The sequence below is a fragment of the Eptatretus burgeri genome, chromosome 9, assembly GCF_056783735.1.
Source record: "Eptatretus burgeri isolate ZD-2024b chromosome 9, Ebu_testis_v1, whole genome shotgun sequence".
Lineage (NCBI taxonomy): Eukaryota > Metazoa > Chordata > Myxini > Myxiniformes > Myxinidae > Eptatretus > Eptatretus burgeri.
This window is the reverse complement of record NC_140969.1, coordinates 34,942,692-35,014,780: the sequence shown is the minus strand read 5'-3', so window position 1 is coordinate 35,014,780 and position 72,089 is coordinate 34,942,692. Positions and strand designations below refer to the sequence as shown.

The window sequence follows — 72,089 nt, the reverse complement described above, 5'->3', positions numbered from 1 at the left end:
GTCCATGCTCCTTTTTAAAGAGAATGCTCCTTTCTTTGGTGAGCGTGTTGCTCCATGCTCCTTTTGAAGGAGAATACTCCTTTTTTGGTGAGCGTGTTGGTCCGTGCTCCTTTTTAAGGAGAATACTCCTTTTTTGGTGAGCGTGTTGGTCCGTGTTGCTTTTTAAGGAGAATACTCCTTTTTTGTTGAGCGTGTTGGTCCGTGCTGCTTTTTGTTTTTTAAGGAGTTGGTCCTTTTCTAAATGCTGAGCGTCAAGTAAGGAAGCAGCATGTATCATTTTTAAAGTCCGGTATGACCCAGCCGGGGTTTGAACCACTGACCTCCTTGACTCCAAGCAGACACTCCAAACCCATTATGCCACAAACTCTGGTTAATCGTTCAATTTTGATTTCAAACAAAAGCGAATCGAACGACAAATTGTCGGCTCCGTGCTTCGGTGGGTTAAAGCTTAAGAGAGACAAAACGTAATGGAAATGCAGTGAAGCAATCCGTTTACCTAGTTGTTTAATATCATACCCTCTTTGGGTGGGTCATTGAAACAAAGGAGACATTCAGCAGGATTTCATGCTTGTGAACGTCGACGATCACGCAGTGCCTTGCTTGCAAAAAAGGAGGTCATTGTGCATATTTTGTCTCAATGTTTTTATTTTCTCGAAATTCCTGTTCGGACTACACCTGCTGGGTGGCAGTGACCACCAAAACATCCTGATGTCTAAATGCCAATAAGTTAAATGTCTCAAGGTAGCAATAGATCAAGGGACAAAGACAAGGCACCATTATTACACAGTCGGGTTTGGCCTCAACGGGCCAGCTCTCCATGGTCTTCACAACTCAACGACGATAACCACCTCAATAGCAACACACCAGGGCAGTGTCTTTGAACATCTCTCTTCAATCTGGAAATACAACCCCACTTTTTGTTAACGGCATCAATGGTTCCCTTATATAATGGTCACCAAGCTATATTCATGCTAAAAGGTCGTCAACATTGATATTGCAATTTATTTAATGAGAATGACATGGAAGCATATGAAGGAACAAGCCGTTTGCACCATCATGATTGTGTCTTCTGAACAAATTGTTGTCTACACATCATCGTTAGTGCCATATGCAGGTACTTTCATCTATTCACTTGCCTTCCTTTAATTACGTGCATGTGCAAACACGATGGAATTTCTGTCACCCACCTCACTCCCCTCCCTTTCATCTCTCCCTGAATGAAACACAAATAGCAACGTTGGCTCCACAATTTAATCCCACACTGCCAGAGCATCATGCAACCCACACACACACACACACACACACCTATGTTGATTGGAAATCTGCTTTTGACCATGACCCCAATCCTTCGGTTCTCTGATTTATAAGGAGTAAGCGAGCCAACAACAGAACACCCCTCCTCTATCATATGGTCCTTCTAGACGAACATCTGAACATATTGATATAAGGATACCATGGTTCAAGGACAAACTACCGATGGACCTGATCCTTTCCCTCACTGCAGTGGTACCAACACGGTGGACATCAACAATAGTGTTGCAAACCCACGATTAACCCTTTAACCACTGGCCTACTAAACTCGGCTGTTGTTAGTTACCACTGCAGTGGACACCTTGAATGTCTGCACTGTGACAACATCCCGACTATTTGGCCCAGCCGTCTGTACAGATATCTACACTCAGCACGTGCCTGAATCCACCAAGAGAGACATATTATTCACGTTGAAAGATGAATATGGACAGCCAAGAGAGGTCATTCCAAAGCGAGATATACACCGTGCTGAGTGCACCACCAATAAAGTTGGGGATGTCGAAACTTCTTATGACTTTGCCTGATCTGTCCACTCCCTCTAGTTGGCATGCTGCAATCACTCAAACGAGAGAACAGTTATGACTAAAGTTCTTCTCGCACGCCGATCTGCTCATGAGTAAGCTACCTGTGCGTTTCCACGAGCTGTGGAGTATTGCATTGACCATGAGATCCAGAAAGCTGATGCTGACCAAACAAATACCTTGCATGATCTGTCCACTTGGCTTCAAACAAAGTCGCACACCAAGCGTATGTCCAACTCTGTTGCAGTCCTCCACAAGGAAGAGACCCTGAAGCTCAAAAAGAAAGAGCAATGCTCGACACTCAAGGATGAGCAACCAATATCGGTAGACCACACCAATGAGTCTACACTGACCAATTTAGGTTCATGCCCCCCTCAACCTGTCCATTACCTTCAAAGGTGAAGTCCAAGCCAAAACCATATTTCCCTTCCTGCAATTTTACTGAACATGATCTTGATGCACGTGCTGAGTTCTGTAAGCCCTCATCGGAATTGATCATCACATGGTGATCGGATGAAAAAAAAAGAACATTTTTTGAATGTAAATTTGTGAAAATACAATGTTTATACTACAAGGATTTAAATTTATACAAATTACATCCCATTCCACCCTCTTCATCCACATCCAAATCACAACTCCCTTCTCCCTTCTCCCTTCTCCCTTCTCCCTTCTCCCTTCTCCCTTCTCCCTTCTCCCTTCTCCCTTCTCCCTTCTCCCTTCTCCCTTCTCCCTTCTCCCTTCTCCCTTCTCCCTTCTCCCTTCTCCCTTCTCCCTTCTCCCTTCTCCCTTCTCCCTTCTCCCTTCTCCCTTCTCCCTTCTCCCTTCTCCCTTCTCCCTTCTCCCTTCATCCCAACCCGTTCAAACTGGCTACAATGATCCTGTTCTCATCTTCGAGTCCTTCGATTTTGCAAGTAATAAAAGTCGACCAACCAATATACTTGCAAATCTTTGATTTTGCAAGAAACAAACACACAAACAGACACACAAATAGCCACACAAACAAACACACAAGCAAACACACAAATAGCCACACAAGCAAACACACAAATAGCCACACAAACAAACACAAGCAAACACACAAACAGCCACACAAGCAAACACACAAATAGCCACACAAACAGCCACACAAACAAACACAGAAACAAACACAAACAGCCACACAAGCAAACACACAAACAATCACAAACAAACACACAAGCAAACACACAAACAAACACAAGCAAACACACAAATAGCCACACAAACAGCCACACAAACAAACACAGAAACAAACACACAAACAAACACACAAGCAAACACACAAACAAACACACAAACAAACACACAAACAAACACACAAGCAAACACACAAACAAACACACAAGCAAACACAAACAAACACACAAACAGCCACACAAACAAACACACAAACAAACACACAAACAGCCACACAAACAAACACACAAACAATCACAAACAAACACACAAACAATCACAAACAAACACACAAACAGCCACACAAACAAACACACAAACAGCCACACAAACAAACACAGAAACAAACACAAACAGCCACACAAGCAAACACACAAACAAACACACAAACAGCCACACAAACAAACACACAAGCAAACACACAAATAGCCACACAAACAAACACACAAACAGCCACACAAACAAACACACAAACAATCACAAACAAACACACAAACAATCACAAACAAACACACAAACACACACACAAACAAACACACAAACAGCCACACAAACAAACACACAAACAGCCACACAAACAAACACACAAACAAACACACAAACAAACACACAAACAGCCACACAAACAAACACACAAACAGCCACACAAACAAACACACAAACAGCCACACAAACAAACACACAAACAAACACACAAACAATCACAAACAAACACACAAACAAACACAGGTCCTGAATTGCAATGAGGATATACTTAAATTATCATTATTATTATTATTATTATTATTATTATTATTATTATTATTAATTATATTAATACGTTTCATGTATTTTATGATCAACTTTTAATCGAAGTTGCAAGTTCCGGTTCAGATTCCCTCGAAGGAAGTGTTGATGTTTTTGTTGATAGATATGTTGTGTTGTTTAATGTTTTAATCGTTGTGTTTGGAAGTGTTTGTGATTTACAGTTAAAATGCCATTTTGTATTCACCATCTCCATCATTGCTTTTGTTAACCATCAAATGCAAACCGAATCCCCCTTTTTCTCCCCCACATTCTGCACCCTATCGATCCTCACATGCTCACTTTCTCTTGCTCGTTTTTCTTTTCTATTTGTTTGAAGACCGCTTGGATTGTGAGGTGGTTCATTTGTCATGGGTGACTGGACGAGTCCACGAGGTCGCCTTGCATTTCTTGCCATTGCCATCGTGTTTTCCGCTCACCTCCGCTGCCTGGCGCAGGATTTGGAACACAGCACGACATCTCTCCGTGGCTGGTGGTGGGGACCCAGAGACTCGATGTCCAACTGGGCGAGGCATCAACCTGTCCCTGATGTATACGAGGCTGTGGAAGTACCCAGAGTCAGGACGGGAACAATGGAAACGTCGGATGAAGGCTGGGTCTCATGGCCAGTCACACCACCCCCTCAAAGTAACTCTGATATCCAACAAACTAATCGGGCCTATTCGACATCTGCAGAGCTTCAAACTCCAACAACACATGATCTCGAGAGCATCGACGAGCTTGCAGAAGAAGTGATTGCTATGTGGCCAACATTATCGTTTGTGACCACGACTACAGAACGTGAAGTTGATGAAAACTATGCCTCAGCTGAATTACAAGGAAAGACAACAAACATCATACAGCTTTCAACATTGCAAGATGAAACGAGCGTGAAACCCACAACAAAGAATGCTGATTTATCAACCTCGAATGACCAATCAGACATGGAAGGAAATTCACTCGGTTGGACTCTTCATAATACTTCCAGGTTTTTACTCACGAGTAGCACGGATACTCCATTCGCGAAGGACCTCAGGACGAATACTCCACAGCCAATGATGTCAACACAAGACTCGGAGGACCGAGACCATTTTTGGACCAGTGGAGACTTGTGGGCCGGTCAAACAACTTCGTTCAGAGAGAGAGGCCATGACCTGTCCAAAGATTTAGCACATGATGTATACCAGAGTGAGGGTTCAAGAAGTACCACAGTCGATCTGTCTTTTCCAAGTGTGCCTCCAATATTTACCACCCAAAGAAACATTGAACAAATGAGCGGAGCAACGGTGCCGCAGCTCGCTGAAAATGCAGAGCAAGAGCTATTCGCCGCAACAAATAGTCCAAACATTGATCTTTCACTCCTCACACCAACCACATTTGATACCACAGAGACTGAGGTAGCTCATGTGAAAAACATAGAAGAATCTTCCATCACCTCCGTGACATTGTCGGAACCCCGTAGTGTGTCAGTTGCAACATCACAGCCACCATGGTGGTGGTGGTGGTGGCAAAAAGAAGAGGCTCGAAGGCTAGAACAATCGTCTTCAGCTACCCCCTCAGAGACCTCATCATTTGGGGAGGGTGTGGAGCAGCTGCCAAGTCCTGATGAGGCCAAATTCTCCCATAACACACACGCAGCTGCGAGCACAATGATCCTGGCCCTTGCATCAGAAATCCCAGCTGAGGTTGATTTGAAGACCAACCATATGCTTCCCTCGACGCCTCCATTACAAGGGGCGCATGGGCAAGAAGAGGCATCGGGAGATGCTTTCGAAGCTCAAATCGTTGCATTTGACCCCAATCATGATCCCACCTTTGAAAACATAGAAACCGTCACTGCTTCTCCTTCAAACATCATGTATGACTGGAGGCAGACCTCAAAGGTGCCTGACGGATCGAGTGGTGGCAAAGTGGACTCGGACACCTCAACTGCTGCATCTGACCTGACGTCGACCACGGGAAGTCCTCCAACTCGGTCAATATCGGCTCAACCACAAACCTCCCAGACAGAGCTGCCAGCCTTTTTGGGATCCAGTGTCACTTCTACAAGGCCCACCGGTAAGCAACTTGGCTAACTTGAGTACTTGTGACATTCCATGTGTGATCAAAATGAACCTTGTCTTATTGAATCGTCGTCTTTGATTGTCAACTTGAAAAGGTCTGTTGAATGTCAAGTTTTAAAGCCCAGGCAACTTAACGAGTCACCAAATTAACTTGGAAAGTCACCAAGTTAAAACTCAGGATCGGAATACAATCGGATCATTCACACTTGTTATGAGAATACAGTTGTCGATCAATATGGACAACTATGAAAATAAACTAGTGGTAACTTTCCGAGTCACCTCTCCTCAAATTCTTCTGAAATATGTGAACAAAACTCAGTAAAACTGAGTTGCTCCTCACTTATCACAACCATCCAAGCTAAAGGTCCAGGTTATCAAGACCACCTCCCACCCGCTCTCCTCCAATTGCCCCTCGCAACCCATCCCAGCTGTTCTCAACTGCAAATCTGTTTCCCAACCAGGCGGTAATCATTGAAAGTCACGGATCGTGTTATATTGTGTCGCCATAAATTACCTGCGGCCGCAATTATGTGCCAGAGGCAAATGGGAGTTCACTGTGGCCTTTTCAAAGGCTAATGAGCTCGACTTTTGGAGTTCCTGCTGCGACCATCACTCTATTCTTCAGGGCAATGACTTGGTGGACCATTTTAGTGTAGCTTGGAGCCAGTAAGTGGCATCACTCATCAAGGCCATCTGCATTCTCGAGTGGAATATACGTACTTGGTGATAATGGAGATGAAACAAATGGTGAGCACTCGAGATCAATAAAGGACGACAACCGAACCAGGTATATATATATATATATATATATATATATATATATATATATATATATATATATATATATATATATATATATATATATATGTGTATATATATATGTCAACCTTGACCCACGCAGGCAGGTGTGCTGGTACATATTGAGTATGGCTGTGGGTATAGCTCAGAGACCAGACATAAAGTCAAGGGAAACTCCAGGAAAATGGAAGGAAAACATACGCCATTCAGCCAAGTCCCCGATCCTAGAGAAGGAGGTTCCTTGGAGGGGTTTGATGTCCTGTCCATTCAGTGTGACCGCATGGCAGGTCCATTTTAGGATGGGTGGGACGGAATTGAGGGCTCGGCGCCTAAAGCCACACGGCACTGAACGCTCTCTGTTTGAGACACAGTGACCTTGAGAAGGACATGGCACAGCTAAGCAACAGCCCTTTGAGGCTACATAAACGGGCCGGTCTCTCAGAGCTGCCACGTCCGAGGTGTTGCAAGAATATATACATATTTTGCTCCGCTCGGCTGTCAAAGTGGGCGGTTCGTCATTTCCCCTCCGAAATCAAACGAACAAGCTGTTATGAATCGCTGGAACAAGGACAGCCTTTCACATCAGGGATAGTTTGTGGGCACAACCAGGCAAGGTCTTCTGAGGCAAACACAGTTGGCTGACAGAAGAAGGGGAGGTTTCTAAACAAACCCGTTCACAGAGCATCCAAAGGAGGACGTGGTGGGGGAAGCGAGTGCCGTGCGGCCTTGGCATGGATTGGCGGGGTCCCAGGTGGTGTGCCACATGGCACTGCGTCCCAAACCCACCCACTTGCGATGCCCGATGAATGATGGCGACTGCTTGTACCTGGTCCTTTTGAACAAATTTGGGAGGACACAGGTGTGATTCATGTGTACCAGCTTTCTACAACACGTACAGTGAATATTTCCAGAGTACACAATTTTAAATTATTCTGGATTTATTTCGCCGAAAAATTAATCCAGGGATACACACAAGCGCGTGCAGTCAGGGAATTGGAAACCGATGATGTTTGGTGGAAGATTCTCACGTGAGGAAGGGAAAAGGGGATGGGATGTGAGGGGGAAAAGATTCCTAGTAAATCGAGGTTCCAAGTTCGAATCCCAATCCCTGTTCGGCCTCAATTCCACCTCCCTCCGCGGCTTCATTATTTCATCAAAATTGTTTGGACAGTCAGTCAATATGCAGGGTTATGAATTCACAGATGTTGATACAATTTCTAATCGGGTGTCACGAACACGGCACCAAATGTTGGTGGACATGATATGAGGGTAAATATTGCATCATTATGCCTGATGTTGGTTTAATGGTTGGGTTGGTGGGTTTTTGGGATCCTAGGATCCTGAGTTCAAATCCCACTCAGCTGTTGAATAAATACCAGGTGGGGTTGACTCTGCCTGTCATCCTTCTGAGGTTGACAAAATGAGTGCCAGCTTGCTGGTATCCTGTGTCGGAGTGGTGACCCGTCCAGGATTGTGTCCAATTGCCAAGGAGACTGCTGAGGCAGCACCAACGCTCTGCACAGAGTATGGTCCCAGTGGATGGATGGATGGATTGCACCATTCCTCATTCAGGATCTCATGTACATCTCTTGGAATACCCCAATTAAGCACATATTTAGAGACTGGCCCTCGTGCGGTGTTTTTCAACGAGTCCCAGAGTGGTTTGGTTTAATTCGGTGTTCTTGGCTGAACCACTGCAGGTTTCACTTTTGCTGTCCTCCAACCAATTTCGAACAGACACAGCCATGCACTTGTCAAGCTGATAGACATATGGGCCCTTACTGTAGTACTTCATATCAACGCCGGTATACCGTATTGCATCGTTGTTCGTCATGTCTCAGGGAGAGGTTATTATCTACTACTGGCAAAGGTACCCGGTGTTGCCAGGCAACACCGGGTCCCTCCTCACACACCTGCCTCCTTGCACCCCACCTCTTCCCTCCAGACTCCCACCCCTTCCATCCTCCACCCTTTCCATCCCTCTTACCACCCCACTCCATCCCTTGTCCTTGTTCCTCCCACCCCACTCCCTCCCTTCCACAAAGGTACCCGGCGATGCCCGGGATCTAACATACATCTATTGAACTACCACAATTAAGCACATATTTAGAGACAAACATTATATTTATCAAGCTGCAAAACATTGAACAAAATATCAACAAAACCGAACATATTATTGAAATGCTTTTGGGAAGACAATATTGAATGTTTTTCCATTAAGGGCCAGAACATGAACAATGGTTGGTGTTCCAACTCTGGAGCAGTCCATATACATATAGTGGACCATGTGAAAAAGATATTCAAAATCTGATTTGTTGTCAGACAATCGGAACGCACTCTCAAAACAACTATACAGGGACACGGATCAAAATGACTTGTTTTACAATTTTGGCAATTGAGTGGAAATTTTTCAAAGAGGAAATTATGGGAATATTTATCCTGATGAAGAAGCACTTACACGGAAGGAAGGAAGGAAGGAAGGAAGGAAGGGCACCAATAAAGGATCTTTAATGTCCACCAACCAACACTGGCAGATGGGACACCCAGTTTAACATCCCTCCGAGGGACAGCACACACATTTATGCCTCGCCCTGCCTGTGAAACACCATGATGATAGTTTATAGCTGGGTCAGGATTCAAACATAGGCTAGACAGCTTGGAGGAAAGTGTGCGTACCTCTAGGCCATCCTGCCAACCTGCTTTGTAGGATTACAGTATTGTGAATAATCTCATCCTGAGAACATTTTGAACACTTCGGATTATTTTTGAGATCACAGACTTCTTGAGCAGCAGCTTATTAAAACCCACAACAGCTGTCAAGGCTGATGGAAGAACAAATGGAAGGGGAAAGGGTGAGGAGGCAAAACCGGATCAACGGACAAAATGGAGCAAAGGGATGAAATAGTCCGAAGATGAAAAACGGATGCATCATGGGATTCATGGCACAAGGAGAGTAGTTGAGGGAACATGTAAATGGCCTCAGCAGGTGCAGTAAAACTACCATTACAAAGCATTGCGTTCATGAAGAGCCTTCATGTGCAACCACAAAAACAACAATCCCAGTGACCTCCAGGTTGGCGTGCAGTATCTTTATTCATGTTTCACCTTCCAAAGTGAAATGCAAAAGTCAAACTCGAAAGGAACTTTAACTCTGGGGCAGGGATGCAACCAACACCTGGGACTCCAGACAAGCAGGTGTTGGACCATCCGTAATGTGGAAACGCCCGAGCGTGCTTCCTCCAGGAGTGACCTTCATCGCGCGTATTCTCGGGCCACGTCCTCATGGACCAAGTGCAATGAAACACTCCCACACACACTTGAGTGGTGGCCCATTTGCGAAAATCCACGTAACCATTGCAAACTACCCCTTTTAGGTAGTGGTCTGTGGTCATGTCCTGTGGTGCTCTCTTCTCCCGGCATCCCACTTCACTTACCCACATCTTATGAGTGTATTCGATAATGTGCTCACTGGCTGAACCCTCATGACGTTCTGTTGACCAAGCCTGAAATTAAGACAAAATGGACCCACAGACGGACGGATGATTAAATAAAACCGTGAGCCCGACAGCAGCCACCCACACCTCTGGGAAATGTTCGTAGGAGTTTCCTGAAAATCCGAGATTTCTCCCTGTGATGGTCGAGTTCAGTGCAGTGAAAACATTGCATTTGCTCCTTTGGGAATCTTATGTATTATTTCCGAGTTTGTGGTTTCGTGTCGCGCTATCTTCGACTTTGTTCTGCGCTCGAGTAACGTGATATTCGGCTTACATTATCTCAAAGACCATATGAGGTGCATGGTACAAAAAAAAAGTAAATAAAATGGTTCTGAAACAGTGAAATCGTATTCCACTTACTGCATTAAAGTAAAATTACTACTGATACTCTGCATCAGTTCCTTTCTCAAACACACCCACCCCAAGATGTCGTGCAGAGCGCGGGTTATGCTAGTCGTCATTAAAGGACGAGGAAGAGAGAGAGGCAAAAGTTCCCAAAGTTTGAACACTTTCCCTTCCTTCGCACTGTGTGGTCCCAGTTTAACCATCGAAAGAAATGAAACGTTTCCAAATCAGAGCCTTCATATGCAGTTGTGATCTCTTAAGGGAGCTCATAACAGCGCCCCCTCTTCCGCCTGCAGACTCCATCACTTCCACACCCCCACAGTTCCCATGCCATGCGGGTCATGAATCATCGACATTGGAAACAAACAAATAAATAATTAATTAAACGAGCACATCTTCAGGAATCAAAATCTCTGATGTGGTCGTGCCATTTGAGCCGAATCATTCGATATATTTTATCCTTATTGTTAATTTACTGCTGGTGGTCAGTGATTTCAGGGAAATATTGATGAACTCAACAGTGACCTGGAGGCCAAATAAATTGAACTATCTCGTGCACGCGGAGTCTGACATGATCGATCTTGTTTTGCAGAAATGCGGGCGACACATGACGCGACATCTGCCATCGTCTCGTCTGCTCCAAGGGTGGCTACACAAAGACAAAGTAGTACTCTTTTGCAATCCCTTCCAACAGTATCTTCAGGAGCAGCTGCACAGGGCTCGACATCGTCATCGCGACCTCCACCACCGCTTCTCCCGATGCCAATGTCAAAGGGCAGTAAATCCGATCGAGACGTCTCGCCTCACCTTCATCGGTTTCGTGCAGCCTGTGGCCTCGCTTCCTTATTTATTCTGCTTGGTCTCTTCTCATTGGTTGGTTTGGCCCTACTTCCGGCTTCACAGCCATTTTCTAGCGGACGACACCACAGCTGTACTACTGCTACGATTGCTGCTGCGCAGGGCTTCTTGCTAAGCCTTTGTGTCGGCAGGGCCACAGGCCTTTTGTTCTCGGTGGTCGGTGCCTTTATGCCACCGGCAGCTCATCTTGCTATGCACGATGCCTGCCTTCCTTGCCTTACCTCTGCATTTGCTACTGTAGCACTGGCACTAGGATTGAGTGCAAGGTCAAAACAACCCCCACAGCAGTCACAGGGACCTACCTTGCAAGCTGCCACAGTAGCAGTGCATTTGGCTGCCATACTTGGTGTAGCACTGGCCTCAGGACTGTTGTCTTCGATCGGGCACCGGGAAGCGTCTGCCCCTCAGTTAAAAGATACAACTACAGCAACAACATCGAGGACAACAGAGGCAGTTGGGTCACACGCGGAGGAGACATCCACCCATTATACTTTACTAGCAATACGAATGCTCACTACTGTCTGGGGAATCATACTCTGTATTGCCTTCTTTCTAGCATTTCCAGTCATCATCATTGCCGCTGGCGATCGAGCCAAGGAAATGGAGAATGCCAGTCGCTGTAAAGCCAAGCTATATGGCTTGCCACGGGACAAAGGCTGTAGCGCTGCCCGAGGCCTGCAGTACGCTGGACTAATCCTGCTTGCCGCAGCGGTCTTCGGCCTCGGGTACTTTGCGCTTTTCTCGTATGCTGCACTGAGCTCGCACACGGTCGTGCCAAACCTGGATTCTGAACACGAGTTCCTATGGTTGCCCATTCAGTGTTTACTCCGCTCATTTGAACTTTTCATTGGGTTCTGCGTGTTCTTTGCAGCCCTTCAGCTGTCTCGGGTTGCCTCGCCACAGAAACCCCGAGCAATGTGGCGAAAGTTTGCCCAGAGTTTAATTCGGCACAGGAAATGTACAAATGTTCTTCCTGAGTACTCGGACTTTGGCCGCCGTTGTGCCGAGAATGCACAGAGTACACAGGCACTGGGTCATGCCGGTCAAGAGCTTGGCCCTGGTTTTGTTCATAACCACACGGAATTTGTGAAGATGGTATCTCTCCATTCCAAATCGTATTGTCAAAATGGAGCCAAAGTCAGCTCGAACACTCCGAGCAATGGAATGATTTGTGATGGAAGCCACAGTCATTGCACGACATCAATTGACAACGGCAAATTAACCATTCCGAGCAGTCCAACTTGGAAACCACGCAAGCCACCTACCTGCGAGTCCATCGTGAGTGTGCATAGCGCTCTCACCGATCCTATGTGGCCAACTTCCCATCCGCAACCACATCCTCGTCCTGAAAACGGGCAGCAACACCAACAACACAGCCCTCCATATGAAACACGTTATGAAGGGTCAACGGCCCCTGGAGGGCCTCCGGACTCATTCAAAGACGACACCTCAGAGCTGGACTATGAAAGTGATACCGGTGACTTCTCTGGTTATCCACCGAACCTCTCATGGGTGGACACCCTTCCTGCTGGATCCCATTGGCTATCTGCTGCCGACCGCTTGTGGGGAGGATGCTCACCAGATACACCCGTGTCGTTTTCATCATCCTGTCGCGTTCTGCTGCCTCCATCTCCAAAGAGACACAACACCCCGATGCAAATCTCCCAAACACCCCTCGTTAAAGTAATGAGTGAAGGAACTCCCAACAAACAGCCTGATCTGCAAAATGAATTTATGGATGTTTGCAGGCAGATCGATGAGCTGGGAGCATCCACCAACTCGCTCACCCATTAACATTGGTCAGAAATCCTTCACCTGCAATAACGAACAATGGAGATTGGGTTGTTCTCAACTCGACGGGCATCAATTTGGCGGCGTCGGTGTAACGAGCTTTATGGTCAATAAATGCAAAGCAACTTTTGGTCGCGGTTGCTTCAACATTAAGATTTTTGGTTCAATGCAAGACATCGCATCGTAAGAGGGTGGTCGCAACTGGCCACACACTTCCATCGAGGAGATATCGGCGTGCGCCGCCGGACGTGCTCTTCAGAGGGGGCGCTTCGATTCAGACTGAATGTTTCGGCTCTTTTGCGAATCCCTTGGTTTACAATAAATTGCTGAAATGTACTCCATTTGTGGATGAGCAAATGCTTTGAAACTTGAAACCTTGCGTCACATGTAAAACAAAAAATATATTGTTGCGAATTTGCGCCCGCCGGCATGCGATCGACCGCGTGTAGCCAAAAGCGGCCGCCTCGCCCACCGGAACGGACAATTCAGTCGTGACCCTCCGGGAACTACCGCCCGGAGCCAGTCACGGGTGGGGGTTTAACCTCACCACGATCGTGCCAATTGCCCACCCGTGCAGGATAGGGTTGCTCGCCAAATTCGACCGACCTAAGTACCTGCGCGAGTGGTCGACCGGGCGATCGTACCACGCCACAGGCCGACTCCGGACACGAACCGCTTAAGCGGTTTGTTTCCTTATTACAGGGATAACCGAGCGGAGTTATCGTCGGCCTTGACGGTTCCGATTAATTACCGGGCGTTTTAAACCCACTACCAATCCCTTATGTGATGCAAGATGGAGATTCAATAAAAGGAAGGAGACGAAGCAAAGCGGGAAAACAGTTCAACAAGTTAGCACATTTATTCACACACACGGAAGGCACGTATATACAGCCATACGATAATGCAACAAAAGCAAATGCAATAGAAAGAGTTACACCGAATAAAAGGGGCAATGTACAGGCCCAGACACTTAGGCAGTTCTACTTCTTGGACACGGCGCCACAGCATGCATTCAACCCGAAAGAAAGAAAGCCACCCTCATAGGCAAGGAGGCAGACAGGTCCGTAGACCAAATGTACGTGGATCCTGGAGGATCGGCCAGGTCCACGAGACCGGGAAGGTCTTACCCGCGTCCTCGTGACGCGATGGCGGGCAAGCCGCAATGTTCGCGCAGCTGCGCCCCGACTCCGTGCCCCTGGCGTGGTCGGCGAGTCCTCTCCGGCGTGCTCCGCGCGAGCGGTTTTGTTGGCACCACGTTTAGGGTGGGGGAGGAACGGGCCCCCCCCCGGCACTATCTCAGCACGGATGAGGGGGGGGGGAATTGCTGATGCTCAGGGAGAGGGGAATGGCTGGCTGGCTTGGACCCGTGACGAGACGAGTGACCCCCACACCGCAACCTCGTTGCCGACCGCCGTCTTCCCTTGACTTGAACTCAACCAGCCGCCTGCAACCGAACCACGCGAACTCCAACTCCCTCCAACTTCCCTGCAATTCCCAACTCAACTCAGCGCGAGTCGCCTTGCGCTCGCATCTTTATAGGCCTCAGGAGGAGCCTACATGCAAATATTCAGATCAAAACGCGATTGGAGGCGGGGCCACGCCACCCTCTGTTCAGCCATTGGTCGGGCAAAAAAGGGGGCGTGAAGCATTCCTGATCCGCTTTTCGGGGCGAAAGGAACGCATTCACAGCGGGTTCGGAGGCGGGGCTACACTACCCGATGCTCGGTCATTGGACGGATGAAAAGGGGGCGTGAAGCATTCCTGATCCGCTTTTTGAAGCGAAAGGAACGCACTCACAGCCCATGGCACGACGTGTGGAAGAAAGGCGGAGGTGGTGGGAGCTTGGTTGTTGGCGGGCGTCGTTTGAGAATGGTGGTGAAGCGATGTTTGCAGGATGGAGTTGTGGAGGTAAAGAGGCGAAGGTGGTGGTGTTTGAGTTGTTGGGGGATTAATGGTCGAAAATAACAATAGAGAAAGAAAAACTGGCTAACTCAAAGCGTTGCAGCCCAGATGAATCATACATATTCCCTCTATACAACGGGTTTGGGCTAACTACACATGAACTTACCGATATATCTCACCTGAGGACTCTTTATGGTGTAATGCGAATTGCCACAACCGTAACTATATATATATATATATATATATATATATATATATATATATATATATATATATATATATATATATATATATATATATATATATATATATTTTTTTTATATATGCCATGAAAATCGGTCGCCGATGCTCAAGCGTATTAGTAGTTACCTCCGTCACCGAAGATGGACGGGGTTCTGCTTTCACCCATCCGTCTGTGAGTATGATATCTCAAAAAGGTGTGGACAGATTCAGACGAAACTTGGTCGTACAGGTTGTGTGTGGAAGAAGGACGAATTGCTTCGATTTTGGTGAAGATCCGAATACTGGAATTTTTTTGTTTTAAAGTGATTCTTCAGAATTGAGAGATGGGGGCTGAAAAGGATACATAGGAGGATATTTGAAAAGTTGTGGACGGATTATGGCAAAACTCGGTGGACGAGTTGGTCAGGTGCCAACAACAAGCCGATTTGATTTTGGTTAAGGTCCTTATTTCCACCTAATGTGGCTTATACTTTCAGCAAGGTCTCACAAGCAGGAAAAAGAAAACACACAGCTGTCCTCGCATTGCCATCCATGGCAGGAAACAATGTTCAACTATTGGGATTTACATTTCATGATGCTTCTTTCGACAAACATCGACAATCACCTTCAAAACGAGAGATCAACTACCGTGAGAAAAAACCAGACGCAAGCTCAACTCCGACTGAAATCAACCATTTTCCATTTCAGTTGCCATCTCTGTTCTCTAATCCTTCATTCTCACTCAAAAAAAAACTCTTAAAAAGGTTCGAACACATCCTTCATGGTCAATTTCTCAACTCTACCTCCCTGACTAGCTCGTGTATTCTGTTGTGGTAAATTAGTTGTTTGTGTTCAACGCGGTTTGGACACTTCCTGCGGATCTACAACTCCGACGGGGAAGCTTCGATCGACCCACGTGAGTATGTACGTTAATTACCTTTTGAGTTTATACCCTAACTACAATTGGAACTTACCCGTTAGACATTTTAGATGCCCTTTAGATCTTTTAAGACCCCTTTAGACCCCCATCGACCCTGTAGAGCCTTTAGATCTCTGAAGACCCATGAGATCCTAACTACCATTGGAACATATCCTTTAGAGTTTAGACCCTTTGGATCCCTCAGGTCCTTTAAACCCTGAGACTCCTTCAGACGCACACCACACCAACGTCTATTCAATCTTCTTGCAACATTCAGACTCTACCTTTTTCAGCAAGTAATGCGCAAACTCTACCCAACCAGAGGGAGGATACTCTGCGAAATTGAAGAGAATTTGCATATTCGGTCACTGAATTGGTCCACCAATCAAAACCTCGAAGCATATTGTTTTTGATGTTAAAGGGTCAAAGGTCACGGTCACATAAAAAAAAAACAATTTTCATCCGATCGGCTTGAAATTTTAATAGCATTTGCACACTGGGTCACCGAATTGGTGCACCAAAAATCAGAACTATCAATTTTGCCAATTTGACATGTCAACGGTTTCCATGACACCAATTTCATGCCATTATCATCATATGGAACTTTTTTGTGATTTTATTATTTATATCCAAAATACCATTTCGGCTGCAATTGCAAATTTTACCAGCCAAATTTGTTATGCATCACATTCAATCAACATTTCGAAATTGCTGTTTCCATGGCAACTAGTTTTTATTTGGATTTCACAAGTATCGTGCGATGCACAATATCTTTCTTGTTTAACATTTTAAATTTAATGTCCCAGACTCTTTTCCAAAACAGTTTATTGGCGTGGGTTATACTTGGTGGTTTGCCATTGCCTTCCCAGTGTTGTTTGTCCATTGTTGTTTCATATGCAGCCCAAGGCGACTGGTTGCATCGTTTTTCTGGAAGCATGGCTGTGTCGCTGATGCATTGTCTGTTTCCAGTAAGCTGGTACTCATTCCCCCCCCCCCCCGCCGCTCGGAAAGATGAGAGGCTGAGTCAACCCACCTGGTGTTATTTCAATGGAACGACAGGATTCAAACTCGAAACCCTAAGATCTTAAGCCAGCCATCGTAAATGTTAAGCCAACACCAGGCTTTGTTTGTCCGTATTGTATCCTTTTTAAATGTGGAGTGTCAATCAAGGAAGCAGCACCTACCATTTTAAAAGTCTTTGTTATGACCCAGCCAGGGTTTGAACCACCGACCTCCCAAAATCAGAGCGGACTCTCGAACTATTACACCACCGAATAGAACATGGACAACATACAAAAATGAGAATTTCCTTTTCTAGACCCTTAGTTACTCACCCATTCCTCCTTTCATTTCTCGTGTTTGTGTAATGAGGAATGCTCCAATTCTACTCCTCCACATCCACTTTTCACATTCCCATGTCCCCTCCTGTTCCCTTCTATCCATCCCACTCCCTTTTTCTTTCTCTTCTTCCTTGCTAGCACAAAAACCAAAATCTTGTGTGAAATTTTAAAATCAGTGTTTTTTTTTTCTGCATGCATATAATAGCCTACTTTTTCACCCTGGACATGATGTTTGCAATTGTGTGCAGGAACTTGGGCTGCGGAAACGTGTGGACCAGGTTGTTAGATATGCATCAGGGTGTAGCGCATCCCTGTTTCTGCCAAATTTATTTCCTCGACTCCTCTCCCCCCTCCCAACTCCTGAATGCTTCAATTCCTAAACTATCAGCTCCTCCTCCCTCACTTATTCTGTGGGTCTTTAGTATCAGAGGGCTTCAAATTAACTTATCAGACCTCTCCATCTAAATTGCCTCCATCTCCTGCCATCTGACAGAAACCTCTCACACAGGATGTTCCCAACTCGTATCCCTCCTTCACTTCAACAAACCCAGCTTGTTACTGCATTATGTTCATAACTCCTTTCTGCAGCCGCTCTCCTCCGACCCGACACCACTCCCAACTCCCTCTCCAGGAATATTTGTGGCTTTTTGTCTATCTCTCTCTCTCTCTCTCTTTCTTTCCAAAACAACCTCTTGTTTCTCAATGTGGTCTACTATCCCACCATCTTCTATAACTTCATCTGGAAGCTTATTTCTCAAACATGGATTATCTTCTGGCAAAGAACCCCAGTTCTCCATTTATTGTCAGTGGAGATCTTAATTGCGACCACATGACTGCTGGGAGTCAGTCCTCAAACCACAGTCCAACATGCATAACAATGAAGGCCTTTTGCTAAATGGCTGAATTAATCAGGAGTCCATCTCTTCCTTCTCACATCCCCATAAATGCCAGTTAATCTTTGTTCGATTTAGTCATGCCAAACCTCTCCTCAAGCATGTGCTGCTACACTTAGCTCTTTTCATATTGGCCTTTAAAAAGCGTTTGTGTCCTTGGTTGTCGTCAGAGAGCAGCCACAGTGCTGACACGTACAGCAGCAATTCGGCAAGATAAGCTGATCCGTTCTGAAATCTATTTCCCTCACTGGTCCATTTCCCATCATCTTGTGACATCAACAAGAGATAAAGGATCCTGAGGTTGCATCGAAAGGTGTTTGGCTTTAAACCATAAGCAAAAATTTGGGAAAACTCCAGGGTATGAGATAGTAATTTATCAAATTGCATATTTACGCCAATGTTGATAACACAATCCCTGATAACATTTACTGAAAAAGAAAATACTAAGTTGCTTTATTGAATTTACAGCACAAATAAAATAAATGGCTGGTGATGATGCATTGCAAGTAGAAACTAGAAAGAGCAATCAGAGATTGCAGACCATCGCCAGAACATGTTTTGTGTGGTGTTTGTGTACTGGTGTGCTATGTAATTAATAAGAAACATAATTAGAACTGCCACTTTATTACTGCTGGCAGTAATGACCGGGTACCAAGACATCCCGCTTTGATCGGACACCTGACCCTGACCCATGAAGTTTTTCATTATTATTCAATTGAATTTAGAATGGGATTAAAATCAATTAAATTCAAATCAAATGGAAGACCAAATAGGCACAGTTCTGCATTGGAGTAATCAGAAGGAACCTGAACAAGCAAAAATCAAAGATGAAGTCAACAGGAGGAACCTGGATAGGATTCACATTTCAGTGGCGACTCCTCGACCCTCAAACCCATCCAGGCACAGCCAAGTGAGCCTTATTCAAAAGAAAAAAAAACAAAATAAAAAAATAAACCAGGTGAAAAATATTAAATAATTCTGTCTGCCAGACCATGAGTCTGATCAGGTTGAAATCTAAAACATGTATTCCCCAGCACTACTAGATCATAATTGTGAAGTTTCATGTCGATTGATTAAGCAGTTCCAGAGAAAACATGATTTAATACATTTCTTCAATCCAATATGGCTGCCAATCCAGGTGACCTAGCACTCATTCCTTAACAAACTTGGACACCCAAAGCTTGGGAAACATTTGTGTGAAGTTTCCCCTCCTTCTGTCCAGCCGTTCTGGAGAAGGTTTTTATGGGTTTTAGGGTAAATCTAATATGGCTGCCAAACCGTGACTGTGATGTCATGTGTGTGAACCTTTTGTTCCTCATGGTTAGGCGGTTATACCTGTAAAGTTTCACCTCGATCTGTTCAGCCACTTCAGAAAAGATTTTCAAAGGTTTAAAAAAAAAAAAAATGGTTGCCAAATCACGTGATCGATGACATCATCGAAATGTTTTCTGTGGACCATTGTACCCCCAGATGACCTTCAAAATTTTTCATACTGATCAGATGTAGCGTTCTACATATGTAATTATGACGGCATAACGAAGGCACCAATGACTTCACAAAAAAAAAAAATCACATTCCGCACAAGCAAATACAACCTGTCGTTGAGCTAAAGGGGGTGTTGGGGGAGGGGGGTTGACAGAGGAGGGGGAGGAGGGAAAGAGAGGAGAGAGGGATGGTGAGAGAGGAGGGGAGGAGGGAGGGTGAGAGAGGAGGGGAGGAGGGAGGGTGAGAGAGGAGGGGGAGGAGGGAGGGTGAGAGAGGAGGAAAGAGTGATGGGAAGCTAGGAAGGGGAGAAGAGCAAGGAATGGGGGAGGTGGGGAGAGCTATGCCTCACCAAATATTGCTATACTGTGGGAAGGAGGGGTGCACAGAGAGAGGAGAGGAGAGGAGAGAAAATAAAAGAAGAGAGAAAGGTGAGGGGTGGAGGTGGGGTCACTAAAGAGAATGACATGTGATGCTTAATGACCGAATACACACACACACACACACACACACACACACACACACACACACACACACACACACACACACACACACACACACACACACACACACACACACACACACACACACACACACACACACACACACACACACACACACACACACACGTCAGAACAGCTGTACACATGACACAACAAAGTTTATAATGTAATCTGTTGGCACACCTGCAAAAACTTTGATGTCCCATTTCCAGAAAATTTGTGGGAACATGAACCAAAAGTCATCACTAAAAACATGGAAGAACCTACCGTTCACATACGAACGAACTAATGATCCCATCGAGCATGAACATCGAAAACAAAGCGTTGTGACCAGATATCATACTTCGGTACAAAAAAAAGAGAACCCCCCCCCCAAAGAATACAACCGTAAAACACCTTAGACCTCAATTTTTTTTAACACCATAAACAAACTTTAGCACATCACGGGTGGTGAAGATGGTGGTTGTTTCATCGGAATTGCGTGTGTAGTTTCTGAGAAGAGAGCAAATGCATATTTTGGGGGGCAACCCCCCTCCCCACATCGACCCCCCCCCCTCGACCCCATTTTTTTCAATGTGGTGAACAAACTTCAGTACATCACGGGTGGTGAAGATGGTGATCGTTTCATCTGAATTGCGTGTGTACTTTCTGAGAAGAAAGCAAATACATATTTTGGTGGACAACCCCCCTTAAATCCCCTTGGAGCCCGAATTTGCAAATGTCATGAACAAACTTTGGTACATCATGGGTGACGAAGGTTGTATTGAAGTTTTCATCTCACCTTTTTGGATTCAGACCAGGTCACTCTACCCTGCATATGCTGCTTCTGTTCTCCCAACAATGAATGGAGGTCCTCGATGCCAGACATGAAATCAGAGCCATATCCCTCGACATATCACGTGCCTTCGATATGGTCTGGCACCCTGCCCTGCTCACCAAACTCTCTTCACATGGAATACAAGGACATCTCCACTCATGGCTGACAGACTTCCTCTCCTGTCGCAACCAACGTGTGGCCCTAAATGGAGTTCTCTCATCCCCTCTTACTCATCCTTGAGTTCCTCAAGGCAGCGTTCTGGGCCGTTCTTTTCCTGGTTTTCATCAGTGATCTCTCTGACCCTCTGGAAAATCCTCTTTATCTCATTGCTGATGACTCCACCCTCTGCCGTACCATCTGTCATCCCTCAGATCAGCAAGCAGCAGCCTCTTCACTCTCTTCAGATCTGGATAAAATCACAAGCTGGTCCAACACGTGGAACATGTCTTTCAACCCTGACAAATCTCACACTCCATGTCTCTCCGAAACGACCGTTTGGAAGTCCCCCATCTACTTTCTCAACAATCCTCTTGAAGAAATCCTTTCATTCAAGTTTCTGGTTCTCACTATCTGCCATGATCTTTCCTAGGAAAGTTACATTTCCAAGCTGGCCTCCAAAGCTAGTCGCTGACTGGGCATCCTCCATCGTACAGTCCTTCCTTGGCACACCTGAGCTCCTGACCACATACAAAGCTTTCGTCTGCAGCCTGGAGTACTGCCTTCCCCTCTGGGCTGGTGCTCCTGCCTCACATCTTTCTCAACTTCTGGCTGTGGAAACCAAGGCATTTAGGATCATTGTTATCTCCCGTGATGAGGCTGTCTTTGGGTCTCACACCGCGGGCAGGTCGGTGGTCTTTCTGTCTTCTACGGTCTCCCGTCCGGCCTCCCCCCCCCCCCTTCCCCTATATTTCCGCAGGACATTCAAGGTCAGCCGTCAACCCCCTTCTGGTAAAATTACTAAAATCAAGAATCAATGCTCACCTTCACCATTTCATTCCTCTTTTTCCCCACTTTTGGAACAAACTACCACACTCTCTTCAATCCCACCCTTTCCTCCAGGTCTTCAAAATAGCTGTTCATCACCATCTCTTATCTTCCCTCATCCAAAACCATGATCTGTTCTCCCCTCGTTAATCCACCCCAAACCAACCTCCTTCAAATTCCCTGCTTTCCTTTCTGAAAGTCCCTGTTGTGCAAGGTCCAGAAAGTCCCTGTAGTGTCCAACTTGTTTACCCGTGTACTCCGCCCCATTGCTCTACCATCCAAAAAATTCATGTCTGTTCCACACTATTTTTCCTTCCGTCTCCCACCAATCTTGTCTCCTGCTCCCCTTGTTATATGCTCTGTATGTTCTCTCTCATTCGAGCCTCGACAGTGTATACAAAAAATAAAAGAAAAAAATGGTGTGCATCGTTTCTAAGAAGAAAGCAAATACCTCTTTGGGGGGGGGGGCAACCCACTCCCCTCCTCCCACCATAAACTCCCTCTGTAGACCCCTTCAGATCCCGTTTCTTTTTATGCCATCGCGGTTGAGGGTTGTGGTCAATTTTCATTGAAATCGTATGTGTAGTTTCTGAGAAGTTGCAATTATTTGTGGATGGACAGACAGAAGACGCACCATCACATAAGCTCTCCGGAATGACTCTACGGGTGAGCTAAAAACCATCCTTGGGAATATTACTACAAATGAACTACAGTTGGAATCCGTCCTGGGCTCAGCGACGATCCTGAAGAGAGTACTCGGAACAAAACTTTGAAAACAAAAACCTTCACAGCTTGGTCCATGAATTGTGACCCCTTACTGAAATGAAGGTGGATACTTTGATCCTGCCCTGGGAGGACTCCATTCCACATTCTGAAACCCGCATATGGAGATACCAATCAATCACACACACACACACACACACACACACACACACACACACACACACACACACACACACACACACTTTGAGACCTGGGGCAGGAGCAGTCAAAACCAACAGCTCGTACATGCCATGACCTTTTCACCCAACCGGTCAGCTCCGAATCCGATTCGTACATGCTGCAGTCCCCTCACCAGGGGGGAAAAGTTGGGGACCAAGGGGAGGGTTGGGAGAAAGTGAGACAGAGGAGTGGAGAGAGAGAATGGAGGGGGAGAGGGGAGGGGTCTGAGAGAAAGACAGACAGAGAGAGAGAGAGAGAGAGAGAGAGAGAGAGAGAGAGAGAGAGAGAGAGAGAGAGAGAGAGAGAGAGCGAGGGCGAGGTCAGGGTTGGAAAGAAGGATCAGGGTGGGAGAGAGGGGGAAGGGTTGGGAGGGAGAGGGCTGAGGGATTCTGGCAGATGTGATGCCCAGTTTATCATCCATCCGAGGGACGGCACACACAGCGATGAATCACCTGGCCTGTAAAACACCGGGAGGACAGTTTAGAGCTGGGTTGGGATTCAAATCCAGGTATCACAGAGTGACCATGCCTACCTCTCGGCTTTCCTGCCATGATGTGGTGATTCCTTCCTTCAGAACTGAAATTTCTTTTTTCTCATTGTGATCATATCATTTATTTTGCCTTCCTTCCTCCAGTGGAGAACCACGATAACGCCAATGAAAGTTGAAGAACGTGCCAAGTGGCTTTACCACGCAATTGGGATCCTAGGATCCTGAGTTCAAATCCCACTCAGCTGTTGAATTAATACCAAGTGGGGTTGACTGCTAGTCATCCTTCCGAGGTCAGCAAAATGAGTGCCAGCTTGCTGGTATCCTGTGTCGGAGTGGCGACCCGTCCAGGATTGTGCCCAATAGCCAAGGAGACTGCTGAGGCAGCACCAATGCTCTGCACACAGTATGGTCCCGATGGATGGATGGACCCTCCACTTTTGCAGGACTTGGACATGTTCTATAGGGTGGCATATAAGACTGCTTCATGCTGCTAAACATCTGGATTTTTTAAAAACGATATTCAAAATCACTATTTAATTAAAATTGAAGTACTGTACAGCAAACCCTCAAATATCGCAGGGGTGGTTCCTGGAAAATGTCACGATAGTGGAAACCAAGGGCCAATGGGAAAAGGGGGATTTGGTTCCTGGGCTTTGAGAAAATATAGAGGAAGGCCGGCAGCAGTCAGACATAAACACATCACAATTGAAATAAACATGTAAAATGCAGTATATATATATATATATGAAGCATGTTAACACTGAAACAAACATCAAAATAAAATAAATACAGTGTAAAATAAATGAAAACACAAGAGTTTTACCTTTTCAATTTATTACAAAACAGCAAAGTGTTTTTTACAAAACAGCAAGGTGGGCGAGGGTAAACATATTACGTACTCATTCGTACTGTCCTCTGCTGTAAATATACAACAACACAGCTCAGGATAATGATGCTGTTATAAAGGGAGGGAGAGTGTTAGAAAGATGTGGATGTCGAACTTGCGATGGCTGTTCGATCATCAGGAGAACTGTGAAGTCGCCTGCTGCATTGCCACAAAGAAGGGTAAAACAATCCTGAGCCACCTTGATCAGGAGCAGATCTTTCCTGCTTGGAGAGGAAGGTATCAGATGGCATCCCGTTTCAAAATAATCCCGTCTCTTCGGCATCTGCCATGGTTGAACTGGAGCCTTCGGCCCCGGGTGCCTCGTGGAAACGTTGGTAAATCCGCAATAATTTTCCCATCACGAGTCCACTCAAATGGGTAAATCCGCAATTGTTTCTCCTGTGTTACCGCAATTGACTTGCGTTCACTGGGCAGTCGATTCATTGATCCCATAATGGCAGCTCACAGATGCTGCACTTTGACCGCTTGACAACCGAACAAATAACTCAATTTTTTTTGCACTATGCCAAAATCTTTCTCCACCTTTTGGCACAACTAATTTTGTCCATAGTTTTACGTTTGGGCACCATTATTAACTGTTGTTTGTCTACTCCATCTTGTACATCTAGTATTTCAGGATCTCAATACGTCATTTCCTGTTCGATGACGATTCATTATTAAAGTTAGCTTCGTTTCCGTATTCTGGTACGATTACTACAATTAATGGTGCATGAGAAACAACACCAGAGAGTTGGTGTCAAAGCCACCCAATGCTCGCCTGTTTATACATTTATCGTTTTTAAAAGACTAGTCTAATAATATTTTTTATAAAGCATTGTAGTGAAGTCTGATCCAAATAATTTTAAAGCAATATTATATGTATTTGTATATTGGAATCAGTAAAAAAGTGTGGTAGATAAAAACATTACAAAGGAAACTCGTATAAACAGGCGAGCATTGGGTGGCTTTGACACCATCTAAGGTTGAAATTAAAAAATAAAAAATAAAAATTATTTTTTAATTTCAACTTCACTTCACCAATAGTATACCCCAAAGGAACCTCTATGCCAAATATCAGCATCCTAGTACACATTAATGAATGGCAAGCTTCTAAATAACTTGCACCAAAAACTTTAATGTTGATATGCTACAAAAAAGTTAAGTTCAAAACAGGTCAAAAATTTTAAACAATTGAAATTATTTTTTAATTTCAGCTTCACCTCATCAATAATATTCCCCAAAGGAACCTCCATGCCAAATATCAGCATCCAAGTACACATATTAAATGAACGGCAAGCTTCTAACGCTCACGCCGGGGGTATCGCTATAGCTCTCTGTTCTTCAAACAGATGAGCTAAAATGCTCATAATGGAAGGGAATCATACATGCGGATGCAAATAATGACTCATCTCAGCTCAAAAACCGGGATAATTAAGTCGGAACAATAGGTTGCCCACAATTGGTCGACACCTGCGATATTTGAGGGTTTCCTGAATATAATTGAACACTGCATGGGATGACATGTTCTATGAACTCCCTGGTATTGTATAAGATTCATGTTCCAACTGTATGCATTTTATACACGTACTTGAACGCATGCACATTCTAATTAATACATACTTTATAGATTTGCTCACATTTTAAAAGTACATACTTTAAAGACGTACTCACATTTTAATTGCACAAACTTTATAGACGTACAATGTTGAAAAAAAGATCATGTGTACCAGTGGTTAACACCAGCCAGGTGGCGTTTGTGGCCGACGTAAGCACTGGTGTGTGGACAGACAAAGAAATGGTCTGAAATGGTGAGGGTAATAACGTTTATGCGCACAAGTTAAGGCCAAACAAAACCAAAAAAAATTGGTGTCCAGCATTTTGATAAGACTGCAGAATACATTTTGAGAGGGAGGAAGACATTTTTTTCAAAACAATTTCATTTGAGAAAAACACAAAACAGTTAAACCAAAGGTTTTGAGAATAACACATTTAAACCTCACATGCATAATAAAATAAATGTTCAAACAGCTTAACTTCTCTCATTAGGTTGACTCTTCGTATCCAATAAAAGCTATTCGGATGAAACATGTGAACCACCTAGTGACTGTTTATAGTGCAGAAACTGCTGCTCAGACAACAACCACACTCACCCAGAGATAGCAAGCAGTGTGACCCGATGGCAAGGAACCTCTGAGAAGACCAGACCACTAACTTAACGCAGTCCAGCAGGAATTTGCAATTTGTTCAGGGTGCCGGCAACAACTCATCTACTCTTCTCGATGGACATTGTGGGATCTTTCATGATCACCAACTAATACTAGTGGATGGAATGCCCAGTTTAACGTGCATCTGAGGGAAAGTATAAACATCGACGCCTCGCCATGCCTGTGAAACACTGGGATGACAGTTTATAGCTGGGTCAGTACTCAAACCCAGGCGAGACAGCTGAGAGGCGAGTGTCCGTACCTCAAGGCTATTTGGCCTGCCCCCTTTTTAGGTTCCAGCATTTTTATCTACCTTTGTGTGCAGCACAAGCCTGCGGGATAGCATCATTGGCTGCTGGCGTGGCTGTGCCGTTGATGCAGTGCCCTCTGTAGGTTAGGGCAGGAATTTGTAATTTGTTCAGGGTGCCGGCGAGAGCTCGCCGACTCTTTGCGAAGGACACCATGGGATCTTTAACATCCACCAACTAATGCTGGCAGACGGGTTGCCCAGTTTAATGTTCATCTGAGGGAAGGCACGCACACTCATGAATCACTCTGCCTGTGAAACACCGGGATGACCTTTTATAGCTGGGTCAGGATTCGAACCCAGGCTCGACAGTTTAGAGGCGAGTGTGCATACCTCTCGGCCATCCTGTCAGCACCCAGCATTTTGATAATAGTATGAAAGATCACTTTTTCTTGAGGTCCATTATCGAAACCACAAGAAAATAAAGCGACGTTTCATGTTGCTTTACTTATATACAAAATATAAAACACAAAAATGACAGCAAACGTAAAGTGTCATAATGAAAAATAAATCCTCAATTATTATAGGTGTACCACCAATGCACCAAAGGAAAAAAATAACGATCCAATATCAGTGCTGCCACCTGACACTTTGCATCGCTTCTAAGGATTGGTCACTTCGTCGTCCTCCAAACCAGAGCCCGAGCTGGAGTGCGAACTTGCTGAATGAGTGATTTTCCAAGTCTTGTCGGTGCGTGGATGATAGCCAACCGAGCATCCTGCTGCAGAAAAATCCCCAATGGAATCCAAGTCCAGCATTCTACCTGGAAAAAAAAGAAAGAAAAGAATATCCAAACAGCAAGGAAAGTCTCTTCAGCTCTCCAAAAAGTTTCTAATATCGAATGGGAGATGCTTATTAATGAGAAAAACAAATGCAACACAAGATTAAAATACGCATAATCCATGAGCAATTACAAACAGTTGAGCAAAGGCAGCAATGCTGTCTGCTTACGAGAAGTGTTGTCCGATTCCTTCTCGGACAGAAAGGTCCGATTCATAACGAGCTTCTTCCTCGTGTGACAGAAATAGCGCAGCCCAGGATGTTCGGCACCAGCTGCAACACACCGAGTGAATTCGAGATGAAATATACCATCAGCGATGGGGAATCTCCCACTATTGAATGAAAAAGGTCATACATATTCCAGATAATGAGGGAGGTGAATTGGAAACAAGACATCATTTGGTCATCATCTCGAAAAAGTTCCCCAGGGGTGAGGAACGTAGTAACCAAAAATAATTGAAATCAGATGAGCGGTTTTCCGTTTATAACAAAAAACATTTTTTGGCGGCCATCTTGGATCCGGCCACGCCCAAAATCAACAGGGTTCTTCCTTTTCAGGTGGTACATGTGTGACCCAAATTTCAAATCGATATGGCGAACGGTTTATGAGTTATCGCACTCACAGCTATAAATGTTGACGCCCGGACGGACGGACGGACGGACGGACGGACGGACGGACGACCTGGGTGACAACAATATCCCCCTTCCGCCACGCGGCGGGGGATAATAAAACAAAAAAAGGTACAAAACATTAAAAAAAAACAATAAAGTGTTTTCACGCACACACACAATGTGTGACGTATTTTAGAGTACAACGTGTTCCCTCGTTTTTGGAACAGGAATACGAGTTCCCTTACAAGGATCCTCAACGCAGGGTGACACTGTCGGGCCCGTCAAGCATGTGCAATGATTGCCAACCTAAGGCTGGTTGTCTGGGCTCTATCCTTTTCAAATGCTGAGTGTCGAGTAAGGAAACAGCACATACCATTGTTAAAGTCTTTGGTCTGACTCGGCCGGGTTTTGAATCGCCGACCTCCCAGTCTCATAGCAGACGCTCAAACAATTATGCCACCAAGACTGGTAAACAATGTGGAAGAACATGAAACTGCTTTGTGGAAATCATGCGACATGGTCCAAATTAGCATTTTAATCAAGATGCCTTACTAATGAAGGGTCTTTGTGCACCGAATATTAGGATACAAATAAGCAAATGTTTTAAGTCTGAAGCAAACGCATTAATTGCATTTCAGGTTTCCCCTCCAAACCAAAACGCACACCCATTGTGCGTGCGGTCCTCGGTGTTACATTACCTAGATCGGTGATTGTGTTGTCAATAAGGAAGCATGGATGACAGTGCATGTCAACCGATAAACGTTTTCATACTACCACAAGTACAGTTACATTTGGTTTCGCTGGGCACGTTTGATGTCCTCTACAAATACAACCTTTACAGTGGTGTTTTTTGTTTAGCAAGGTTGGAATTGATGAAAATAACTTAACTCATTATTTTTTTAAATAAATAGGTGGTTGAAACAAACAAAATTGACAGTTCCCCTTAACAAATGAGCTGGGCATTCAGACTCTCCCTTCCCCTCAGTGTTCTGGGCCCAGTCCTATTCCTAATCTTCATCAACAATCTCTCTGACTCTCTGGAAAATCCTCTTTATCCATTTGCTGATGGCTCCACCCTCTGCTGTGACATCCCTCATCCTTCAGACCGACAGGCTGCAGTCTCTTCCCGCTCTTCCGACCTTGACAAAATCACAAGGTGGTCAAACACTTGTAGTATGTCTTTCAATCCTGACAAATCTCACACTCTCACTCTCTCTTTCCAAAAGGACCGTCTGGCAACCCCCCCCACCCCCACCTACCTCCTCAACAATATTCTTCAAGAAGCTAAATCACTCAAACTCTTAGGTCTTACTACCACCCATGATCTTTCTTGGGTAAACCACATTACCAGTCTTAGACTGGGCATCCTCCATCATGCAAACTCTTTCTCCTTCCTTGGCAGAGCTCAACTCTCATCCACCTACAAGGTCTTCATCCACAGCTTGATGCAGTACTGCTTCCCCTCCCCCCTCCCCCATGGGCTGCACCTCTACCCCACACCTTATTCAGTTTAACACCGTGGATACCAAGGCCTACAAAATCATTACAATCTCCAATGATGAAGTTTAATGGATAGGCCTATTGTTTTCCCATCACAGACAAGTTGGTGGTCTCTCTGTCTTCTACCACCCCCTTTCTGGTCTTGTACCCACTGTTCTTCCCCTGCTTTGAACCCCCCTCCCCCAGGTTTCTGCAGTATGCATGTGGTCCCCCATGCCCTCCATTCTGGTAGAGGATGAGCCTACATGGCGTCGATGGTTCGCAATGGCTCGTGGAACATTTAGGGCTTGGCAAGAGAAAGAATTATAAAGGACATTACCTTGTTGCATCGATCCTTTGACAATTTGCAGGTTAAAGATGGACAACAAAAGAGTTTTGAGATAACCACTACTCTGCATACTATGGACCTTGTTTGTAAGCACAGACAAATCTCTTCACTCACACAAACTTGGGAGTCTGCCATTTTTATTCTTTTTCTCCAAATCAAATTGCGTCATGACATCTCTGTGAGAGCATTGTCCGGACGCTTGTGTGTGATACGAAAATCCGCACACCCAGCAGAAACCTGGCAGCCAAGAGCCAAAGCTGCATGGCCAGCGTCGGGGTTGAGGAGGGAGAGACTGCAAGTTTTTTTTTTTTTAAAGCTTGGCAGGTCATATCAGAGAGGGACAGAAGGAAGAGGGAGAGCAGAAATCAAAGCAGTTTCATGTTTCTCAGTCCACAATTTGCAAGTGTCATCCCGTGCCATTCCGAACGTTTTATGGTGGACGGTGCGTCGAGCGATGAGAAAGAGGAAGCTGGGTAAATCTCATTTTTAGTCTCTTCAATTTCATTCTTCCCTCCAGGGCTTCAAGACAGCTGTTCCCCACCATCTCACAATCATGATCTTTTCTACTCCCATTAACCCTCCACAAATCTACCCCTTTCCGAGTTTCCAGTTTGTCTCCACTTTGGGGATGGAGAGTTTGCAGCTGTATGTTGTTTCACTCCATGTCCTCTCCTTGCCCTCATTCTTCCCCACGTCCCTCATTTCTGCAAGTCTCCCTCTATTTTGTACTGCAACCCTGCAGTTGGTCTGTTCACACCACTCTCCCCCTGCCCCTACACACACACACACACACACACACACACACACACACACACACACACACACACACACACACACACACACACACACACACACACACACACACACACACACACACACACACCTGGAATTATAGATAGATGATTATATGTGCATTAAATAGTTCGTTGCAAACTATTGTGGTTGCCGAACTATTGGGAAGATTAATGAAATTTAACTCCAAAGTTGTTATTTCTTGAGGCTGTAGAAAAAAACAGCCGTGTGCCCATATATGGATGGTGACGTCACGTTCTCCAAAACAAAGCAGAAGCTCACTCGCTCATTGAAGAAATGTCGAGTTGAGCGGGCCGTTCTTTCGCTTTTTTCAGCTTGCAACTGTCTATATTATCCTTTTTTATTTTGAATTATTGTAGAACAAAGTTATTTGGATATTTGTACATCATGCCTCGTACGTGTGTTGTCATGTTTTGCGAAAATGGCTGGAAAATGGGTAATCGCTCCCACCGATTCCCGAAGGAATCAAATTCACCGGCAGTGGATAAGATTTGTACAAGCAAAACGGGCAAATTTTCCCCCAAAGAAAACGGGTAAAGAGGACCCTTTGGAGAGACTTGTCATTTGTGGTGACCATTTCACAGCCAAGGATTACGAAGGCAACGCAACGAGTGAGCTCGGTTTCAAAACAACTGCTCAAGTGAGACTGAGGCGTGACGCTGTGCCCACCATTCAGCCTTCTCCTCCTCAGCTGGCTCCTGCTTCAGCTTTACCTTCGCAAACTTTGTTGCGAAGGTTATGTTTTGATCGCTGTGTATTTATTTATTTATTTGTGAATATGTGTGTTTGTTACTTACGAAATCTAAAGATTTCGAAAGTATATTGATGACTTCCGTTTCTGTTTGTTTGTTTGCTTGTTATTTACGAAATCTAAAGATTTCGGAAGTATATTGATGACCCGTTTCTGTTTGTTTGTTACTTACGAAATCTAAAGATTTCGGAAGTATATTGATGCCTTCCGTTTCTGTTTGTTTGTTTGTTTGTAGGCACGATAACTCGAGAACGGAAGAAGCTACCAATGTCAAATTACACCACGTGATTCAGGAGGGTGATGGCTAGTGCTGATTAGATTTTGGTCAAAATCGGTCAAAGGTCAAGGTCACGGTGAGGTCAAATTTTCGATTTTTGATGGTTTGGTACAGATAACTCGAGAACGGAAGAAGCTACCAATGTCAAATTACACCACGTGATTCAGGAGGGTGGTGGCTAGCGCTGATTAGATTTTGGTCAAAATCGGTCAAAGGTCCAGGTCACAGTGAGGTCAAACATCCAAAACATTCGATTTTTGATGGTTTGGTGCAGAATCATTGTAGAAACTTCTGGTTTGCGTCGCTACCTTCTCAAGAGACAGCTTTTATTAGACAAGGTCAGAGGTCAAGTTGACGATTTTGTAAGTACCAGTCTATGACTGCTTGTTTGTTTGTAGGCACGATAACTCGAGAACGGAAGAAGCCACCAATGTCAAATTATACCAAGTGATTCAGGAGGGTGATGGCTAGTGCTGATTAGATTTTGGTCAAAATCGATCAACGGTCAAGGTCACAGTGAGGTCAAACATTCGATTTTTGATGGTTTGGAACAGAATCATCGTAGAAACTTCTGGTTTGCGTCGCTACCTTCTCTCGAGACAGCTTTTATTAGACAAAGTCAGAGGTCAAGTTGACGATTTCGTAAGTACCAGTCTGTGACTGCTTGTTTTTTTGTTTGTTTGTAGGCACGATAACTCGAGAACGGAAGATGCCACCAATGTCAAATTACACCACGTGATTCAGGAGGGTGATGGCGAGTGCTGATTAAATTTTGGTCAAAATCGGTCAAAGGTAAAGGTCACAGTGAGGTCAAATATTCGATTTTTGATGGTTTGGTACAGATCACTCGAACCGAAGAAGCTACCAATGTCAGATTACACCACGTGATTCAGGAGGGTGATGGCAAGTGCTGATTAGATTTTGGTAAAAATCGGTCAAAGGTCAAGGTCATAGTGAGGTCAAACATCCAAAAAATGATAACTCGAGAATGGAAGAAGCAACCAATGTCAAATTACACCACGTGATTCAGGAGGGTGGTGGCGAGCGCTGATTAGATTTTTGTTCACAATCGGTCAAAGGTCAAGGTCACAGTGAGGTCAAACATCCAAAACATTCAATTTTTGATGGTTTGGTACAGAATCATCGTAGAAACTTCTGGTTTGCGTCGCGACCTTCTCTCGAGACAGCTTTTATTAGACAAGGTCAGAGGTCAAGTTGACAATTTCGTAAGTACCAGTCTATCACTGCTTGTTACTTACGAAATCTAAAGATTTCGTAAGTATATTGATAACTTCCGTTTCTGTTTGTTTGTTTGTTTGTTTGTAGGCATGATAACTCGAGAACGGAAGAAGCAACCAATGTCAAATTACACCACGTTATTCAGGAGGGTGATGGCTAGTGCTGATTAGATTTTGGTCAAAATCGGTCAAAGGTCAAGGTCACAGTGAGGTCAAACATCCAAAAAATGATAACTCGAGAACAGAAGAAGCTACCAATGTCAAATTACACCACATAATTCAGGAGGGTGATGGCTCGTGCTGATTAGATTTTGGTCAAAATCGGTCAAAGGTCAAGGTCACAGTGAGGTCAAACATCCAAAACATTCGATTTTTGATGGTTTGAGACAGAATCATCAAAGAAACTTCTGGGTTGCGTCGCTACCTTCTCTCGAGAGAGCTTTAATTTGACAAGGTCATAGGTCAAGTTGACGATTTCGTAAGTACCAGTCTATGACTGCTTGTTTGTTTGTTTGTTTGTTTGTTGGCACGATAACTCGAGAACGGAAGAAGCACCAATGTCAAATTACACCACGTGATTCAGGAGGGTGATGGCTAGTGCTGATTAGATTTTGGTCAAAATCAGTCAAAGGTCAAGGTCACAGTGAGGTCAAACATAATTCCGTAAATTCATGTGGAGAAATGGAGTATTTTTGCTTCGCTCGACGTTACGAGTTAGTTTTAACTTCGATTTTAATTTTGTCTTCGGTTTTTGCGATCGCTTCGGACGCTTAAAACTCGGTTGTCGAAATTCTGGTAAAAATCTGATGTTTTGGAGACGTTTTAAGATTGTATAAAAAATATTTCACTCGACGCGTCACGGGTCGTCCCATGATGCAGTGCGCTCGAGCAGACGCGTCGTTGAGTTACGTTAAGGTATAATATAATTGCGTGGAGAAATGGAGATTTTTGCTTCGGTCGACGTTACAATTTTTGATGGTTTGATACAGAATCATCGTAGAAACTTCTGGTTTGCGTCGCTACCTTCTCTAGAGACAGCTTTTATTAGACAAGGTCAGAGGTCAAGTTGACGATTTCGTAAGTACCAGTCTATCACTGCTTGTTTGTTTGTTTGTAGGCACGATAACTCGAGAATGGAAGAAGCTTCCAATGTCAAATTACACCACGTGATTCAGGAGGGTGATGGCTAGTGCTGATTAGATTTTGGTCAAAATCGGTCAAAGGTCAAGGTCACAGTGAGGTCAAATATTCGATTTTTGATGGTTTGGTATAGATAACTCGAGAACGGAAGAAGCTACCAATGTCAAATTACACCACGTGATTCAGGAGGGTGATGGCTAGTGCTGATTAGATTTTGGTCAAAATCGGTCAAAGGTCAAGGTCACAGTGAGGTCAAAAATTCAATTTTTGATGGTTTGGTACAGAATCATGGTAGAAACTTCTGGTTTGCGTCGCTACCTTCTCCAGAGACAGCTTTTATTAGACAATGTCAGAGGTCAAGTTGATGATTTCGTAAGTACCAGTCTATGACGGCTTGTTTGTTTGTTTGTTATTCGCATAACTCCAAAAGTATTGAACTGAATCGCAGCAAATTTGGTGGGATGATTGGTTATTATCCAAGGACCATTTGATTAGATTTTGGGAGCGATCGGGTCAAAGGTCAAGGTCATGAAAAGGTCAAAATCGTCTTTCTACGATAGCGTGGTCAATTTGTATCCAATTTGCATGCAACTAATGTCAAAATGTTCAGAATTCAATGCCCCATCTTGTGATATGTGACATGACACAATGACGTAATAACCCTTATTAGCGGTTGGGAGTCAAAGGTCGGGGGGGGGGTTCACGACATTGCAAAATGTGCAGTTTTCGTCATAACACGGTCAATTCTTATCCGATTTGCATGAAACCAACACCAAAATGTTGACTGTTCTGTTCCCCACACTCTAATACCAATTACAAAATTAAGAGTACAAAGGTCAAGGTCATGAAAAGGTCAAAATCGTCATTTTGCCATAGTGCAGTCGATTTTTATCCAATTTGCATGCAACCAATGCCAAAATGTTGTGAATTCAATGCCCAATCTTGTGATATACGATATGACACAGGAAATTTAATGTTTTTAAGCCATCATAACACATATGAGTTGGCAGATGTAGTATGGGATTAAATACCCTCACAATCAACGGTTTCTGGGGGTGGGGGCAAAATGTAGCGTTGGCGAAGGTATGCGCTCTCCTGAGTGCCCCTTCTAGTTTGACTCTGTTACGTCCTGAACTGTTCTGTATTCTAGCTCCTCCATGAGCCTCCACATTGTATCCAACAAAAGGCCCACCCCTCCCCCTCCCCCTACCTTAATGTATCCCATAAATTCCATGATGGTAAAAAGCTCAGCACACTGGTTCAACAAAAAAAAAACTTACCCAACAGCTCCTTTTCTTTAAAGACGACACAGGTTCCAATGGCATCTAAAAAGAGAGAAAACATTCTTTGTCATGTTCCGAGGATAATGCTGGGAACCAGAAAACAAACAGTCGACCAGCCGAACCAAAGGTAATCATGCAATCTTAACCTTCAATGAACTTGCAAATTGTAATTATATGATGCTACTACATTCAGAAGGAAAATCTGAGCTAAGAAAAGTCAAACTTAAGAAATAGCAAATGTAACCAGATATTTGCAATCACAAAGTGAATCACCACGACTTACCCTTAGTCTGTGGTCCAATGATTGAATATTTTGTTCGGACCACCATATCACCTTGACCTTCATCATTTAGAGATAGAGTGTAAATTAAGAAAATGTGTCCCCATCTACAATGGATGCATAAAACTCAACATCATGAAAATCGAAGGAAAATTCTTCAAGTTATGATAAAAAAAAGAAGTGTTTTTGTGTTAATTTGGTCACAATCCGAAAAAACTAGGTCAAAGACACGAATCAAATATCAGGTGCACAACTTCAGTGCAGGTCCACCATGATGCAAGGACATGTTGGAAGGACAAGCGGTCTGAAATTCTGCATTGGCAAAATTGAGCGATGACAAAAACGTTTTTTTGTTTTTTTTTCAGAACGCCATTTGACTTTGACCTTGACCTCTAACCTGGAGGGGTATGATGTAAAATAAACGCAAGTGATACTTGCTCTATCTCGGGTATCCAGAGGGCAACTTCGTTTCAATCGGACAAGCATTAGTTGAGTTATGGTGAAAAATGTTAAAATGTCTATAATTTGGTTTGAGATACTTCAGACTTAAAAAGGTCAAGGTCAAAATAAACTAGGTCAACCCCACATACTTTGTATTCCCATTATCGATGCAAAATTTCATTCCGAAAGTTGCAGCTGGCTCAGAGATAAAGCTTGGAAATTGGCAGCATTTAAAAAAAACCAATATGGTGGTTTTGTATTCCTCAGGATCTAAGAAACTCTGGGGTACCATTAGAAATTGGAGGCACTAATTGGAGAACCAAACCTTACAATGGGTATAATCCTCCCCCGATCCTAAAGGGGGAGGCTTATGAAAGTGAGGCTTTAGGAAAGAGTTAAAAGCTATAACTGATGAGGCCGTGGGAATATTAAAAGACAGCCTTTCCACTTTTTTGTGCACAAAATCGATACATGGAAGACTAACGTGGTAAGGGGAAGAGGGAGGGCTGTGGATGACATAAAATGATAGTGCACTGCCAAGATGAAGCACTGTAGGAAAGAGCAGGATTGAACATCCTCACTCAGGAAGGAGGTTCCACCAATGGGAGAAGTGTGGAATAATTTTTTTTTTTTTGTATATACACGATGAAAATAAAACCCGTTGATTCGCCGACGGGAATATTGAGAGAGGGTGGGGGGGAGGAGAGAAAGAGAGAGAGAGGAGAGAGAGAATGTAAGGAGAGAGAGAGAATGTAAGAGAGAGAGAGAAAAGCAAGAGCGAGAGAGAGAGAGAGAGAGAGAGAGAGAGAGAGAGAGAGAGAGAGAGAGAGAGAGAGAGAGAGAGAGAGAGAGAGAGAAGCGAGAGAGAGACTGCCAGGGACACAGCACCAAGCAGCGCTATGCAAACACGTGACAACAAAGACTCAAGGGTCATTGTCATGTTGAGAACAGTAGTGATGACCTCATATTGTGCTCCACTCTGGATATGATAGACAGATACATCCTCAATGTATTTTGATGGACAAACTTCTAAGAAACTAAAAACAAGGCTGCATGAACATAAGTTTGCCGTATGTAGAAAAGACCCTCTCTCCCAGGTCGCAACGCACATCATTGAGCAAGACCATCGATTCATGTTTTCCAAGGACAAGGACGTGATCGGACAAGCAGTCAAACGAACGTGCAGACAACTACAAGAGGCCTGGTGTTCAAATGACAATTCAATATACGTAGATTTACATCGAGTAACAAGCATGAAGTCACCAGCTCAAACAACAGTAAACACACTGAACACTGTTAATTAACAAACAATCTCACAGAATACACCAAATAAGTAAGTAGGAGTCAACAGTTAATCGGTAAAGTGATGTTAACCCAGGTTCCAACAATCAGGATGATTCATCTCAACTTTGTTTTTAAATGGCACACTGTGTATGTTTTTTGTTTTTTTCAATCCAGTCTGTGACGATGTGGTCGAGTGAGGGACTGAAACGTTAGACCTTTTAAAACTTCCGTCCCAGTGATAGATTTGATTTTATCTTCACGCATGGTGCCTGCGATGCAAGTCCTTTCTTCAATACGCGATACATACGTATATGTACATATCAGATACCCATTCATGGAACAAATATAAATTGATCTTTTAATTCATCACATGACACCCTTTAGCTGTGCATGCTACAGACACAGCCTGCAGCAAGTGCGCACAGCAACACTTGAGCACAAACGGAAGTGTCCATTACTCGAATGTGACAGTTGCATTGTACATGAGAAGGGTAGAGACAGTGCACACAAAAAAAAAAAAATGGAAGAGATGAGATCTGGCGAGCATAGTTTTCAAAGATTTTGAACATTTGAGGGAGGCCATGGGTAGACGAATCATGAGAACAATTATGTTTCCTGAACAAGTGAAATGAGTACTTCTAATTAACCTCATCAATGAGTACATCTAATTAATTTATTTATTATGAATATAGCTTTCTTGTTGGAAGTGAACCGACTTGTGCCCGTACTTACAGATTTTGTTTGCCTTGGCCCGCCTTTCATTTGTTATCCGTACACGTTCACAAAGCCATGGCATTCGTTATGATATTTGCAAATATGTACTGTACCGTATGCCGTGCTTGTATATTAAGCTAACTGGAAAGGCTATCCACAAGATTATCATTCCACCTGTCCAAATCTAATCCAAATTTAATCCGCACCCAGGGATAAGCCACGGCGATGTAATTTGGTCACAGTAAGCCTTCATTCATCATGCTGTTTGTCTTCCACCCTCAAGACCTGCCAATGTTGCTTGATTGTAATCAATGGCAAAGTGATATTCTAAAACACTCCTTTTAACATGAGGCAAAGATGTTTTTGAAGTTTATTTTCCCATCAAATTGACATCCACATCCTTTTGCAACTGATTTACATATCTCATTCCCATCGATAGGAAGGAAGTACTGGCGTACAATGGCCTGCCATTTTCAAGACACCATAAGGTTTTTAAATGTTCACAAGCTATATGTACCAGTGACAGGAGGGTTCACACCCCACATGGACAACATATTCAGAGATGTAGTGACCCCTGCAGGTGCTGCACTGGTGTGGCAATTCAAATAGGATTCAATGCCACGAGCAGTGGGGTGGGGGAACAAATCCAAGATCGGACTGCTCAGAAACGAGCATGCTATCAACGGCACTATGCATGGTCCTCCCCACGGGTTCAACACTCAAAATTATTTTTTAATCTTGAAGTTGAGGCTCATAGAGGAAGAATTCAACACGACCTTTGCAAGCTTCCACGTTAGGGCCCGTCGGCTTAAACTCTTGGTTCAATGATAATTGTCTTCTCGAACCAGTCTCATGCAAATCTCTTGACAGTTTGTAATAACCACTGCAGTCTCTTCATCACTGCAAGATGAAATCTTCGAAACACCATGACAACAAACTACTCTTCGTTCAGATCTTCACAGACAAACAAAATCCCAGCATTTGATATTTAGATTGGGAACAAGGGATCGAAAGAGGGAGAGACTTTGAGACAGGAGTTCACACAACTGGTACTCAAGTAATCATGTGCAGTAAAAAAACACACTAAATGTGTACTTCAAAGATGCTCTGACAGCTCGACAGTGTAGAAGCACAACAGACGCTTTTGGTGGAAGGTTTCCTCAGCTGGTGTAGGTCAGATTCTTCAGTGATAATTCTGATAAATTGATATAATGTGCTGTGATTTCAAAATTTAAGTGCACAAAATTAAGTTTATAAATGATAACATTATATTTTATAAGTTATACTATAACTAATAAGATTAAAAAATAAAAATAAAAATCGAAGGAGAACACATGAGCGAAGAGGAAGAAGAGAGGTTTTCTCAGCGAGTGTGGGGAAGATTGTTCCGTGATAATTGATATGCTGTGATTTCAAAATTAAGTTTATGAATGATAACATTATAATTTACAAGCTATATTGTCGGTATATGTATGTATGTATATATATATATATATATATATATATATATATATATATATATATATATATATATATATATATATATATATTGTTGTGGTTGACGAAATTCGCAAACCACCATTCAGGTCCCTTAGGTGAGATATCTCTGTAAGTATATGTGTAGTTAGGCCCAAACCCGTTGTTTAGAGGGAATAAATGTCATTCATGCGGGCTGCGACCCTTCTAGATAGCCGTTTTTCTTTACTATCTTTATTTTGGACCAGCCGCCATTACTACCACCACCAACCACGTCTCAACAGCCATCACACAACAACCACCAACCGCAACGCCGCTTCACAACAACAGCCACGACCTTTACCATCACAACTCCCCATCGCATCACCGTCATTCCCACGCCGCTTGTGGGCACCGATACTGGACTCGTGCAGGGCGCGCACCGAGCAGGGGTGCAAAAGCGCCGGCCTTTCCGAAGAAAACGGATCAAAAACGACTCACGCCCACTTCTGTTCCGTCCTATCGGCGAGCGTGGGGCGATTTGGCCCCGCCCCCAGGTGCGTTGGAGTAATATCGCTATATGCAAATTCATGGATCAAAAAGCATTCACGCCCACTTTTCCTCGGTCCAATGGGGAGCCAGTTAGAGGTGAAGGGTCGGAGGTAAAGGGTCGAAGGTGAAGGAGCGAGGCCACGGGGCATATAAGGGGCCGCGCTCGCCAAACAGAGAGTTCGGAGGGGAGAGAGTGAAGAGTTCGGAGCCAGTGAAGAGTTGGGACGAGTCAAGAGAGGAGACGGAGAGGGCGGTTGGACGGAGCTGTGGAGAGGTGGCGGCGGCGAAGGCGGTCGAGGGGGTGCTCGTGTCGGAGTCGGGGAGCTGCGGAGGGAGAGGCCGGCGGCGCGACCGAGGTCGTGGTGGAGACGCTCGTCGCGGGACCCGAGGCAGGGAGATATCCACCCCCCCCCCCCCGAGCATCAACAACCCCCTCCCGTTTCCCCCCGCGCTGAGATAGTGCGAGAAGGGGGCCCCGTTCCCACCCCATACCAGGCAGTCCCAGCGAGGCCCGTGGAGTCGGGGCCCCACCGCCATCTTGCGGCTCATCATCAGACGGGTAGGCCCGACGCGGTCTCGGCCCCAGGCCCGCCTACCCCCCTCATCCTTGAGGGTGGTCCTTTTCTTTTGCTTTGAGTGTATGTGTTGTCGGCGCCGTCTGTGAAGTAAAACTGTAAAGTGTTGCCGTGTGCTCGGTAGTCGGTTAGCTCTGCATTGTCTTTTGCTTTTACATTTGCTTTTTGTGCATTATTGTGTGTTTCTTCTTCTTCTTTTACATTTGCTTTTGGTGTAATTGTATATGTGTGCTTTCCGTTCATCGCGAAATAAATGTGCTTTATGTTGAACTGTTTTCCCGTTTCGCTTCGTCTTTTCCTTTATTGAATCTCCATCTTACTTCACGTAAAGGGTTGGTCGTGGGCTAAAACGCCCGATAATTAATCGAACCGTCGAGGCCGACGATAACACCGCTCAGTTATCCCGATAGTACGGAACGGGTCGCTTAAAGTGGCCCGTGTCCGAAGTCGACCTGCGGCGAGGTGCGATCGCCCGGTCTACCCTCCGTGTGGGTACTTAGGTAGGTCGAATTTGGCGAGCAACCCTATCCCACGCGGGGGCCGATTGGCACGATCGTGGTGAGGCCGAAAGGCCCACCCGTGACTAGCTCCCGGCGTTAGTCCGAGAGGGTCACAACAGAATTGTCCGTCTGGTGGGCGACGTGCCGCGATTCGAGTTACGTGGCCGTTCGCACGCCGGCGGGCGCGAATTCTCAACAATATATATATATATATATATATATATATATATATATATATATATATATATATATATATATATATATATATATATATATATATATATATATATATATATACTAACGCCAGGAGCTAGTCACGGGTGGGCCTTTCGGCCTCACCACGATCGTGCCAATCGGCCCCCCGCGTGGGATAGGGTTGTTCGCCAAACTCGACCTACCTAAGTACCCACGTGGAGGGTAGACCGGGCGATCGCACCTCGCCGCAGGTTGACTCCAGACACAGGCCACTTAAGCGATCCATTCCGTACTATCGGGATAACCGAGCGGTGTTATCGTCGGCCTCGACGGTTCTGATTAATTATCTGGCGTATGAAGCCCACTACCAACCCTTTACGTGAAGCAAGATGGAGATTCAATTAAAGAAAAAATGAAGCAAAATGGGAAAACAGTTCAACATGATGCACATTTATTCCGCGGCACACGGAGAGCACACATATACAATTAAACAGAATGCACATAAAGTAATTGCAACAAAAGAAACACAACAATGCAGATCTACAACCGACTACGCGTACACACGGCAACACTTACACAGTTTTACTTTACCAGACTGGTGCCACACACACACGTTTAGACAGAAACAAAAGAAAAGGGCCACCCTCAAAGACAAGGGGGCAGACGGGGCCTGTGGGCCAATATTTGCGCGGGACCTGAAAGAGCGGTCAGGTCCGTGAGACCGGGTGGATCCTACCCGTCTTTGTGATGAGCCGCAAATGTGGCAGCGCGGCGGTGCCCCGACTTCGTGCTCCTTCGCGGGTTTCGTTGGCACTGCATGGAGTGGGGTGGGAACGGGGCCCCCTTTTCGCACTATCTCAGCGCGGGGAAAAGGGGGGGGGAATTGTTGATGCTCGAGGGAAAGAGGATAGCTGGCTTGCTTGGGTCCCGTGACGAGCGATTCCACCGCGACCTCGTCGCCGACCGCCGTCTTCCTTGCCTCGGACCCGAGCTCCTCGGTCTCTTCCCCAATTCTCCTCAGCCGACTGCAGCAAACCACCTGTACGCCCTCGCCTCCCGACTCCACTCCGCGCTCCAACCCGACTCTGCCCAAAACACTCGCCGCTCTTCTGAGGCCGACTCTGCCCAAACCGACTCTGCCGAGACAGTCTCGACCCAAATCGACTCGACTTTCTGCCAGTCTCCGCTCTTCTAAAACCACCTCGACTTTCTGCCACTCTCCGCTCTTCTAAAACCGCCTCGACTCAGATTCGCCCCGCGCACGGCGCTTTATAGGCCGGCAGGAGAACCCATATGCAAATTTCTGGATCAGAACGAGCTTGGGGGTGGAGCCACGCTCGCCCATTGGACGGAGGAAAAGGGGGCGTGAATCTCCCCTGATCCTAGAATTTGCATATTTCGATTCTACACCGACGCGCCTGGAGGCGGGGCCAAACCGCCCCGCGCTTGCTGATTGGACGGATCAGAAGTGGGCGTGTAGCATTCCTGATCCAAATTCTCCTCGGAAAGGCCGCATTTTGCACTCGCGGCTCGGTGCGCGTCCCGTACGAGCCCAGGACAGCCTGACGCTCGGTGCTCCCAGGTGGTGCGGGAATGGCCGCAGAAGGAGAGAGGTGAAGGTGGTGGAGGGTTTATGGTGGTGGTTTATGGCCATGGTGCCGTTTGGAATGGCGGTGATGCGATGTTTGCGGGAGCGAGTTGTGAAGGTAAAGATCGTGGCTGTTGGCGTTGTTGTTGTTGTTGTTGTTGTTGTTGTTGTGAAGCGGCATTGTGGTTGGTGGTTGTTGTGTGATGGCGGTTGAGACGTGGTTGGTTCAAAATAAAGATAGAACAGAAAAACGACTATCTCAAAGCGTCGCAGCCCGAATGAATCTCATTTATTCCCTCTAAACAACGGGTTTAAGCTAACTACACATGTACTTACAGAGATATCTCACCTACGGGACCTGAATGGTGGTTTGCGAATTTCCACAACCGTTACAATATATATATATATATATATATATATATATATATATATATATATATATATATATATATATATATATACATATATATATATATATACATACATATATATACATATATATACATATATATACATATATATACTTATATATACATATATATACATATATATACATATATATACATATATATACATATATACATATATATACATATATATATTGTTGTGGTTACCAGATTCGCAAACCACCATTCAGGTCCCTTAGGTGAGGTATCTCGGTAAGTGCATGTGTAGTTAGGCCCAAACCCGTTGTCTAGTGGGAATACATGTCATTTATACGTGCTGCGACTCTTCAGGATATCCGTTTTTCTTTTACTATCTTTATTTTGGACCAATCGCCACCATCACAACCACAACATCAACCACCGACCACAACCACCGCTTCACCACAACCGCCACGACCTTTACCGTCACAACTCGCCACCATCGCATCGCTGCTGCCTCGCGCCACTCATGGGCACCGATGCTGGACTCGTGTAGGGCGCACGTTGAACAGCGTGTACAAAATCACGGATTTTCTGCTTCAAAAACGGATCCAAAACGACACACGCCCACTTTTGCCGTCCAATCGGTGAGCGAGGGGCGAATTGGCCCCGCCCCCAGGGCGATCGATATATGCAAATTTGTGGATCAAAAAGCCTTCACGCCCACTTTTTGTCGGGCCAATGGGGAGCGAGTTGAAAGGTCAAAGGGAGGGGGTCAAAGGCGAAGTTACGGGGGGATAAAAGGACGGTGTTCGTCAGTAAAAAGTAGTAGTAAGAAGTCGGAACGAGGAAGAAAGGAGTAGTAAAAAGTCGGAACGAGGAAGAAGGGAGTCGTAAAGGTCGGAACGAGGCGAAGGAGAGTCGGAACGGAGGGGACGAGCTGTGGAGAGGCGGCGAGTCGGACGAAGGGGGCTCGCGCCGTGCAAGGAGCTGCGGGCCCGAGGAAGGCCGGCAGCGCGACCTGACCGAGGTGGAGACGCCGTCGCACATAATAAAGATCCTCTATACCCCGAGCATCAGCAACCCCTCCTGTTTTCCCCCGCGCTGAGATAGTGCGACATGTGGGGCCCCTGCTCCCACCCCCTGCCAGGCACTGTCCACGAGGCCCGCGGGTTGCGGGGCCATCGCGCTCCGCGTCTCATCACCAGACGGGTAGGCCCGACCAGGTCTCGGCCCCAGGCCTACCTCATTCTTGAGGGTATTTCTTTTCCTTGGTTTTGGGTATGTGTTGTCGGCGCCCGCTCTGTGAAGTAGAATTGTATAAGTGTTGCCGTGTGCTCGGTAGTCGGTATTAGCTCTGCACTGTGTTTTCACTTTTATGTTTGCTTTTGTGTAAAATGGAATTGTGTTTTCTTTTTTGTGTGCATTTGGTGGAATTGTATTTGTGTGCTTCCTGTTCGTCGCGAATAAATGTGCTTTTATTGTTGAACTGTCTCCCGCTCGCTTCGTCTTTTCCCCCATTGAATCCCCATCTTGCTTCACGTAAAGGGTTGGTAGTGGGCTGAGTACGCCCATAATTAATCGAACCGTCGAGGTCGACGATAACACCGCCGGTTATTCTGATAGTACGGAACGGGTCGCTATGGCCCGTGTCCGAAGTCGACCTGCGGCGAGGTGCGATCGCCCGGTCTACTCCTCCGCGTGGGTACTTAGGTAGTTCGACCCCATTTGGCGGGCAACCCTATCCCTCGCGGGAGCTGATTGGCTCGACCGCGGTGTGACCGAAAGGTCCACCCGTGACTGGTTACCGGCGTGAGTCCGAGTGGGTCTTGATTGGATTGTCCGTCCGGTGGGGGACGTGTCGCGATTCGAGTTACGTGGCCGTTCGCACGCCGGCGGGCGCGAAGACAGCAACACTGGTGTCAGGTCGTGCGTACACAAATTCATCGCCCTCCGCGGGCACTGGTATCGGAGAACAGGAAAACGGGCTCTCCTGTCTCCGGCGAAATTTACGGGAATCGGGCCAGGGGTGAGAGACGCGACCCCCGAGACCCTCCAAATTACGAGCGTGCAAATTACCCCTTCACGAGAAGCAAGATGGCGACTCAAGGCGAGCGGGAGCCGGGGCGATATTAGAAATGTATATGTGTAGTAATGTAGAATCCATGGTCCAGGATGGAATCCCGAGCAGGAAATGTTGATTGTGCAGGAACACGGACTCGCCTAACTGAACCCAGGGCTCCGAGGTGGTGCGGCCGCGGTGTATGACACCTCCCCCCTCTCCACCAAAACCCTTGCTAAAACGGTTCAGCTGAGTGCATCCAACATGGTCTAGCTATACAGCCATGCTGGCGGCAATGAACGAAAAGATGAATGCGAAAATGATCGAAAAAATGGATGCAAACACAAATGAAATGAAAAACGAAATGAAAGGCATGAACGAAAAGATGGATGCGAATGCACAACAAATAATCGAAAAGATGGATACAAACGCAAATGAAATTATAAACGAAATGAAAGGCATGAACAAGCACATGAAGGAAGAAACGAAAAAGCTCCGGGGTGAGACGCAGAACATGGGCCGATGCCTGCAGGCGGGCATGAAGGCCGTGACAAAGGAAATAATAGTTGAGACAAGGGAGGTAAAGGGTGAAGAGTTGGCAGAGACACGGGAGACAGAAAAAATAGAGGGAAGACTACACGATGAAGATGGGGTAAGTGACGCACACACACACACGGAGGTAGTGGAGGATAAAGGGGGTGAGCTCGCGGAGCGTGTGGAGACCCAGTGCGAGCACCTGGATGGCCTCCTCCAGGAACGAGGGGAGGGAGTATGCCCCCTTGAGGCGAGTCATGACCAGGTGGGTTCGGTCGTGCTTTGCGAGGTTGAGGGGAGGAGTGCTGCGAACGGGTGCTTGGAGAGCTTGGGGGGTATAGAGGCCCCGGAGACCCTTGTGGGGACACGAATCCCCAGTGTGGTTGTCCCTGTGTGTGTGGTGCAAGGTGTGAGTGCGTCCCCGTGTGTGGAAGCGACCCCGTGTGTGAGTGGTGTGGTGGCGATGGTGCCGAGTACGTGCTCCCCAGCACGCCGTGTGTGGATGAGGAACTGTGGTGAGTGAGGCCGTGTGTGTGAGTGAAACGGCCTGTATGAGGAGGCACGGCGGGCGAGTGCCCCCGCGTGTGTAAGTGGTATGGTTTGTGTGAGGAAAATGGCAAACGTGAGTGAACGGCCGTATGCAAGGGAGACCGTGTGTGTGAGAGAGCGGTATGAGAGGGAGATGTCGGTTGGCATGCGTGAGCACGCAGCCGCGTCTCCCGGTGTGAATGTGATGGAGTGGACTGTGTGCGTCGTAACACGCAGGTGTGCGTGGGTTGAATGGAGACGGAGACGGCGACATGGGAGAAACGAAAGCCGAGTAGCGGCTGTAGTTGTTTCGGGGACCGTGCCGGGTTCACCCAGCCGCGAGCACGAGGTTCGTGCTGTGCAACGCACGAGACCACCACGTGCTCGCTTGCGAGAGTGAAGTCCCGGTCCGGAAACGCACGCGGTGGATTTGCCGATCCCGCGGACGGACAAAGTTTAGGCAGGTAAATGGATTTGGACTGGACGGGTTCTCCACGCGATCGTGTGTGTTAAGCTCCAACGGGCAAAGCACATGTGTTCGCGTGGGGAACCCCTCTAGACGTGGGGCTTGTGTTTTTTTTTATGCGCACGGTGACGTCATGGCTGCACGTGTGGTTGGAATCCGGCAGGAGGGGTATCCCGGCCGGATGATACCGTCCAAGGAGGGACGAGGAACACGTGCAGCTGCATGACGTCACGGGCAGTTGCAAGGTGCAAAGTGCGCGAGCTCTGAGTTGCCGCGCAGGTGCTGCGCATGAAAAGGAAAAAGAAAAAAAAAAAAGAAAAAAAAAAAAGCAAGCCTCACTTTCGGGTACACAGGATTCCTGGGCAAGGGGTGGAAGACCCCCTTACCCTGGGCACAGGATGAAAACTAGTTAGGGGGAAGGGTTAGCTTAGTTAGACCGACTTCATGGGGCAGGGGTAAGTCCTCATGGAGTCCGTGGAATGGATTAGGTAGAGGGATTTAGTGAGCTTTAGGTTGGGAAATAAAATGAATTTTTTGAGTTAGGAGACAGAGACAGACTGGTGAGTGTGTAGAGGGGACGTAGTTTAGCTACGTAGTGTTAAAAGGAACGTGCTGTAGTTTAAGGGACGACGTGGGAGCACGAGTCAGTTAGGGGATGTAGTTAGAAGAATGGCAGAGTTCAGCGGTGAGTGTGTTGAAGAAGAGTTGGTGAGTGAAGTGGAAGCATGTGCTTGGTGAGTGAGTGAGGCCAGCGGGTCTGTGTGAGTGGAGCGAATGGGGAATGCATGGTGCGATGAGTGATTGGGGGGAGGAGTGACTCCCGCCCAAGGGGCCCCCGGGGAGAGAGTAAGGTGAGTTAGCTGGGTTAGTCAAATTGAAAATGGAGGTCGTGTTGCTGTTGGTGGGAAAGTAGGCTCGAGACCCATTTGGAGGGGTGCAGGAGCCCTGTTGACGGGCTTGGGAGCGTGGCTGCGAAAGGTGAGTATCGCTGAGTGGGTACCCCGGGCACCAGGCTAGTCGGCCGCGGTAGGCTGCGGCCCATGGGGGGCCGGGATAGAGTAGTGGGCACGGGTGCGCCTGCTTGGTGCGGGGCCCGGGCGCCATTAGCCGCGTGGGCAGTGTTGTGGGCACGGGTGACCCTCGGAAAGGGGCCCGGGAGGCCGGCCTGCCACGTGTGCGTTTCAGGGAGGTGCCATGGGGGCATTCCCCGGTGTTAGGGAGCTGGTAGGCTCGGAGGCAGTGTAGTGCCCGGGGTGCCATAGCGGGAGATTCGGCAGAGGGTCGTGCCTGCCAAAGGGAGCCACGTGTCCCAGCCAGGAGACCGTGTGAGGGCACGGAGAGAGAAAATTGGGGGGCGAGGCCCGAAATTGTGAGGACACCAACACAGGCGACGGGAATCTGGGTTGTTAGAACCAATAGTTTAAGCGAGAGGCGCTTGTTGAAAGCCCCGGGGTAGTTTAACAGTTAAATGGTTAGGTAGATTAGGAGATGTACCTCCGCACCATCCATCCCCTCGCTGTCGCTGTGGGCCGCTGGACCCACTTTGGGTTAGATCGCCGAACTCTGGGGAGGCCATTCTGAGGCTTCGTTGGGCCTCGACACAGGACGTTAGCTCTCCCTTGTTTCTCTGGGAAGGGAACGTAGGGGTTGGGAGTAGGCTAGGTGACAGAATAGGTTAGCCGAACAAGGACGATAAAGGGGGTTAGGGGACGATTTATAGTGGGGGAGTAAAAATAAAAACAACAAAAAAAATAAGTTGGGGCTAAATTGGGGTTTGACAAATTAAGGGAGTGGGTATGTACAGTGACAGGCAAAGGCGATAGGTTGGGAGGGAGACAGGTAGGTAGGTCCGAGCCCGCCTTCCAAGTGGCCAGCACCACCGCACTCCCTCCACCAACCTCCACTGAACGGCAAAGGCTAGCCAACTCCATCGGCTGGCCGTGTTTTTCTTCGAGGCGGAGGCCGGCCAACTTCATCGGCAGCTGTTGTTTTGCTGCAAGGCCTGTGCCATCGGCTGGCCGTGTTTTGCTTCAAGGCCTGTGCCGGCCACTTCATCTGCAGCTGTGGTACTTCAAGGCCTGTGCCGCCAGTTCTGCCTGCCGGCTGTGTTTGCCTGCAGCGGCCTTCTTCTGCGGGCTGTGTTTGCCTGCTCACCTTTGCCATGCCATGCCCACTGCCCACGTTCACCAGCCCCGTTCAATTTTTGCTTTGCCCCCCCTGTTCATTTCCATGTGCGCCAGGATCAAGGCAACAGTTTGCAAGCTGCAAGAACTGCCCTGTTGGCAGCTACAACACGGGCCTGCAGTGGCGGCCCGTGCACAGTGTTTGTGTTCATGCATCCATTCGTTGTGCTCATTGCGTGTGCCACTTGAGCTGGCACGGAGACTACGTTTGTGCGGCCCATGCACCGTTGTGGTTCACTGAGTTCAGTTCAAAAGGGAAGGCCTTGGACTGCGTGTGAGCAGCCAGCCACGTTCCCTGTCACCTGCATTGTTTGAGTCAGAGACTGCATGTGGGCAGCCTGGCTCCCTGCTAACTGCTTTCTTTTGCAGAGTTCAATGATCCTGGGCCATGGTTTAGTGTAAAATTTGTAAGTTAAGGTAAGATGTACTGTAAATATGAGTGCGCCCCCGGCATGTATGTCTTAGCGCCGGCAATTTTATTTAAGTCGTCCGTATGAGTGAGTTTGTTTAGATAGTTACGCAGCCGTCAGGTTATTTATTTTGGGGACACGAATACCATGAATGTCGCACTCAGGGATCCGTAGGTAAAGTGTACTAGGGGAAAACTACACATGATGGCACACGAAATTTGACGACTCGGGACGAGTCTGTAAAAAGGGAAGGGGGTAGTGTTGTGGTTACCAGATTCGCAAACCACCATTCAGGTCCCTTAGGTGAGGTATCTCGGTAAGTGCATGTGTAGTTAGGCCCAAACCCGTTGTCTAGTGGGAATACATGTCATTTATACGTGCTGCGACTCTTCAGGATAGCCGTTTTTCTTTTACTATCTTTATTTTGGACCAATCGCCACCATCACAACCACAACATCAACCACCGACCACAACCACCGCTTCACCACAACCGCCACGACCTTTACCGTCACAACTCGCCACCATCGCATCGCCGTCGTCTCGCGCCACTCATGGGCACCGATGCTGGACTCGTGTAGGCGCACGTTGAACAGCGTGTACAAAATCACGGATTTTCTGCTTCAAAAACGGATCCAAAACGACACACGCCCACTTTTTGCCGTCCAATCGGTGAGCGAGGGGCGACTGGCTCCGCCCCCAGGGCGACCGATATATGCAAATTTGTGGATCAAAAGCCTTCACGCCCACTTTTTGTCGGGCCAATGGGGAGCGAGTTGAAAGGTCAAAGGGAGGGGGTCAAAGGCGAAGTTACGGGGGGATAAAAGGACGGTGTTCGTCAGTAAAAAGTAGTAGTAAGAAGTCGGAACGAGGAAGAAAGGAGTAGTAAAAAGTCGGAACGAGGAAGAAGGGAGTCGTAAAGGTCGGAACGAGGCGAAGGAGAGTCGGAACGGAGGGGACGAGCTGTGGAGAGGCGGCGAGTCGGACGAAGGGTGCTCGCGTCGTGCAAGGAGCTGCGCGCCCGAGGAAGGCCGGCAGCGCGACCTGACCGAGGTGGAGACGCTCGTCGCACATAATAAAGATCCTCTATACCCCGAGCATCAGCAACCCCCTCCTGTTTTCCCCCCGCGCTGAGATAGTGCGACCAAGGGGGCCCCGTTCCCACCCCCTGCCAGGCACTGTCCACGAGGCCCGCGGGTTGCGGGGCCATCGCCGCTCCGCGTCTCATCACCAGACGGGTAGGCCCGACCAGGTCTCGGCCCCAGGCCTACCTCATTCTTGAGGGTATTTCTTTTCCTTGGTTTTGGGTATGTGTTGTCGGCGCCGTCTGTGAAGTAGAATTGTATAAGTGTTGCCGTGTGCTCGGTAGTCGGTATTAGCTCTGCGCTGTGTTTTCACTTTTATGTTTGCTTTTTGTGTAAATGGAATTGTGTTTTCTTTTTTGTGTGCATTTGGTGGAATTGTATTTGTGTGCTTCCCGTTCGTCGCGAATAAATGTGCTTTATTGTTGAACTGTCTCCCGCTTCGCTTCGTCTTTTCCCCCATTGAATCCCCATCTTGCTTCACGTAAAGGGTTGGTAGTGGGCTGAGTACGCCCGATAATTAATCGAACCGTCGAGGTCGACGATAACACCGCTCGGTTATTCTGATAGTACGGAACGGGTCGCTTAAGTGGCCCGTGTCCGAAGTCGACCTGCGGCGAGGTGCGATCGCCCGGTCTACCCTCCGCGTGGGTACTTAGGTAGTTCGAATTTGGCGAGCAACCCTATCCCACGCGGGGCTGATTGGCCTCGACGCGGTGAGACTGAAGGTCCACCCGTGACTGGTTCCCGGCGTTAGTCCGAGAGGGTCACGACTGGATTGTCCGTCCGGTGGGCGACGTGCCGCGATTCGAGTTACGTGGCCGTTCGCACGCCGGCGGGCGCGAAGACCGCAACAATATATATACATACACACACACATATATATATATATATATATATATATATATATATATATATATATATATATATATATATATATATATATATATATATAAATATATATATATATATATACATACACACACACACACACACACACACACACACACACACACACACACACACACACACACACACACACACACACACACACACACAATTGTCTGTCTGCCTCTGTAGTTTTCTTTGTTCCTTATGCACAACCACATCTTTTAAGTTACAAACTTCAAACTCGGGGTACAAATACAACTTTGCAAGGGGGGGGTAACCTAGGCTATGTGGCCGCGGCCTCACACGGATGTGTGTGTGTGTGTGTGTGTGTGTGTGTGTGTGTGTGTGTGTGTGTGTGTGTGTGTGTGTGTGTGTGTGTGTGTGTGTGTGTGTGTGTGTGTGTGTGTGTGTGTGTGTGTGTGTGTGTGTGTGTGGGTGGGGGGGGGGAGGGGGAGGATATAAATTCTATGTAAAATTTGTACCATGTCGCACCACCTGTTGGTGGTAACAGAGGGTACTACAACTTCCTTGAGAACTGGGCAACGCTGAAGTTGAAGCACTCTTTGCATGGGAAAATTTGTTCTCCTTCCATTCAACCCTCCCAAAACAGAGGGGTCTGTCAAAGCCCATCATCAAGTGCGAGACATTTCTAGCGCGAAGGGACATGCAGACAAACGGGGGGGGGGGGCAAAGTTGGAGGGGGGAAGATGGGCAGATTTGAGGACGGCAGTGAGGTGGGTGTGCGAGGGAAGGGGTTAAAGCACTCAATGCACGGGTAAAGTTGTCTTCCTTTCCTTATCCTCCTCCTCACCCAAAATTGAGTGGCCTGTCAAAGTGGGAAAATAATAACCACGGAGCTGGGGACATCGTGTGAGTGAAGGAAACATTTCTAACAGCAAGGGATGTGTGGCTGGGGTGAGGGGTTGGAGAGGAGGTGGGAGGGGGGGGAGTGGTTGGGAAATGCCAATGTCTCTGTCTTTTGATTAAACAAGTAAGCGAAGTGGTTGTCGTTATTATGATTAATTTTCCCCCATGTCCCTCACCTTTTTATCTTGCCAAAACGAAGTTTTTGCAAGATATGTTAGTCAGCTTGTATGTTATTTTTTGTTTGTTGGTTGGCAGTTGGTTTGGTGAAAATACAACACGCTCTTCATTCTGCCCGGCCACATCTTTAAACCTACAAACTCTGAACTCAGGGTATAGATACAACTTTATGAGGGAAGTAACATGGGCAATGTGGCCTCAGCCTCAAAGGCTGTTTTGAGTACGCAAAGTAATGCTGAGATGATCAATACAGCAATTTTTGGCAAACATGACTAATTGGTCCCTCCGCGAAGCGACAGATAGGCTCTGCTCGCAACTTATAAGATTAAAAAATAAATAGAGATAAAGAGAACATGTGAACGAGGAAGAAGAGGAGGAGGGGGTTCAGGAGCGTCCAGAATGAAGAAAAAAAAAGAGTGGCTTGCAAGTGTCTCGTCTGGAGCGGATGTTCTGAGGGAGCGCTTACAGAGGGGTAAGATGCATACTAAGCTGAGAGGCACTTTAAAAATCGGAGTGGCACTCGGGAAAGCAGACGAGCATGCTCAAAGCCGTTTTTGTTTTTCGTTGAGTACCAAACCATTTCTGCTGGTACTCATTGGAGAACGAAATAAAGAAATAAAATTGTGTGCATCCCTGCGTCGAGAACATGTGGAGAATGGGTTGTCCTGTGTGCGCCTCCGCACAGTTGTTTGTGACAAATATAGTGACCTCCTTCAACTCCAAGGTATTTTAACGATGCTATGTTTCTCGAGCTCCTGTATTGTTGTATTTATGTCGATATTAAACTTTCCGTTTTTGTTGGTCGACCGGTGTGTGCATGTGTGTGTACACGTGTTTTTATGCTGTATACTTGTGGTTAATGTCACGTGTAATCTCAATCAGGTGTGGTACAGTATAAAAAAAAGGGCTCACCTGGGTTGTAATTGTTAAAATGAATCATGTGAAAGCATACCTGACATTATAAGAAGGATCATCAGGAAAGAACATTAATTGAGGGGGGGAGCAGTCAAGAGATGTGCATTATGGGTGTCTGTTTCACATTCTGTTAAACAATGACGATGATGGACTGTCAGCACAAGAACAGAACAAGCAACGTACGTGGCAGCGGAATCCACTGTATCAAGTTCAGCAACATCTACAAATTCCATAAACTGCACACAAGATTGAGTTTTGGTTAATTTTTCTTTCTACAAAACTTAGTATTCGTGTTCCAAACTTACCCTGGTATTCCCCGGTAAAAAACAGCCCTCCAATCTGCAAAACGGGCTGCTCAGTGTCCACTCCCTGTCGCACAAAACACAGTACCACCAATTCCAACTGAGCACGAGACAAAAAAAACCTCAATAACTCCAGAATTACCGATCCAACAAAAGACCATTTATATGGACCACTTCGGTCATATAATCAAGTATGCAACCACAACAAAGCTTACCACCTCCGCTTGAATGAAAGATGATTTACATAAACTATGGATATGTGAAAGCTTTGTAAACTTACCAAAATTTTACAGTTGTTGCTCAAGCTGATGAAGTCATCATTCGTCATTCCAGACAATTCCACAACAACATCTTGTTCCTGGAACGCACAGATCAAGACTACCAAGTGTAAAGGAAGTGACGCCGCCTTACAAAGCATATATCACATGTTTAAAAGTAGATTATTAAATATATCGTCTGTTTGCGTCAATGTTTTAACAATAGTTTCAAACTAACATGGAAGTGTCCTTTCATTATACTGGCAGAGTACCCGCTCGATGGGCGATCTTGTTCCAAGCATGCAAAATGTCCTTCTGACAAATACTTTTATTTGGGCAGTGTTTAGGTAACCGACAGCTCTGTATCGGCAAAAGAAAATCCCCAGTTTACATGCATCAAGCAAAAACATACCTACTGCTTAGAATTCAAAACCTCTCACTGCACTGGAAAATGTGGGGGTAGGAATACTGATCCTATGCAACAAGTCTGGATGTAATCAGAACTGTAGGAGAAACGCGACACACACACACACACACACACACACACACACACACACACACACACACACACACACACACACACACACACACACACACACACACACACACACACACACACACACACACACACACACACACACACACACGTCCACGATCTATAGTAAGGATGACAAATATATGGACGACACACAGACACACATCAATAGATATACACTCAAGTGGGAAAACGATAGAACAGTAGGAAGGTATTTTTGTAAAAAAACTAGAAGGATGCTCTGACGTCGTGACGTCACCAGATATGCCTCCGCCAACATTTTACATCAGTATACACACTTGTACCACGTTTGATTTAAATCCCTGAACCCAGATTCGAAATATTCAATAATTATGGCTGCCAGACCATGCGTCTGATCGGGTTGAAATGGAAAACATATATTCCCCATGACTACTCGATCACAATTGTGACATTTCACGTCGTTTTATGAAGCGGTTCAAGAGAGAGAATTTAGGATAAAGATTTTTTTGTTCAATCCAACATGGTTACCAGATCATGTGACCAATTCATTATTAGTGACAATTCTGGTATCCCCGAGGCTTGGGGAAAATGTGGGTGAAGTTTCCCCTCGATCTGTTAAGCCGTTCTGGAGAAGAAGATTCTTTAAAAGGTTTATAGTGCCAAAAATCATAGCTGCCATACCATGTGACCTATGACATCATAGGCGGAGAACTTTTTATTCCTCATGGATAGGCGATCAAAACTAACGTTTTGCCTCGCTCTGTTCAGCTGTTTCGGAGATGATTTTTTCAGGTTTTGATGCAAAAAAGTGATGGATAACATGATTAATTCCTCCCCCCCCCACCCCATAGAGATTAGCCCAAGATGACCCTCAAATTTTTAACCTCTGCCATCTTCGAAGATGGATGGAGGTTACTGTTTTCACCCCTTTCTTTTTGTTTGTTTGTTTGTGAACAGTATTACGGAAAAATTCCTCGACGGATTTCGACGAAACTTGGTGAGGGGGGGGTTAGGTATGGTCCAAGGATCATGGCATTAAATTTTGGACTTGGTCCCCCCCCCAAAAAAAAATTGTTAGAGAATTTTTTTTTTTTTTTGCATTTCTACATGTTTTAAGTGATTTCCAACCCCCCCCCAAAATTTTTTTTTACCCCACCCCAAAAAAATAGAGAATATTTTTTTTTTGCATTTATACATGTTTTAAGTGATTTCCAACCCCCCAAATAGTTACACCCCCCCAAAAAATAGAGAAAAAATGTTTTTTTAGCATTTATACATGTTTTAAGTGATTTCCAACCCCCCCCCAAATTGTTACCCCCCAAAAAAATAGAGAAAAAATGTTTTTTTTGCATTTATACATGTTTTAAGTGATTTCCAACCCCCCCCAAAAAAATTGTTACCCCCCCAAAAATTGTTAGAGAAAATTTTTTTTTTTTTGCATTTCTACATATTAAGTGATTTCCAACCCCCCCCAAAAAAAATTGTTTGAGAAAAAACATTTTTTTTGCATTTTTACGTTTTAAGTGATTTCCAACCCGCCCTCCCCCAAAAAAATTGTTACCCCCCACAAAATTTCTTTTTGCATTTCTACATGTTTTAAGTGATTTCCAACCCCCCCAAAAAAATTGTCCAAGAAAAAAAATTTTTGCAACTTTTTTTTTCAACAAAATTTCGATTTTTTTTTTTTTGCATTTTTACATGTTTTGAGTGATTTCCATACCCCCCCCCCCCCAAAAAAAAATGTTGGAGAAAAGAACTATAACTCTCAGCACTGTTGACATCATATTTAATGAATAAGATATAAGATTCACTTGAGTGACCCAGCAGTATTGGCGGCGGAGGTTTTGCACTCTCCCGAGTGCTCCCCCTCTAGTTTCATACTCTGTTTCTGTCTATACAGAGCCTTGCAATCCAAAGCATTTGACGTATGCAATTATGAAGTCATAACGAAGCCACCCACCTATGACATCAAAAAAAAAACCCCAAAAACAAAAACCCACACTTGTTTCCCACGAGTACTTCACATATGCCAAGTTTCAATTCTTTCCACGGAGCGGTTTTGGAGATACAGGGGTCCAAAGTTTTTCCTTTTTTCCAACTTAGCTGCCAAACCACGTGACCTATGACATCATAATTGCCATTAAAACATTCCACACGAGTCGTCACCCTACACGTCACATGAAGGCTGCATTCTTTATTTTTCCTTTTCATATGATTACGTTGATTCTGGGCCCCTGCCTTTGGTAAATGACACACTTTTGGGGTACTTGGCCTTGCAATCCACAGCAGATTGTTGATTGGCAGCGAGTTTGAGTTTTTCATTCGGCGCTCGTGGTATATTGTTTTTATTTGATAAGATTTTAAATAATATATATTACCTCCACCACTGAAGGTGGACAGAGGTTACGTTTCCACCCACCTGTCTGTCTGTCTGTGAGCAGTACATCTCAAAACGTAATGGACGGATTCAGCTGAAATTTGGTCGACAGGTAGGGTGTGTAACAAGAACGAACTGATTAGATTTTGGTGAAGATCCGAATGCAGATGCAGCCCCCCCCCCGTCAGTGGGATACAAAATGTAAACTGTTCAGCCTGGCAGAAGTACGTGCTGCCCCGAGTGTCCTTCTAGTTTGTCATGGTACGGATGTAATACCCAAGAGACAATGTTCCTTTCTCTCATTACAATCACTGGAATCATTTGAGCCATTATTGCCCTCGGCTGTCTGTCTGCCAAAATCGATGAGAGAAAGGAAGAAGTACAATATTCTGTGATCTCCAGATTTAGTGCGCACTACTATTCGCCTCGAAGCTGTCTCGCCTGGGTTCGAATCCCAACGCAGCGAATAACTGTCATCCCGCTGTGTTCACAGGCACGGTGATTATTCATCCATGTGTGTCCCCCGTCCCTCGGATGGACGTTAAACGGCCTTCTTGTCTCAACACCGTCCCGGAGCGCTTTCTCCGATTTCCTGCCAAGCCCCAGGCTCAGGCTCAGCTACGGTCATTGCTCGTCTCATGATATTAGGAGCGACGTTTTCTCCCGTCAGACTCGACGATACCATTCTCATCAAGCAAGTATTCTACAACTGTGGTCAAAGGACTGCAGGAGGACAACGTTGGGCAGGGTGGTCCTCATTGAGCTTCCTCACGCAGGTGTGATCCCCGATACTTTTGAACCCAAAGTGCCGTCGTCATGTCGTGCTAGCATCAGGTGCTGCCAACAGAGCACGCAGTCCTTTAGATGATTTACAAGTCAACCATTTACCTCATCGACGGACACGACCTCCATGCGCGGACACGACCTACGGGCGCGGGGCTGAGTTTCCCCAAAGTGTGCATCATCACTTCGTACTTTCACTCGTTTGTTCTGTCCGTCGCACGTTTATTCAAACTGTACTTACTTCCTCCTCCCACTCGCCGTCCGAAACCTCCCCCGTCGCCATGTTCAGTGTGACAAACTTCCCCACGCAGGGATCTCCAGGTCGACACGAAGTGTCAGGTTCTTGCTTAATTAATTATTATTTTTTATTCCTCTGGTGACGGAATAAAAGGGAAGCGGGGAGATGTAGCAGGGGATGGCAATGGATTAAAAAAAAAAAATCCTGAAAGCCCTACTACTAACCATACCACCATGGCGCACACATACTGCACAGAAATAAATATCCAGGAAAACATGATTGACGGTTGTGAGTTGTGTTTCCAAGGCCTTTCCGGCTGAAAGATGATGCAGATACTGTTACTAAATTTTTTTTAAATACATTTCTCCATCTTCAACTCAAGAAGGAGCGATCAATTTATTACGTACGCAACTATGGCGGAACATTAACCTCGTCCTCGACCTTCATTTCCCCTCTTCTCCATCCTATATTATCATCAATCATGGATGCCGAGTTACCTGCATTTCACGGGTTAGACCCGTTTAAAAGCGTCAACAAAACCCACATTGGATGGAAAGTTGTGTCGTAAAATCCTCCATCAATGAGGAATTCAATAGTTTCCAACAGTTTTATTCAAGGAAACATCGGAATGTAACAACCTTTACCACTGCACACCTCGTGACCTCTCACCCGAAACTCCTTCCTCATCGCCCCCCCCCCCTCCTCTTGCGCCCCTCAATGCACAACACCACATACCCCTCCATATCTCAGTGGACAACAACAACAACAACAATATCAATTAACTAGAAGTTGAAATGTACTAATTGCCACAGCATGGATTAACCATAAAAACAAGTAATAATAACCATGGCAACAGTTTAAATTAGCTTCCTTTTCTTATTATCAAAGGACTACATGACTTCATCAGGTAATCTTGAATCCAGACTGGAGGTCTGCGAATTCTGGCATCCCGGCACACCGGCACATGTTCTGATGTGTTTTACACTGGTGGTGCGATGATGTCAGGAAGGAGTGGTCGCTCGGCCTCATCTCTTGCATTCCTTTCACAAGGCACATGCTAAATGAGACGCGTTCTCGATCCGTCCATCGGACAGTTTGTACGTGTGAGGTCCTCTTTGCTCCATAACTTGGAGAGGAGCTGAAAATTTGGATTGTCCTTTTCGGAGGTTGCCGGTTTCCTCACTCAGATGAAGGAACCACATTCAAAGTTCACATCCTTTGCTCCACGGCGTTTGTCGGTGTACACCTTTTGCTTGTTCTGCTTCTCTTGTACTCTGAGTGGTGTCTTTGTGTGACGGTGTGTTGGGCTTTGGCATCTGCAAACCAGATACATGTAGCTTGGTGTGCATCTCTCCCCCATAAAGCGGTTCAGCAGGTGATCACTGTGATGTGGCATGTCGAGTCGCCCGGTATGTTTGAAGAAAGTCCGTTGTAAATGTTTTCCAGTCTTTCCCTTCAATGTTAGCAGTGAGCAAGCTTTCCTTTAAGCTTCCAGTAAATCGCTCAATTTCCCCCATTCGCTTGTGGGTAGTACACTGCTGACTTCCTATATGGGTGATGTCTCTGTCTTTCAGAAAGGTTTCAAATTCCTGAGATGTGAGTTGTGAACCGTTGTCAGATATCAACTCTTTTGGGTTTCCTTCTCTGCTAAAGACAGTTGACAGGAACTTGATCACTGTAGTGGAAGTGACCTCGGAGGTGAAGGCAATTTCTGGCCATTTGCTGGACAAAAGTCATCAATGAGAGTGATCGCAAAACGACAATGCAGTGGCACAGAATCGAAGGACCCCACTATGTCGATTGCCAATTTCTCCCAAGCGGCATCGTGATAAGGAACCGGCTGTAGTGGTGATGGGTGTGTCACAGCTGTGTTGTCATGCTGCTGGCAAGTAATGAAAGCCTTGATTGCGGACTCGACGTGCGCGTCCATTCCCGGCCACCAATACAGATCTCTTAACCGCTGCTCTATCCTCACTATGCCCTGGTGTGTATCATGCGCTAATTTGATGAAATGCGGCTGTAACACCTCCGGGACAAGAAGGCGGTGAGTACTTTTCATCACTCAGTCCTCTTGTAGTGACAGTTCAGTTTGCAATCTGAAGTAAGGAAGGAGATCAGAATCTAGGCCTTTTGACGTTTTCGGCCAGCGCTTTGTAAGCAATTCATGCAATTTTGTTTGAATGGGGCAGGAAATACAGGCCGTTTTGAATTGTTCAGCTGTCACCGCAGTGAAGGTCGATGTGAGCATGACAACCTCAACATCGTCTTCAAGATTGGGCTCTGAAGCAGGTCGTGGAAGGGGAGACAAGCAATCAGCTGGAACGTTTTCAGAGGCAGACTTGCACTGAATGTCATAATTAAATGACACAAGCCATGTGGACCATCTGGCCACGCGCATTCCAGCTCTTCCCAATCCTTTTGTGGAAAACAGTGTAGTAAGAGGATGTAGTCAGTGTGTAAAGTGAAATGTCTACCCCAGGGATAAGTCCTCCACTTCTCTGTCACCCACACGCATCCAAGTGCTTCCTTTTCCCCCCGTGGGATATTTTCTTTCTGATTCAGTCAGCATTCGGGATGCAAATGCGATAGTTTTCTCCGTTTTATCAGCATGAATTTGTGTCAGGACCGCTACAAGGCCATATTCGGAGGCGTCAGTTGTCACTATGGTGTGCACTATGGATCAAAGAGAGCGAGAGCTGGACGACTGACAATCAGTTCTTGAACCGAATCGAAACTTTGCTGTGCTGTGACTGACCAGGAGAAGGTGGATGGTCCCTGCAGTAATTCTCTCAGAGGTTCAACGACTGATGCATAGTTACGGATGAACTTCGCATACCATGACATGAGTCCGAGAAAAGAGTGCAAGCTCTGCACGTCTTTCGGTGAAGGTGCTTCTGACACCGCATCAACACGGGCAGGGTCAGGTTTCAGTCCAGTGTGGGACACTACATGTCCTAAAAATAACAGCTCTGTGTCTGAAGTGGCCTTTTTGAAAGGTTCAGTTTCAGTCCAGCTGCATCGATGTGCTGCAGCACCGCTCTGAGGTGTTTGTCATGTGTTTCGGGAGTCCCTCCAAACAACGATTACATCGTCAAGGTCATACCTAGCTCCATGCTGGGTTTTTTTTTATAATGGCAGACATCATCCTCTGAAAACAGCCTGTTGCTCAAGCAATCCCGTAAGAGATTTGTTTGTAGCAAAATAGTCCCTCATGTGTAATGAAGGCAGTGAGGTTCCTGCTGTTCTCATGCAGTACAACCTGGTGGTCCGTACTTTGCAGATCCAATGTGGAGAAAAGTGTGCCGCCTCGCAGCTCCGCAAACATTTCCTCCATATGTGGAAGAGGATGTCCATCAATCACCACTGCTTTATTTGGTTCTCTTAAATCTATGCACAGATAAATCCCTCTGTTTTTCTTCATTGTCACGACAATTGGTAAAACCCACTCTGATGATTCGATTGGCTCAATTACATCCAGTTCAACGAGCTTTTTCAGTTCCTGGGAAACAGTATCTCTCACGGAGAAAGGTAAACGGCGCAGACTTTGCTGGACTGGAGTCACATTGAGTCGCATTTTAACGAGATCAATAAATCCCTTTGCACAACCTGGGGTGCCCTCCATGCTATCACCTGTTGCATTTGCGACTCGGGTTTGATTTGCAGTACTGTGAGTGGTAGAAGTGATGCGACCATTCAGTAGTTGCATGTCAAGTGAGCAACCAGGTCTCTGCCCAGAATGGCAGTGCCGCTCCGCACGATATAAAATTCAGTGGGCACACAGTAATTCTCGAAAGTCACATCAGTATGCAGGCAACCACGCACAGGTATCGGATTTCTCAGGTAGCTAACCAGGTGTAGTTTTTGCTCAGTCAGTGACACATGATTGAAACATTGCAGGTAGACAGATTCGGGAAGTATTGACACAGCTGAGCCTGTATCTAACAGTAGTTCAATGCCCATTGGCTGTCCCCCCTCCCCCCCCCCACAGCAGTAACTTGTGTAGTGCACATTATCTGATAAGCATCTCGAGCCCTATTGTCCATACTCAACACATTCACATCAGGGACAGTCACTTCGTGAACCTGTTTGGAGCCCCGGCATACTTTAGCAAAGTGTCCTCTCTTTTTTGCAGCTGTTGCACTGAGCGTCCTTTGCTGGGCATCCATAGTAGTTGGCTGTGTGATTTACAGATCCACATCTATAATACGTTTTCGCTTGAGCCAGTTGAGGTCACTCATCTGAAGTCCCTCTCACAGCGAGTCTAAAGGGTCTCTTGCTGCTCTGCAAATCCTGTGTCTGAACAGGGTGGAGAGCCTGTATGTCGCGGACAGTGCCTTGGCCTATGATCTGAGCCTCCGCCATTGCCAACTCAATCTGTCTAGCCATGGTTATAGCTTTCTGTAATGTGACGACCATCTCCCTTAATGAAGCAATATATTGTTCCTTCGACTCGCCATTTTTCTGACCACGTTGACGAAATTTATATCGTTCTGCCACGACATTAACTCTTGGGACAAAAAAGTTCCTCAAGGCCATAAGTGCAGTCTCGTAGCTATTATCAACTACCGTTAGAGTATTGAAGAGTCGCTGACCTTCTGTGTCTAAGCAATGTATCAAAAGCGCATGCTTTCGGGCATCAGCGAGTGAATTCTCCTGTATCACCAGCACGTAGTTCTCAAAGACACAAGTCCATGTTGTAAAAAACATTGAAGGCTCACCCAGGTTTTGCAGAAAGGGTGTCGGTGGATTCAAGTTCAATCCCATCTTCATCACCAGTTTGTTGTGTCATAAAATACTCCAAGAATGAGGAATTCAATATTCTCCAATAGTTTTATTTAACCGAACAACAACACGTTCCGTACCAATCATTTGATTGCACACCTCCTGACCTCTCACCCAGAACTCCTTCTCTCATTATTGCCTCCTCTAGCATCCAGTCGATGCACAACACCACAAAAGTACGATCCATTTTGAAAACATAATGTTTCCTTTCCATTCCACTCACAAGGATTCACACACATCGAGAGTGGCCACAATGTCCCGATGCACGCAGTTAGAATTTATCTGTATGCTTCCCTCCATTCTCCACACAAATGTGAATTTTTCTCCATGTTTTTCTGGACATCTTCTATGTTGAGGGTTGGAGGTCATAAAAGCAGCCCCTGACAGCTGTTTTGAGGTCTTCAACTGTTGTTAGGTGGAGATGAGAAATTTCCTCTTTCACAAAGCCCCAAAGCAAGTTGTCACATGTTGTAAAGTCCGTACTTCGAGGAGGTCACACCATCTCAGATCCACATCTAATCCATCGTCCACTGAATTAGTCGTCGCGATATTCTCTAACTGCGAGAGCATAATGTGCTGGTGCACCATCTTGTTGCAGGATCGCTGATTCTTGACAGTTGAAGACCTCAAAACAGCTGTCAGCAGCTACTTTTATGACCTCCAACCCTCAACATGGAAGAAGATGTCCAGAAGAACATGGAGAAAAATTCAAATTTGTTCGGAGAATGGAGGGAAGCACACAGAAAAATTCTGTGTGCATCGGGACTTTATGGCCACTCTGTACATGGCAAGTGAACTGGACTTTACGGGTTTGACTGACCCATTTTGTTTACGAAAAGCTGCAGGCCCATTTTAGTGTGGTCAAAATCCATATTTGATGGAAAGTTCGATCAACTTTAAAAACGCAAAGTTTTGCTTCCATTACACTCGCAAGGATTGACGCACAGTTTGATAGACCTGCAGTCGAAATGCAAGGTATCACTGTGGTGTTTTGTCTAGTGACTGTAGGACGTCATGAGAATCCCCTCACTGAAGGCCACGTTGACGTACTCCAGGATTTGGTACGCAGTATCACGTCATTTCTAATCACGTGGACCATATCATCATCACCACGAATCATTCGATCTGTGCTTTGGAATTCACTCTTCCACGTCTTGGTGATATTTATCAGTACTTCCGAGTATTTTAAATGGCAGGATTTAATTCGATTTGGATTGTTTTCATTCATCCAAGGTGTCCACAAATTACCAAATTCAAACTGTAATAAAAAAAAAAAAATGAAATAGGATACTTGACACCATCTTATAACAAAGACCTACAGAGTTACAGGTTTGAATCCAGTGCAGTGTCCCATCCTATTCCAATGGCTGGAGGGCAGTAACCCATTTCATTAATGTTTATTACCGTTTGAATTTGGAATGGTAATTGGTGGCGAGATATCATTTATGTTGTTGTTGTTTTATACGCAGCCTGTGCTTGCTGGTTGCATCATTTTTCTGTTAGCATGGTTGTGCTGCTGATGCAGTGCCCATGTTACCAGGGCCAGTGCCTGGCAGAACTAGTAACATCTTGATCAGTTTAGGTCGAAACAGATCTTCCTATCAGTGTTAAGAAGCAATGAAGCCAGATACAGTGTCTCCCTCTGGGAAGTCTACTTGAATGTTGGTAATGACAGCATTGGCTTTCCAAATGAAGACGTCTATGAAATAAATCACCAAGCCTGCCTTGTTTACACAAGGTAATCCCACAAGGTTCAAAGTCCACTCACTGACAGGGATGATTGGGGAGGTCGGGTGGAATGCACCCATCCACAAGCCTGGTGTGGGCCCACATCGTCAGGAGTTTTTGCAGTACAGGCTGCAAGATCTCAACTTTTTTGGTGAGTTGATTAGAAAATTCTCCAAATCGTCCCTTGTGCAGAGGCTTTCTTTCAGGTGCTCTTCCAAGTATTTTTGGCTTCTTTTTGAAGCTTTGTGAGCCATTTTGTGTGGCAATCCTTATCTGGCACGCATGATATGCATTTTGGCCATCCCAATGAACCTCATTGCGAGGGGATTTTGTACATGCAAACCGATCATTCTGGGGCAGATTACATCATTTCAAAAGTCCCGTAATGGACAAGTATTTGATGCATAAAGCAAAATGTAATTAACTCAACATTCTTAAATACTAGAAGAACAGCATAGACGTTTGTAGAACTATGCTCTTCTTATAATTGAACATGATTTGAAATGCTGGCAATAGAATGGACACAACATAGCAGTACCTTCGCTCCCCTAGAGAGAGAGAGGATGCCCCCTCTCATGCGGTTGGGGAGAGCGCACCTGCTCGCTGCGGTCGACGTGAGAGCGCACTCTCGCTGCGGTTGATGAGCGCACATGTTCGGGCAGTCACTGCAGTTGATGCGAGCGAATGTGATCATTGTGATTCATGAGGCAACGCTGCAGTTGCCAATCTTCTGTTAGCGTTAACGAGCACGCAGTCGCTGGGGCTGAGATGTGCATGCTTGTTGAGGCTGATGTGCATGTGCTCACTGCAGTCGACGTGTGCGCAATCTTGCTGCAGTTGATGAGGGCACGTGCTCGGGTAGTCACTGCATTTGATGCGAACATGCATACTTGTGGTTGAGCCCATGTTGCAGTTACCAAGCTCTCACTAGGGTTGATGTGCACAAGCTCACCAGGGCTGACATGCGCGAGTTCACTCGGGCCGATGAGTGTGCGTTAGGGCTGACAAAAACTACCCGCGGTCGACGGGAGCATGCCTGCACTGCGGTCGACAAGCGCGCGCTTCTCACTGCCGTTGATGAGCACACGTTTGGGCAGTCACTGCGGTTGATGCGAGCACATGTCCTCATTGTGGTTGATGAGCCCACGCTGCAGTTGCCAATCTTTCATTAGGGTTGACATGTGCACACTCGCCAGGGCAGACACGCATGCTAGGGCTGACGAACACACGCTTGCTTAGTTTGACGAGCATGAGCTTACTAGTATAGGGTTGATAATCGCCCACTCGGGTTGACGAGCATGCATTTGCTCGGGTTGACGAGTATGCACTCGCTGGGGTTGACCTGTACATGCTTGCTCGGGTTGACAATCCCTCAGTAGAGTCAACGAGCATGCGCTTCAGAGGGCTAACAAGTGCCTGCTCGGGCTCATGAGTGTGCACACCCACACTAAGATTGACCAGCATGCGTGCCCTTGCTAGTATTCAGGAGCACTCACTTGGGTTATTGAGCGCTGCCTAGGTTTAATGAGTACACACGCTCGCTCCGGTTAATTCTGAACAAATGAAATGAGTTTTAATTATGGAGAATTCTTTTTGCTAAATTTTACAAATGACAACGGTAGTGACATTTGGCCCTTAGCTGAAAAAATTAACTTGGAAAAAATAAAATAAGATAAAATAAAATCAACAATCGTTTTATATTTTAGCAATATTGGTGAACTCCAAAGGATGCCCTAGCTATGAGGGCTAGGGTTTTGAGAGCTCGGCTTATGAGAGCTAGGTTTCCGAGTGAAAGGGTTATGAGAACTTTGAGAGCCAGGCCACATTGGAATTTCATCAAGATTCACAAAAGGAAAACATTCACGATGAACAGAAATGAACAGCAGAATAAATCATGTAATCTTTTTACCCTCACCATTCAGTTATTTTGTCAAAAAAAAAAACATTCAAATTCCATTTTGAAAAGGTTTTTTTTTTTGAAGATGGAAGTGTTCATAAAAAAAGACATTCAGAAATACACAGGAAAAGGCTACTTGGTCCACTTTACCTTTATGCACACTCAAAATTCATCAGTCCTTGAAGACAAAGCTCCACACAAGTAGCAATTGGAAGCACACCATGTAACAGCTGCCGTGGAGGACAAACCGCATGGAATGTTGTTGGAAAAATTAAGATGTTGCCATTTACTGGAGGATATTTTCCAACAAGCTCAGCAACAAGGAACAATTTCACTCTGACTGTTTCTCGCTATGATATTGGATTTCTAAACTATCCTGCCACCACAGCAGGTTTAGATCTTAAGCGTTAAGGTATCTCTCTCGGATTTGAGACCAATAACACTGACCTTTTGAAACAAATTCCCTTTCTGTGTTAATGTTTACTGTTGATTCTTCCCTTTGACGTGTCGCTCACTATAACTGCTAAGAAAATATCAATGCAAGGCACGAAATATTGCATCCGGTGCATTGCGCGATGAGGATTAAACAAACAAAGATGGAACATGCATTCAGAAACCACCTGTAAGAATAACAGTATTGATATTACAGTTACAAGAGGACATTTTTTTTAATGGTAATCCATCAAGAAAAAGTAAATCACAAACACACACGATAACCGTAATCAAACCGCAACCGCAAAACAAACAATCATAAATAGCCCAGCCTCCCACCAATAGTCTGAAATAATTGGTAAAAAATCTAAAGAAGCAATGGTTTTTCCACCTTTACACATCCAATTTGGATTTCTCCAATGGGAATCGAGATACAAGTTCTTTGGACACAACAAATCACATGAATAAAAATACAAGCTAGCTGTGAAACGGAGGCTCTACCTCGATACGTTAGAATATTCTAAAGACAATGCTCGGACGGGTTACAAGTTGACAGAGTGATTTTAATGTTGTGTCCTGAGGTCTTCACACATCGGTGCCATTTGCTCACCTTCCGTCATTCATGTTGAAGGATTAAGGAGTAAACGGTAAACTGTCAGCACACCACCATGAACACCACCATCCCTGTACTGTGAAAGTCATTTTTTTGTTTTTGAAATATTTTGTTTATGAGCACCCGTGCCGAAGAAGCCGAAGTCCTGACACTTTGAAGTCAGGTGTTGAAATCATTTTGGTGGTATTATAATTGAAGGCGAAACTTTTTTTCTTCCAAAATTACAACGCTCGATGCAAATTAAATACATCATCCAAATGTCTCACAATTATTATAATAATTTTTAAACAAGAGTATCAAATGCTAAAAAAAAAAAAAATAACCCCCTGTGTCTGCTACCTCATTTGAAAACTTGCATCTCTGAATGATAAAGTGTCCACAATTCTTGTATCGGCTAAATCCTCGAAAGTACGTGCGGACTTGCATGAAAATGGCAAAATGACATCTGTGAAGCAGCATAATTCTGTTTGAACAGTTTCAACAAACCAATGTGCTACCTTTGGAACCTTCAGCAGCAGAGTCAATCAACGCGTGATGTAACAAACACTTGTGCAATCGTTGAAGGGAGGCACACTGTCCACAAAGGAAACATCGGCAACAATGGCATTCCTCAAAGTTTCTCGAGTTCTTCGGAAAGCCAGTCCAAGCCTGTTTCCAGCCCCTCTCCCCGTGTGGCGCATGCAGGTTGTATGTACCACTGCCGAAACAGCAACAACAGTCGGCATTCATGAAGTCGTTTTCAATTAACTATTAAGTTGCCTGTGCCAGCACAGGATGCGAAACGGGGTCGGGATGTAGACGGCAAAAATAAAATGCAAATGGTGTCTTCCGTCATCGAGCCGACAAGCTGGGAGCAACAATTCCCATTTGTTGCCACATCTGATGCAATTTAAATGCTCTAATGGCAGCGAGGTGCTCCATTTGAAACTGTTTGTTCGATATATGTAGCTTTTTGATGCCAAGGGTCCATAATAAAAATTTTTGTTGGTGTCCAAGCCAGTGATCAATTGCAAAGAAATAAAGCATACTGTTTCATAATCAACAGAGTGCAGGAAATCAAATAATTGTTACAATTGTATTTGCAAGGAGGGATAGCAATTGAGGCCGAGACTCACAGTCTGGTTGTCAAAGTTGTGCAAGGCGAGTCGTTCGGTCATTTCTTCTCGGCTTAGCGCATTGGGAAGATCCTGCTTATTAGCAAAGACCAGAATTACTGCAGAATGCAATTCATCCTCTGACATCTGTGGAGGGCAAAGGTTCAATGCTAGGCTCGATCCGGTCCGAATAAAAAGGATTAAAAGCAAAAATAAACAAACGCAAGAACATGTTAAATGACAGATGATGATCAGTACAACAGCGTACCATGTTGTGCAGTTCTTCAACCGCCTCCTCGATCCTATCACGATCATTGCTGTCCACGACAAAGATGACAGCCTATCGGGAAAATAAAATCAGTTCGGTGTCTGGGACCAAAATTATCTGGAAAAAGTCATTTTCCCACATCTTTGCACAGTTCGTAAAATCATACGACAGGATTCCTCGACAATCAATTTCCCTTTTGGACAAGTGCCTGAGATGACAGGATTATTTTCCAACAAAGTTATAAATACTTGGTACCAACCTTACATACAGCAGCTTCGGATGTTTAAACGAACCAAACAATTTCACAAAGAAATTGTTTCTCAAACTTCTAAGAAATTGTTTCTAACCTGGTGTTGGCTTAGTGGTTTGGATGGTGGCTTGGGATCCTATGGTCCTGAGTTCAACTCCATTTGCCGCTGAATTAACACCAGGGGGTTGACTCAGCCTGTCATCCTTCTGAGGTCGATGAAATGAGTACTAGTGTAGCAGCCAAAAGGCTGCACACAAAGGGAAAGGGGTATTGACTGATTTATTAAAATTTGGTGTTGGTGTGGTGCAGGCATGATGGGCTGAATGACCTCCTCCTTTGCATGAGTTCCTTGTAATCCTTGCAAAAAAAAAACTAAAAGAAAAGTTTTCGCATTGAAATAGTCCTAGTTCACAAATCTCGTGTGAACCGCAAAGCAGACAATGCACAATGACAAAGGTTTTTTTTTTTTTTCAAAAAGTTTTTTTTTCAGCCAGTGGCCTTCATTGTGGGCTGTGCAGGTGACATGCATTCAGACCTCAAGTACTCTTCCTTTGTGGTTGGGTGATGCAGGCCTGCATTAAGCCAGCCGAGCAGAGTTCCAACAGTTTTATTACATCTATAAATCTTTCAAAGGCCTCTCGCACCATATAGACAGGGTATGTGCCCTAGGTATTAGCATAAAGACCTACTCTTGCTTCCAAAATGCTGTGGAACATTTGACATGCACAAATCAGTGAAAAACATGAACAGCATCCCAGAACTGATGGATAAATAAATAAATAAAACTCCACAATGCAGTGCCTTCCAATGGCACTGCATCACAATGTTAATTTCTTGGTCGGGTGTTACTCCACCTCGGATTGGAGGGGAAAAAAAAATCAAACAGATGAGCACACTGCAATGAGAAACTTGTTGAATTGTACCGCTGTCAATGACAGCTCTCTAGATTACATCTTCTTCTTCTTCATATTCATTTGTATAAAGCACATGCCTGCGGGTCGTCCTTTGCTGGGGTGCAGTTGCGCCGCTGATGGAGTGCTCCTTCTGAGTTTGAGCAGGAATTTGTAATTTGTTCAGGGTGCTGGTGATAGCTCGACTACTCTTCGCAAAGGACATCGAGGGATATGGAATGTCCACAAACTAATGCCGGCAGATGGGACACCCAGTTTAACATCCATCCAAGGGGTGGCACATTGATGCCTTACCTTGCCTGTGAAACACCAGGGTTACAGTTTATAGCTGGGCCAAAATTCAAATTCTGGATCACTTTAGAATGGCTCACAGGACCATGCCATATGACCAAGAAAGCATTGCGACAAGCCTGGCCATCCATCTGCACAATTTAACCTCTCAACCCCACCAAATTCACTAATCAAATGTGTCTAACCCTCCACACCTTCATGGCATGCACAACTCTCCCCCTCCACCCCCATCATGATGTGCACACGCCCCAACCCCAAACACCCCCCCTCCCAATCAACCTTCGGCATGCATCTTCTGGATTATATCTCACAGCACCTCCTCAATGAGACAAAAGCTTGCAAATATTTAAACCAATAACTGGGTCAGAGTTGGCATGTAGTGATTATCAACTACCCATTGTGATGCACCATGAGTGTGGTGTTGGAAGTGTGAAAAAGAGTAAAAGAGCACACGATTGCATCGTTCTTCAGAGGGAGCATTGAGTAGGCTTTCCCATCTGCCAGTATTTGCAGATTAAAAAGTATGTTACGGTGTGTCCATGTGTCCATCCAGGATATCTCAGTCCAAGTGCCCTCATTAAATCCATCATTGTTGGATGCCGTTTTGACTGATTTTCATGGTCGTTTAAATTAGGAGATATAATTTGATTCTGGCGAATCTGTGCTTTACCAACCTGTGGGCCAAGCTCTTGATCCCAGGTTCAAATCCCACATAGGGCATCAATTTGTTTCATGTTTTATATTGTCCTTGCAGGTCATTATACGTACAAGCTCCTCCATAAGTTTTAGATCGTGGTAAAAGGGAAAAAGAAACGACCAAGTGCACAAAGTAAATTGTGCTTATTGTTTTGTAATCACAGAAATGTTGATGCTGACGTACCTGCGTGTTATGATAGTAATGTCTCCAAAGGGGCCTGATCTTGTCCTGCCCACCAACATCCCAAACTGTGAAAGAAATATTCCTGTACTCCACATTTTCCACATTGAACCCTGAGGCAGAAAGCACACGACATGCCACATTCGAGGCTTTGACAATGGCACACATACTACAGGATCATTGAAAACTGGGTATTGGCAAGCATTTACCATATAAGGTCTACAGTACATGTCATTCAGCTGGTTGGCATGAGTTTTTAATTGAAACACTAATGGAATCACCTACTTTTAAAGCCGTGCTGATGGAAGTCTGTCCTCTGGCTTCCACACCCTCTTCAACCTTCCTGCAGTGCAGCAAACTCCTCATAGCTTGCATAGTTCCGTTAGTCCATGATAGACCAGGGTCAATCCCAATAGCAATGCAATTCCTTCAAGTCAGAATTATACTCAGAAATTGTATGTATAGTTAATTATTGAAATTTGTCCTGGTTTTCTTTTTTATTAATTAATTTATTATTATTATTACTGTGGATGCAGCACATAGCTGGAGGCAGCATCATTTGCTGGGGATGCAGCTGTGTCGCTGAAGCAGTGCCTCCTGTAGGTTAGAGCTGGAATTTGGCTAGAGTGATGGCAATAGC

At 45.5% G+C, this 72,089-nt stretch overlaps 3 protein-coding genes across 5 annotated transcripts in view; 1 reads left to right on the top strand and 2 right to left on the bottom strand.

The window, feature by feature from the left end:
* LOC147019887 (uncharacterized) overlaps positions 1-13,561 on the top strand; it is a 41,771-nt gene extending 28,210 nt beyond the window's left edge. The window contains exons 2-3 of the mRNA XM_085894697.1: positions 4,150-5,867; positions 11,102-13,561. Coding sequence (XP_085750823.1) covers positions 4,181-5,867; positions 11,102-13,161 — 3,747 coding nt within the window. The 5' untranslated portion in view covers positions 4,150-4,180 and the 3' untranslated portion in view covers positions 13,162-13,561. The remainder of the gene's footprint in view (positions 1-4,149; positions 5,868-11,101) is intronic.
* A 12,786-nt stretch (positions 13,562-26,347) lies between these two features.
* On the bottom strand, positions 26,348-58,403 carry LOC147019886 (general transcription factor 3C polypeptide 6-like). 3 transcript variants are annotated; one of them, XM_085894693.1, is made up of 6 exons: positions 58,310-58,403; positions 54,415-54,492; positions 54,138-54,201; positions 35,769-35,813; positions 28,001-28,102; positions 26,348-27,812 (listed from the first exon to the last, which is right to left on the bottom strand). In XM_085894693.1, exons 1-6 carry the CDS (start codon positions 58,349-58,351, stop codon positions 27,652-27,654), a joined length of 492 nt encoding a protein of 163 aa, XP_085750819.1. In that variant the 5' UTR covers positions 58,352-58,403; the 3' UTR covers positions 26,348-27,651. The 3 variants fall into 3 exon arrangements, with proteins under 3 accessions (XP_085750819.1, XP_085750820.1, XP_085750821.1); XM_085894694.1 differs by having other exon boundaries at positions 26,348-27,808; XM_085894695.1 differs by having other exon boundaries at positions 58,174-58,312.
* An 8,959-nt stretch (positions 58,404-67,362) lies between these two features.
* The window catches only part of LOC147019885 (ADP-ribosylation factor 4-like), a 20,997-nt gene continuing 16,270 nt past the window's right edge, over positions 67,363-72,089 (bottom strand). Inside the window, exons 3-6 of the mRNA XM_085894692.1 lie at positions 71,453-71,562; positions 69,121-69,192; positions 68,874-68,999; positions 67,363-68,455 (exon numbers count right to left, since the gene is read on the bottom strand). Coding sequence (XP_085750818.1) covers positions 68,369-68,455; positions 68,874-68,999; positions 69,121-69,192; positions 71,453-71,562 — 395 coding nt within the window. The 3' untranslated portion in view covers positions 67,363-68,368. The remainder of the gene's footprint in view (positions 68,456-68,873; positions 69,000-69,120; positions 69,193-71,452; positions 71,563-72,089) is intronic.

Coding starts and splice junctions, on each gene's coding strand:
- LOC147019886 (XM_085894693.1), bottom strand. CDS start 58,351: ATGGCGACGGGGGAGGTTTCGGACGGCGAGTGGGAGGAGGAA. Junction 54,493..58,309: donor ACGGCGAGTGGGAGGAGGAA/GTAAGTACAGTT, acceptor TGTGCGTTCCAG/GAACAAGATGTTGTTGTGGA. Junction 54,202..54,414: donor GCAACAACTGTAAAATTTTG/GTAAGTTTACAA, acceptor TTTGTGCGACAG/GGAGTGGACACTGAGCAGCC.